Source organism: Opisthocomus hoazin, chromosome 6 (genome assembly GCF_030867145.1).
Source record: "Opisthocomus hoazin isolate bOpiHoa1 chromosome 6, bOpiHoa1.hap1, whole genome shotgun sequence".
NCBI classification, from domain to species: domain Eukaryota; kingdom Metazoa; phylum Chordata; class Aves; order Opisthocomiformes; family Opisthocomidae; genus Opisthocomus; species Opisthocomus hoazin.
Genome location: NC_134419.1, coordinates 28,225,496 through 28,297,584, shown reverse-complemented (window position 1 = coordinate 28,297,584; position 72,089 = coordinate 28,225,496). Strand labels below are relative to the sequence as shown.

The following is a 72,089-nucleotide window of genomic DNA, read 5'->3' as shown; positions in this document are numbered from 1 at the left end:
GGGTTGCAGGAGCAAGCTGTCGCTTGACCCATCTCCAGCAGCACAGGCCTTGCCTCACAAGGCAGCTGGATTTTCAGGACTCCGGGAAGGGACCTTCCTTACCCACTACAACCACCAAGATAAGGGTTGCCCCTGCAAAATAGGCAACCTAACCACAGTGTTGTACTTCATGTAATCTGTCAGTTACAGGAGTCCATTAGGTGCTATTACCGTGCTGTTAATGGTAATTGTTAAGAGTTCAAAGGGATAGGGTTAAAAATTAAGAGACAATATGAATAAAATTCAGCTATTTATTAAGATAAATTATTCTAAAATTTCAAACTAAAACCAGAATATCGACATTACCACACCAAACAATCTTAAATTACTTCTTCTATTTCAGTAAGAGTGCATAATTCTGTATTTTTATATTAGAAATTTTTTTTTAATAAGTACATTTTAAAAATCCACAAAACAATCTTAATCACTTAGGTATACAGAGGCATTTAGAAAAGCCAGCTGCACCTGTCAAATATCTAAACATAAATCAGAAAATTAAAGTTTCCAACAGACTTTTCCTGTTCCATTTTGATGTTTTTTTTATTTTAAACCACTGTTAACATATGACCAACAGGCTTCAGAAGGCAGAATGTTTTCATTAGCACACCGCTCCTGTGAGACCAGAAATAACAAGAGCTAAGAAAGAAGAGAAATAAAACTATTAAAAGACTCTGTCTTCACAATTAATCTAACACAAAACTTTCTAAAACTCTCACAAACAATTTAAAGTCTACCACATGTGGAGGAGATCAGAAGCTTTCTTCTCCCTCCCAACTTGTGCACGGTCCATTCGTGCAAATGTACCAGCATACATTGGAACAGCAAGACCTAAGACTGATCATATTTAGCCCAGATGTGTAATAATATTACTGAAGCAATGAAAAAAGTGTTTACGACTACTGTTGTAAAGGGGACAATTTGGATCCCATGGGAAATACCAGTATAGAAACTCAACATTCCTTTGGTTCTCAATGAATCAAAACGGCTTTTCGTCAGTTTTCCACTGTCACTATTTTTCCTTTGTTTGGGGCTCCACTAGTCTTTTTTTTTCTTGGCCAAACAGCTTTGTTGACAGACGTATGAAGCAGACATGCCTGGACAGGCACAGCAGAGTCTTGTCTTACCTGATAAAGAAAACAGGGTCCTCAAACACATTCAGAAAATGAAAACTGCTACAGCTTCTTGTCTACAGAGCTATATCATGCAACAATTGCAACATTAGGTTTGTCATTTAAATTCAGCTGCTCTCCATTAACCTTCTTTTTAATGTGAAATGAAAGATTTGAAAAGAATTTCCATTGACACATGACTCAAGTCTGTGACAACTGATGAGTGATAAAGCTCACTGAAGCTACAAGCACAAAGTGTACTCTGCTTTACTGCAGCATGACAAATGAAATGGCAGATGCGACCACACTGTCCAATGTAGAATTAATCCCAGTACAGAATCTCAGATAAGTGAAGAAACAAGAAGCACAGTGTCACAAGAGGATATGTGCCTATACCTACAACATCAGTCAAAAAATAACAAGAGAAATAAACACAAAACAGTGCTTCAAAAGCAAAGGCACGAGGTGAACCACTTTCATATAGAGTAATTTAAAGTACATTGTACTTTATTCCTGTATCAGTCCTGCACTGGTCCTGACCCATACCGATCAGGAAAGGGGATGAATGACAAGTTGCACCTGGACTTGCACAGGGACAGCAAAAGAAGAAATCCTCTGTGGTCCAGAAGTGAAATTTCAAGAGGTAGCTTAACAAATAGAACAGTATTTAGGGAAAAGACCAGGAAACCTGCAAGTTACACCCCTTTACACATCTCCTTTCTAGCCTTTCCAAAGCCGCAGTGATTTAAACATGCAAAAAGACCAGTTACATCACTCCATCACTTTTAATAATAAAGGTCAGCTGGAACTATCCCTTCCAGTTAGCTTTGCTGTTCAGCCAGAACAGCCCAGAGAGAAGGGAAAGGCAGCAACTGGATACTGCCCATGCTTTCTGTCATGTAACCATAGGTCTTCTGCTTCCCTCCATTTCTAGTTCATGCTTTTAGAAGTAACGCTACTGTCAAGCATCAGTTTAAAAGCCCCCAAAGGCATCTGAAAGGCCTCATCAGCTCCCAGCAAGAAAGTAATCTTCCAACACTGCTTAAAGCAGTACTGCACTAGTGACATAGTGCCAACAGTTTCCAGGGAACATGTGGCAAACCTCACACACAAAAAACACAGCTAGACTACAAGAATGAGTAAGCTTGCCAACAACATTAACAAAAATCCTAGCCTTTTTGGTGTATAAAAATCTGTAGTTAGCTTAGATGAACAGTTATTTGTTTCTTGAACTGTCATTTGTTTCTGTACTTGTTTGTACTGAATTTTCTTGTTCCCCTCATTCTTTGTTAAAGGTCACATTTAAAAATATGACATCCTTGTTTAATTAGAACTCCCTAATTTAGTTCTTAGATATGTAACCAGCATCTTCCATGGGAGAAGTTTTACTTCTAGTATAATGGTATCTTTACAACCTTACCACATCTGCACAACCTTTTTTCCTGTTCAATGCAGATTATGTTAACCTGCTAGTAATATAACATAACAAAGTAACAAAACAATTCTATCTAATGACAGGTGATGCCAAAGCACTCCTAGAACTGCAGATGACAGCATCCAGAATAGGCATGTATAATAACTACCGTCTGTGGAGAGGAAAAGAAAACAACAAACCAAAAACTCAACCAGCATACACTTCCTTTACCTTTCATGTTCTTACTGCATCAGCTTCTCCCCCTACTCCAGTACATTCTTGAGGACCCAGGGGAAGGTTTCTGTTTTCTGTTTAGGGCTTTCCTCCTCCCCACCGTTAGAAACATCTGGCTTCATAAAAAGTCCTGAATAGTCCAGTTAATTCAAGTACACTTTGTATATCAGTTAGTTGCTGTGCATGCCCCTCATTTCTCAAGAAGACTAGTCACACTTCTTGCATTAATTTTCTTATTTTTCCCCCGAGAGGCAAATGTGTTATCAAATTTTGAGACACCACTTATTCCTGCCATGCAGTTTTGAAGAATAATCAGTTTATTTACTATTACAAGTATGTAGCACATAAGAAGTCCTCAACATGCAAAAACGGTGCTACTTCTGATTAGATAATAAAGTATTAACTGTCAGTCTTCAAAGAGTTAATAAGAGCTGTTAGGCATTGTTAGAAAGACTGATTTATAATATGCCCAATATCTATACATATATATAATAGAGTGACAACAAATATTTACATTAAGCAAGAGAAGCATGGGGAATTATCTACCTTTTGTTACAGTTACATCATATTCTACCCCGTGTAAAACTGTCAAATTTTGAAGGTGAAGGAAATCAGTATACAGCTGAGCTTACAGTAAGAGACAAGGCAGACTTCTTCTATGAGCCTCTAGCAGAAGTTGGTCTAATTTGGCACTCTTGCTTCTCACCCTTCTCGTGTAAAGACAGTATAACCCCTACCCAGCCTTTCCTAACCCTTCTGAGAAATAAATCCAAAAAGCAGAGTTGAAATTCTGATACTAGTGCGTCCTAGTTTTGGTTAAAATGGAACTGATTCTCTTTTAGTGAGACTTCCTTACAGCTAGTTCTTCTAAGTAACTGCATTTTTCTGAAGCTGGCTCCACATTTTACAGACAATATCTGCTCCAAAGCTGGTAACACACCTAATGTTTATAGTTATACTGAGCTAACGGTAGGAACGGAATGCAGAAAAAGGCCCCTGTTTATAATTATTACTATAGCAGTCAAGGTCACCAATGATCTCTTCGGTCCCGCAAGTGAGGAAAGGGTTGCACTTGCAGGGAGGGGTGGACAGGACAGGTGACCAATGAGGTATTCCATGCCATGCACGTCATAACTCTGTTTAAAGCTGGGGAATCACGAGGGTTTCACTTCTCTTCATCCATGGCCAGCTTCTCAAGAGAACCCTGCTCATTATCCTGCCTGCCGTCCTGATCCAGATTCCAATCCGTGCATTCCTGAGTCCCGTTCCTGCCTACTGCCAAGGCCATTCTGGGACTGCCTGGTGCTGCCTGGCAACTGCTGGTGGGACACCATCACCCAGTACCCAACTCTGGGAAACTCAGTGTTATTTCTCTTATTATTAATATGATTAGTATTATTAGTGTTATGAGTAAAACTTTTCCTCCTTTTCCCTTCCTCTGGTGGGAGGGTGGGGGTTAACAGAGAGTGTCTGCCACTCAGTTTATTGCCACCCTGCTTTAGACAGTACATAGAGAGACAAGCACCCCGTCTTTGCTGATGGTTTGTGCACCCACATACTCTGCTATTCCACCAGCTGCTGGGCTCAGGAGCTCATCATTCCAGCAACAGTTGGAATTTGAAATGATCCAACAGGTCCACTCCTGGGAGGACCGAGCCCTCATGCAGAACAGCAACAAGGAGCTGCTGTTACTCACCTTAGCCTGTATATAAGAAAATGAAAATCTGTTTCTACGTGGAACATCGTTATCTCAGCAGAGGATAGAAAATCTGAGGCAGAGACTTTAAACATTATAGGTGTATTTGATGTTTCTGCTTTTAACTGAGTTGTCAGGATTGTGCAGGGCTCAGTTAATGAATCAAGACAAAAAGAGTTTGGCAATATTCTGTAAATAATCATCTAAGTCTAATTCTTCAGCTTTCCTATCTTCCATTCATAGACTCATATTAAAAGACCTAAAATTTGTTAAACCTCAACAACTTCCTTATGGGAATTCTTTCCCATTACTGATAAAGGACCCCTAAAAATTACTTAAAAGCTGCATTTTTACCTCATTCCAAATTAGACTGGAAGACTGCCAAAAGCTACCCTTTTCCTTGGTCTTGTCGCAGTTTAGTCCATGTAAAGCAGTTTGAGCAACCTGTTTACAGTGAAATTCATATTTACCTCCACTTTGCAAAGATTGCAGTTAGTTTGTTTAACAGGAAGGTGACATAGCTAATGGCCGATGTTACTGAAACTGTAATGGGTACGTGCACATTGCAGAACACACAGCAGCCAAACAAGCAGCTCGTGTTCTAGCACATTAATAAATATTCGTCAAGAAGCATCACCTGTGTTGCCTTTTATTGATTCTTTAAAAAGCTGCTCCTATCAGACATGCAGCTGAATTCTGCCTTCCTGCTACTGTAAACAATGCAGCTCTGTATAAGGTTTCCTCATAGACTTCCAAATTCTGGAAGCTTGCCAACTAGTACTAATTAATTTGAGTAATGAGATGTAAGTGTAAGTGAAGGGGGAAAAACCTTTTTAAGTTCAAACATGAACTAAAATAAGCTAAATCAGAGTCTGAGTAGCCTTGTGTCTAAATAGCATACTGATGGAATTTTACACAAACCGGAATTCAAAAGGCATGCAAATTAGCCTTCAAATTTTACTATTGGCTAATTATAGGACAGCATACTGAAACTCAGCAACTTTTACAAGTTTGTATATTGTTTAAAATTCCTATACAAGCACATGATGCCTATGTATTTTGGAATACTGACTACTCACCGTGCCCTTAATTCAATATCAATAGATATTAGAGCTTTATGATTTGCTGCCTTGACGAGACAGAGTGAAGGTCCAGTTCTATGGACCACAGAGCCAGCAGATCTCTACACTTACAGCTTAGGTTCAGTAGGAAACTAGCAAATTTAAAAACAGAAGTAAAATCCAGTCAATTACCCATCAAAAGGTCACTTCTCTGGTTAGAGGATACAACACATTCAACAGTACACAGCCTCCTTAGCATTACCAAAGCATACTCTAAAAGGACAGATACAACTCTGAGGCTTGGTGAGGAGTCAGGAAGCACACTTCTCTACTGACAGCAGTCTTAGAGGGATTTTCAGAAGTCATTCGTTCCTTTCCAAAGGTTACATGTTTTCTCTAAAGCACACATATTTAGAACTAGCCAATAGCAAAACAATACCTTCCACCACCACAATTTTCTGGTTATGATTTAGAGAGGCATTTAAACATCTCATTAAATGGTACATAAAACACAGGGTTTTGTTATGGCAACAGCTGTTGCCACCAAACCATTCTCAGCCGAGAAAGTCACACTCCATAACTTTTTGCATGATCAATTGCTCTCATGTTGTTGAAACGAAGCAGGGACAGAATACAAAACTAGCCAATATCAGCTTGTAAAATTAAAAGCACTCATTATGAATCTCTCCACCCATTGCTGGGATTTGTGTCAGTGAATATGGACTACTTTTTAATGTTAAAATGTATAGTTTCTCTTCTAAGGTACTATGCATCCACAATCATGTAAGTCTCATCTTCCGTTTCTGTCACCCTCGCCTCTATCTGTGTGCACAAGCACTGCAGTTTTAGGGGAAGACGACTGAACTTTGCTGCACTGTCAAAGCTCCCTGTCCTCATGGAGGTGTTTGAGGAGAGCAATGTTTCCACATCGAGCTGTCCAGGAATGCTTGACAGCATAATCTAGTATCACAGGTTTGGGAGATGACACATTTGACCAAAAATTTACCAGGAACAAAAAGCAGCAATAGTGCACTGCCTCTGGTGTCAACTGGACGAAGTTCTAATGAGTAAGAGGAATAGATCTGCTGAGTAAGAATATGTTAGTGTCAATTTGTAACTTCTCAGAATAAACTGTTTTTATATGGTGTTCCAGGAATATTACCAAATAACTTCAGTGTATCGGGTGACTCAGTGTGCTGATGACATGAAATATGTTAAAAGAAAGAAAAAAAACCTAAAACAAAACAAGAAAGCCAGAGAGTTCCATGTGCTAATGCTGCTGGAAAACTCAGCCACCTGATACTTGGCAAATTAACAAAGCACTAAGTGATAATATATCCCCACAATAAATTAAATTGCACAGTGCTGACTCAGCAGTCTAAGAAAAATGTGACTGACTGCTACAAGGCATATGTTTCAGTTAATTTGTTACAATGCTCTAGCTTCAAAGCTATATGGTCTATCAGGAAATGATCCAAGACCGGCACCTAGCCTGACACTGATCCAACAGTATTAGCAACAGGCAAATAAGCTAGCATTTACAAAGCAGAGTTCATCTGTAGGTCTCCAAAACCAGCTTTTTCAAAATCCTATACACACATTGCTCAGGACACTGGCAGTGGCTGAGGCTCTTACTGTGCTTAATTTTAGCTGTCCGATTTCCAGTGCTTGCCCACAGGCTGATGGAAACATCAAGCTTACTGGCAGAGGTGAGCTCTGCAATCACGATGTCAGCATCAAAGATTTCTCCTGTGGAGCACAAACTCTCCAGGTGATCTCACAAGGTGCAATTACAAACAGCCAAAAAGTTTCACTGAGAAAGTGTTAGTGAAGACTTAACCTGTGTTAACTGAGACCGAGTGCAGGCTACGAATGACATCCATTAGCTTTGGGTGTCCATTGGTGTTTTCAGGATCCATACCTGATACCACATCAGATAACTAGCTACCAGCCCTTGCTGTGTCTCATTCAAAGACAGAAGTAGATGTCATAAATCCCTACAAATAGACAGCTTTGGCTTATGCCACAGTGAGTTTCCACATCCTGCCAAAACCTGGTTGAAATGACGATCTGATCAGCACCCTCAGCTGCTGTACAGAAGAAAATGCTCCTGTTAAATTTGGTTGCACAAAGTTGAGCAGAAGAGAATTACCTAGTCAGCCACAGCCAGCCAGCAGTCTGCTGCTTCAGACAGACCTCTGAAAACAAATGGCAGACATTGGGTTTCCAAGCCAGGTCTCCCATACCCGACCTGAGTGTCCAGGCAATATGTTTTAAAGGCATTTTTCTCTCAACTTTGGAAAATAATTTCACCACAGAGCTGAAATATCTTTGTTGGCAGCAACTTAGACACCATTGACTTATCAAAACCGAAAATACTAGTGGAATTATTTTCTTCTTCCATAGAAAGCTACCGACATGTTCTAATAAGGAGAAAACAATAAAAAAAGTGCTTGCAGCCAAGGCAACTAAAGTGTTCAGCGGAGAAAAACCTTTCATTTCTGAAAAGAATGCAAGTATGCAACTAAGACATCCATAGGTATTTTGCCTTTAGTCTGTGTATATGCTTATGCAAGAGAACTGGAATAAGACAGGCAGCCAAACTTACTATGCTTGTTTTTATAAGCTTATTAGCAGGGTCAGAGACCAAGAAGACAAGGAAAGACAAGAAAGCTGAAGTTCATCAGCTACGTCTCTAACTGTCACATATCTCCAAGTGATATTTGCTGTAAGTAAAATGTTCCATTACTAATCACAGAACCACAGAATGTTCGGGGTTGGAAGGGACCTCTGTGGGTCATCTACTTCAACCCCCCTGCCAAAGCAGGGTCACCTACAGCAGGCTGCACAGGACCTTGTCCAGGTGGATCTTGAATGTCTCCAAACAAGGAGACTCCACAACCTCCCTGGGCAGCCTGTTCCAGTGCTTATCACATGGATCTGCTGAACAGCTGTGTGTTAAGCTTCAACTCCCTCATGTCATTAAGTTTTCCATGAAAATAAAGAAAAACTGATGCCGTAAGTGAGAAAAAAAAGCACCTTTACTACATAGATTTATCATGCTTATTTAGAAAGTGATCCAACAGCACAGATAAGATTAGAGGTGTAACTGAAAAAACCCATCCTTGTACCTAAGTGCACAAGTTTAAAGAAACAGACAGGCATGCTGTAGTACAAGACTCCTCTGCCAGATGCTTGGATGAGATGTAAAAGTTGCCCTAGTTATTTCCTCATCATTCACAGCACAGCAGTGTGCTGTGCTTTCTCTTCCATCAGACATTGACCAAAACCCTACTCAAAAGCAACTGATGGCAGTGAATTTACATCAAAAACAAACTTAGCATTTCCATGTAATGCTACAAGGACTACAGTACTTGGAACAGAAAACCCATCAACAGAAGTGAAATGGGCAACGTGTACTTGCCACTATAATTGGAATCAGAGAGATTAAAATGACTACCTACTGTGCAAACAAAGGATCAAAGCAAACAGTATTGCTTCTGGTACCCAGGAGCTAGAGGTGATTACTGTTCTTTTTTTCTTTTTGTTTGTTTAAATTAAATGTTGTGTTTAGTCATTCTTCCATCTTTCAGTAGAACCATGAATGTCCCCAGTCAATGAGGCATACTTCCTCCTGGTATACTTGGAAAGGGCACAAAACATTTAGAGAGCTACCTCCATCCCAAACATTTATTCAGTGGTGTCTTCAGAATACCATCCATGCAATCTCTTGGGTTTTCTGTTGGTCTTTTTTTTTTTTTTGCCTCCCCTGAAGCCTGGGCTACAGGAGAAAGAGGCACTTGCTACCTGGTGAGATATGAAAGCCTTGCTCAAACAGACATAACCTTTTACCAAGGAACCAGAAGGTGACAGCAGGCAAACAAAAGGTGAGCTTCTGCAATAAAATGTAAAGCAATACATGAGTAACTGTGTAGAACTTTTACACCCCACCCTCCACCAACATTACTACTTCAAGAAAAACCCTGCTGTGGAAACTTTTGTTGACTTCCCCCAGTGCAACAGGCCCCACCAGCACAGCTGCCTCCACTCAGCTGCTGGGCAGCTAAAAGCCACCCTGCCAACAGACAGCACCTTCCCCTGCCTAGGAGTACCCTCAGGAGGAGTAAGTGGTGGGGTATGGTGACCAGTATGCCCAAGCTACAACATGCATCCTATGAGCACCCCAAACTCATAGGAAAACTAAAGTAAGGCAAGGGGTATTTTTGGATCAATTTGTCCTTGGTTACATTTTAAACTGAATGGTTTCCTTCTAGCTTCTGGAAAGAAAGTCTGAAAAAAAATATTTTCTATGATATTTTAGAGAAGGAAGATTTGTTGGAAAAAAGTGAACAATCCCATCTCTCAAAGAGAGAGAAATTCAGAAAGACATTGTTTAGAGACGGACAGGTTTTAGCCACCTTGACCCAGGGAATGGTACTAATGGTCACTAGTGACCTAAATCCTTCTGGAGTCCTCTAGATTAAGTATATTTTGTTTTTATGTTGTAAACAAAGAAACTAAATGCAATTGATGAGACAATCTTTGCACAAATTCACACATACAAGACACTATGACCTAACATAACATTAAAGCCAGCAGTTAGCTTCACATTCTCCTCGTCCTGATCAGCAAAGCTGTACTGACTTCAGACCACAGAGATCTGGCTAGATTTAGAACACACAAAAAACCCCCACACCACACAGACAAACACATAACTTTCTGCACTTTACCAATGTAGCTTTTCTGTCTTTCTATGACAGAAGTACAAAATATTTTAGAACAGACTGTTCAAATGTGCTTGCAGATTTATAACTGGAACATTAATTCTGTGGCACTTACTTTTTTGCCCTATTTTTCTTTTCAGATACTATCTCCTGTGACGTAGTAGCAATATATCAAGAACTATAAGTATGCAACCTTAACGAATAAAGCAAGTGCCAAATTACTTCAAGGAAGATTAGCAAGAAGGGGTAATTCATTAAGCCTGGGTAGGTTTGTGTGACATAAAATTAATACATGGCATTCTTTCATATACATTTGCAATATCACAAACTTTTATTCTACTCCCACTTTCCACAGCTGTTTTCAAGAGAACATTTCAGATGGAAGTAAGAAAGTGTGCTCCGACATCCATTTTCTTCAAGAAGAAACATATAGCGACAATCTCAGCACTTTCTCTGGTAATTTCTCATTACTAAAACTCCTCATACTTCTAAATGTTCTATCCCAATGACTCTTTTTTAACCCTTTAATTTGTAAAAGAATTTTTCAACTCCTTCACAGCCTAATTTTACGCAAGAAAATTTGCTCTCTTTTTCTCCTCTCTCCCTCCTTATGGCTACAAAATGCAAACATTAAACAAGAAGGAGGAAAGACAAAAAACTCTACTGGTTTGTAAAGAACATATATCAGTTGTACAAATTTGCAGGTAGTGCAATTTTCAAATCCACATGACTTATTTCAGTGGAAAGACCAACTTACTTGTTACGATGCCCAAATTTGAAGATAATCAAGTCCAAAAGGCAGAGCTGCAAATATAAGGAACATGTATATTAATGGCATTCTTCAAAGGCAGATGCTTGCACAGCCATATTATGCAAAGTAGTTGCTGAAATAACAGATCACACAACAAAATAACATTCTCATTTCCTTTTGGTGCATTTAATGTTGTCAGTAGCAAAACCATCCCTAATTCATTCTAAAACATGTGTTGTATTTTACGTGTTGGGTATCGCTTCATATAGACTATGATGTGATAAAAACACTACAGCTCTTAAACAAGACACTTTCAGGCTCTGCACTGGATTTCAAAAGCAAATTAAATGAAAAAAGTGAAGCACCAACATTCTGCCTGTTTTTTTTACTATTCTCTTACAGAATCACTGACCTGTCTGAGTAGCTAGCTGCAGTGACATCAGGTATTTTACAGACAATCAGCCAGTGCAGCTCCCTAAGTGCCAAAGAGCAAAGGAAAAGCTTACTGGAGCTACAGTAGCAGGTCTGAGCTCAGATCTAGTAGCACTGCTCTCTGCTGAAAGGCCCTGAGTGTAGGGCACACAGATAGTAGAAGGCAACAAGTGTACAACATAACTAAAATCTCTTTCCCCAGAAAAAGCACAAAGATGAGTTTAAAACAGAGAAGAAGAACAGAAGAATACGTACACATGTTCCTGTGTAGTGCTGGGAAATAGTGCTAGTCAGACTCTAAGTGTCAGCTACACAAGCCCTGCTGAGCTTACTAGCTTTGATAAGCTACTGAGCAGTAAGTACATCCTGTCCTCCTGGTAGTAGTTCAAATCTATACCCCTGCTCCCCAAGCTTATTTTTCAGCAGTTATGGGAAGTATTACAATCAAATCCTTACCAAAAGGCAATAGAAAATACAAAAAGGAAACAGACTTGATAAGAGACGCAATGTCTTTCTCATAGTCTGGCCAGACATTCCTTAGCCTTGTACTGAACCTACACATCATCCTTCAAGTACTCTGCAAGCAAAGTCAAGCTTGACTGGCTCATTACCAAACCAGACACAAGCTCTTGCCCATGCTACAAGACACTCACAAATCATACAGCAAAAACCCTGAAAAAAGACTCCTTGGCCTTGCAGGCAGGTCTAGCACACCACCGAGCTCAAGGCGGTTACAGTAACGTCCCTTCCCAACAGCTTGGCATATAGGCAGACCAAAGCGATTTCTGCCTGCAAACAACAGCAGAAACTTGTGAGAAACACTGCTTCGGGGCACAACATTACCTAGAACATCATCACAGTGCTCATTCAGACTTTGCTGTTCTGAACCACGTCACTTTAATGGGCTGAAGGGAGTTCCCAATCTTTGTTTTAAAATACAGCTACTGTCAGTGGTAAGGGAGGTGACATTTACCCAGAATGCAGGAAACCCAGGTTGTGGTCTTTCCTCTCCCTGAAGGGGTTAAAGCCCACATTGTAGAGAACTTCTGATAAAATATGAATGATTATTCAATTGATTAAACAGATTTACTTAAAAATACGGTGCTAGAATCCCACTGAACTCACCTGCAGGTTGTATATCCTTCTTCTCCTTCTTTGTTGAGGAACTTTTTAACCTCAGCCACTCAGACGATTTGGTGCAAGCATCCTGTTAGTGAATTAGAAGGGTAATTCGGAATAGCTTTAATTTCTCAAATCACTCAGTTATTTTACATAAGTACCTTAAACAAAATAAACTCACCACATCAAAATTTACAAAACATCTCCATTCCTTCCTTCTTTCTCAAATATATGCCCACCATTCATCCAAAGCCTCCTGAAACTTTAACATCTCTATATAATAGCAGTTAGTTGGTCAATTAGCAGTTACCACACCACTTGTTTACCATTTAGCACAACCCCAAACCAACAGCGATTCAAGATTACAATCAGCAGCAGCTGCTACATGAGCTGTTAAACCCTATCTACAGCGGGGCAGGAACTGCTACTTGTCCAAGTTATGCTACCCTTACTCAAATTACCTATATGGCTAATTTTAGATGTGAATATCTCCCTCCAAAAGTAGGGCATAATTTTCCTGGTACTTCTTCTCTATGGTGTTCGCTAAAATATCATTTTGTCTACTTAAACCAGTGTTAAACCTGAATTTGCAAAACCCCTTAACATAACACCACAATTAGAGAACTAGAGAAACCTGAAAGAGCCATTCCATTAAGCATCATTAACAAAGAGAGACTTTCTGCTTGCAGTCTTTATCCCCATGAGAACAGTTGTCTGCTATTCTTTTTAAGCAACCGAGCAGTTGTCATCTCTAGATCACTATTGCACGGATTTGTAATCACTATCAGCAAAAGCAGAAAAGCATGACAGTCTGCCAATGAACTCAGCACAAATTTCCAGTAAAGAAGAACCAGTGGAGAGCCCAGGCCAAATGCCTTCTGAGTTCAGAGAAAATACAAAGGGGGAGATTAAAATGCGACGATCTGAGCCTGTCCTTGTTTTCTTAATAGATGCATCACAGGACAGCTATCGCGGTTACTCTCTGGAGTCAAGTAGCAATGGCTTATACGCTGTGCTTCAGGAAATCTGTGACAAACTTCTCCAAAAACCAGGTGCCAAAAGTTAGATTCTGGTCTGTGTTTATGCACATAGTTGTATCACCTGCATTTGATTAGCTCCCATGAACTTCGGTTTAGAATCCTGAATCACAACTGCACAAGGTTTTAATTAGATATTCGGTCACTCTGCCCTTTCTTAAATTCTAGCCATTTATTTGCATGCTTACACACAAAGCTGGAAGCTTAGGTCTGGGAGGTAAAGCGAAAACCATAAACCTCTCCAAGCTAGTAACAGAGAACAAACCTCACAAGGCAGCATAACCAATCATTTCACCAGGAGAAGCCCATTCCTGAAAGACTGGAGTTCAGCAGTTAACTAACCTTCGAGCACAATGCCATGTTAGTACTGACTGGTAATGAAGTGATTTTTAAGAGCTACTGTGATATTCTCATTAAACGCAACTGCTACAATATGTCTCACCGAAGAGTAGTATAGTTGTATCCAAAAGTGATGTATTAACTTACAGTGACAGCGGCACACCCTCATTATCAGTTTAAGAAAGGGGATGGAACAAAAAGCACATCTGATGCCTATGCAAGTATTTTTTTTTCCAAATAGTTTTAGTCCTTAAACTAAATTCTGGCATCAGGCTAGGAAACAGTCTGAACTTACAACAGAACATGAGATAAGACCATTTTTCATAAATGTTCAGTACATCCAGTTGGTACCGCAACTTTTTCAGATTTATTGCAGTTTCAGCTCAGCTCCACGTATTGTACGCAGAGGAACTGTCTCACACACCGTCCATGTGAGTTGTCCAAGCCATACAAGACAGGCAAGCAGAATTTTGTATACCTTTTCCTGCTTATCTTTTACATAAGTCGATATTAGTCCAGTCTTTGGCAGTATTTGGTGCAATTCACAAATAGTGCACCTATTCCTTAAGCTCTCTTTTCTCTACCAAAAAGGAAGGAAAAAAGTTCCTGTCAAGAGAAAAAAGGAATTGCTTTGCAAGAGCACATTAATCCTACAGCCCTCCTTTTACAATGTACATTTCAGTCCTATCTAGCAAATCCTAGCTGTAAGCATAGGCATTATAAAACTAACCAGTTCATCCTCAGAGGAGCTGCTTGCCACATTTAACAGCTCAGAACTTGCCTCCCGTTTCCTATTCCCCTCCTAAACACACACATAATTGAAAACAAGAAGTCATGGGACCCTGCAAGCCATGTGATGCCCAGTATCTTTCCTGACCTTCTCAATGTCTCTTTTCCTTTTTCTCCCTGCCGCATTTCTCTTTACCTCGCTTGTGTTTTGCAGTTATATTCTCAAATTGAATTATCTCCAATTTTCATCTTTCCTCTATTAAAGGAAGGGACAGTTTGTATCTAGCTATCTACTCTACTCTTTGAGATTTCCTTTCGTATTGCAGGAATGATTCACCTCATAATGAAAAAACTGCTGAGACTCCACAGTATAAAACCACAATTTTAATTTATCTTGATATCCAGTGTTGCAAATCTTGATAGGAGCTCAGGTGCCGACAGCTGAGCTCTCCCACCTGCAACAGGCAGATGGCTGAAGGCAGGAGCCGCTGCAGCCACCCAGAGAATGAAGTCCCTGTTCTTCAGCCAGATTTTGTGGACTTTTTTTCATGGACTTTTATGGTTCCAGTAGTTCCATGGTTTTGCCATGAGTTTGCTAGTAAAGCTAGTCATAAGTTAACACTCACACTGGAGGAAGTCACTCGAACCCGGACTGTGCCTTTCTATGGCAGACTTTCAGCCTCACTCCTATGAACTGAGGAGTAAATAAATACTTTGGTCAATAATGTAAAATACTGTTTTATGCAATGTAAGACTTATCAGATAAGTTTACCTGGAAATATGTCAAATGTTTATGCTGTGATTAGTAAGGTAAAGCCAGGAAACCACAAATGAAAAAAAAAATGTTATATTCTTTGGGTTAAACAAGTCCTTTGACTCATTCACTGAAAGGTAAGAGTAAGCACATTTCTTCTCCAGCTACACGAATACTATAACTGCAACTAGACAACAAGTAGTGGGTTGTCATTAAGATGGTTTCTCCAGAATAAGTTCATTACAGTCACCTAAAAAATCTGTGAACAGGTTGTGTTCAGTGACTCACTACCTCCATGGCAATGATCACTCGTCAGGGCTCTATGTTCAATCCACAAACTTTAAGGTAATGTTAATGTGTGTCAGCAAGTAAGAGAAACCTCCCTGAAGACCCTCCACGGGGACCCTCACCGCTGCAGTGCCGGCCTGGCACCCCTCTGCTGGCACGGGAGCCCCTGCCCCCGGGCAGGCCTGGCCACGGGGCCTGTACCTGTGCCCGACACCGGGTGCTCCGGTTCTGACTGCTCACGCAGGAATAAATTGCACTTCTTCCCACCCAAAACACCGACACTTGTCCTTCCCTCTGTTGTTTGTCTGTAGAAGTTTTTAAGTGGCTAAAGTTGGAATGTTTATAGCACACAAATTTCCCCTTCTCTGGTGACCTTCCCTGGGCATAGGCTGTGCCCCACTGGCCCCGCTGAAGGAGTCATGGGGGCAGTGGGGCCGGTGGCCTGCACGGGGGATGAGTGGGGACGATGGCAGGGGTCTGCCCTCTCCAGCCGTCCCTGTCCCATGAGGGAGGGGAGCCAGGATGACCAGGAGGGCCACAAGGTTGGCAACGTTGAGGAGCTTGGTCCAGGGGGCCAACATCCATGGCCTCAGATGTGAGAGGAACATGGGCAGCCACGTCTGCACCCAGCTGGACAGAGCCCAGCCAGCCCTGCCCAGCATGGCAGGGATGTGCCCAGCAGGTTGTTCTCCCAGAAATGGCAAAGCCCATTTAGTTCCTCGATATGTTTTTATTTGTCATTAGGCATACAAGCAATTCTCACCCTAGACAATGCTAAACTGTGAATATTTACTCATTAAGTCAGAAGAAGAATTTCCACCACGTCCACCTTTCCTAGCCTCATGTGGTACAGAAGAGCACCTCCTGCCTGCAAAACACCATGTCCTTTTCTTCTTTGGTTTTGTTTTTAATCCATTTCCTTGGTGGCCAATTCCTTAAATCTGGCTTATTGCTATGTTTTTGAAAGCAACCCAAGAATGTCTCCTCCTTCCCTTGCCTGCCTGATGCTTCCAAATTTCTGAGCTCGCACACCAAAATCAAGGAATTTTTTTTCTCTTGAAACAGCCACCATCATGCACTTCATGTCCAAGAAGCCTTTCCTCTCTGACACTGAGCCTACTGTTGCGTGAACAAAACAAGCCAATGCCTCCTAAGAATTCTTCATTTGCTTCCCCTGTTTACAGATAAACTCTACAGTTGTTAAGTGGGAACATCTAACTGTTCTGGTGAACATGATGATTTTGCACAAAAGTAGATTAACTTATCATCTTAAATAACTATCCAAAAAGTAAACTAAGCTAAACACTGTGTTTAGTCTTCAGAATTGTTCCAGTATTAGAGAGCTGTTGTTCAAAAAATATCCCACTGAAAGGGACTTTTATAAAAGTCTCTCTTTTATAAAGAGACTTTTATAAAGTCTCTTCCATCTAGTTATGAGAAGATAAGAGATTCAGGACACAGAATGTCTCCTAAAAGTACTAGGCAATTAAGAGGGAAATGGAAGACAAGCATTTTGGAGACAAGACAATGGATATCCTTTCTTGAGAATGGGAAGCCCAGTTGTCAAGACTGACTCCTGTTAGGAGAAGGTCCTGCTAGACTCCTTAAGCAACTTTAGCGCTAATATGTAATAAATCTAAGCAGCAAAGCTATGCAGTAAAATAGGTTTTGTTGTTGCCTGTCCTACACAATGAGAAGAAAACAACATGACAGAAATAACGCATTTTTGAATTTCATCATCCCGGTGGCATCTATTGACAGTAAACTAACAAAAACTCCGATGTTCATACTGCCAAAGCCAAGCCAAAATATATAGCAGTAGAAACCAAATTATATAGCACTGTTTACTTCTCATAGACACTGAAAACTTTCCTTGTGGGAATATCTGCAAATAGTTGTTGAGATTATTTACCTTCTGAGGCACCTCTTTCCTTTTAAAAATTTGCAGGCAAAAATCCTAGAGGATTGAGCATATTCTTATGACTTTCACACACACACAACCCACCCAGCTAGCCTTTCTACAAAATATTTGGGAGCAAATCTGGTCTCAAATTCTTCTTTCAACAATCTGTTTCTAGTAAAAAAAAAAAAAAAAAATCCAGCTAAGGAGTTGATCTTCTTCCTGGTGCAGCAATTCTGTTATTGCTGGAGAGGGCCTGGAGAGGCAAGAACACATCCATTGCAAGGTTACAGACTGAATATTTTTCAGGTCATTCTTAGAATATATTTGGAGAAAAGGAAGGTATATCAACACCCCTGTTACTGTTTCTTGCTGCTTTCCCAGCAAACTTGCAAGAACTTATGCTGGAAAAGGAGCTCTGGCAGCCATCCTTTGTCTGCTTTTTGAAATCTACCTCTGGTCCTGGGGTGGTTGATTCTTTTGATTTTGCACCGCAAGAAACAGAATCATTTAGTACAAGCAAGCCTTTAAATACCACACTGAGAAGTTCATTTTCCGCCTTTCCAAGATGAGACTGGACTATTTTAACATCTTCCTGTAGTGAAATTGCTTTTAATTTTGGAATGCATGTAACCAAAATAATGCGAATGTGTTCTCCAAAGTCCCTTCTAAAAATGTAGGATGTGCTTGCCTCTTAGAGCTTGTGCCTCTCCTGTCCCTTCCCAGAGATTAAAGGAATGTGAGAACTTCAGAACTGGAATCTTCACTGCAGAAGTGGATTGCTGATATTTTTAACAAACAAGCCCAAAACAAACTTGCTGTACCTTGCATATAATAATGCATACCAGTACTAAAACTAAGCCACTGTCACCGAAGCTTACCACCACATGCCTCATTGCAACCACAAGCACTGTGCCATTGACAAGATGTTATGTTAAAGCACCTGTTTTTTTTAAACCTATTCACAGTCTTGCCTGTAGTATTCAGCCCATTGAGACATCCCATATAGTACGTACACAAAAACATTCATATCTTATTGGACCCTGTTATCGAAGCTTTTGGGCCATGTAAAGTCCAGCAATAACATTTACAGATCCTAGCACTACCTCCAAGTCTATCCATCAACTAAAATGCAGCCTAAGCCACCACCAACACCTGCCGCTATTACAGCTTTTCTGGCCAGCGGTGATCCTTTTAAAAGTACTGTGAACCTTCGTTTATGGAGCCCTCTCCTTAACTCTAGCTTCAGGCTGACAGCCTTTCTCTGAACATCCGTATAGGCTGCACTGCACTGGGATTCCTGCCCCACGATTTCTTACGTGCTGCGTTATTCCTGAGAGGTAGTTTGTTATCTTCAAGAAAGGTCAATAAGTAGAACAAATAAATTGGAAAGCACAGGCATATTTTTATCTGAAGGTTAAAACCTGGCCATCTCATAAGTACTCTGAACTGTGCCACGTATATTTTGCTAGTGTATATAATGTAACAAAAAACAATAACTATTTTATGTCCTGTGTATCCTTGGTGATATCTGCTGATCAGAAATAAGGAAAGACTGGTGTGTTCTCCTTGTAAAGGAAAGGAATAATAACTTGCTTCTCAAATGCCCATCAGTTCAGGGGTAAAAGGAAATGTTTCACAGGGGGAAAAAAAAGAGTTTTCTTAAATGTCTTGCTTCATCTGTACCAGCTGTACTGGGTGTGGGGTTTTTTTTAAATAATTACAGATTCCCAAGGAAAACAAAGAGAAAAGGCACAATTCCAGAAGCTGATTAAACATTGTGCTGTGGGACAATCTCCAATCTTTCAACCCAACCCTGTTTTTCTCACTGTTACAACACGCTCTACTGAAACCTGGCTTCATTCTTATTTCACCAACTATCACTCAAAAGGAGAAGTCATACCTATTTTTCCTCCAAAAATTCTGTCCCTCAGAGAATCCCCTTGTAGGTGTCCCTAACTCCAGGCATGGGATTCACCCCAGAACAAAGGAGTAATCTACACGTTCCTCAGGGTATCACGCCACGCAGCCGAGCCAGCGTAACACGCAGAGAAGCACTGACAGGAGCTTTACCCTGCACCCTCTTCCCTTTATTTCTCTCATGTCAGGTATAGTGACTGGCCAAGTGAAAAACGCACTAGTTCTGCACTGGAATAGCCAGCTGAATTGCACCTAGAGGTCATATGAGTGCTAGACCCAGCACACGGAGAAACAGCAAGACCACTCCCTGCAGAAGCAAACCACCACTTCATCTGTTTAGCTGTGAGGTGAAACCCCATCACTCCGTATCCCTTTTAAGGATGCACAAGTGGTAGGGCTGAGGGACAGCTGGCGTCTGCCAGCAGGAACATCTGGGAGTTATAGAGACTGAAACGGCTCATGTTTAAAGTCACTAATGGTTGTTCCATCCCATAACATAAACATTGTTCTGTAAACATATTTTTTCTCTTTTACAAGAACTAATTGTCTAGCTGTTGCCCCATTTTTCTTCTTCCTTCCTTCCTTATTAGTACAGTAGTTTTTGTATAGAAAAGACAAAGATGAACACAAACTTCCCACCACCAGAGTACGTTAGTCCTTATGCTGTGATAAACAAATATAAGTGACTTCTCTATTTCTCCTTGAGGTAATATTTTGTTTCAGCCTCCAGGAAGGACAAGTTCATGGCTGAGATTTCTTCCTGGAATATGATGTGCTGAGCTCAGCAATTTAATTGCAAAGTCTTGACCTTCGTGACACAAAGCTATACATTACCAAGCACAAAATAAATCTCTCTGATGGAGAACCTGTACACCTCAGAGCCAAAACAAGATACAACTTTCTATCCAACCTGTGAAATATTTCAAACATATGGAAAAATAGCATCTGGAATAGTGGACTTGGACAGCCAATGTAGTCAGCTGTCAGGGTTGTCAGAACAGCTATGGTCACTGGCTGCACGCCCCCAGGGCGGGGGAGCTCAGCGAGCCTGGTGCTCAGACCAGCCCAGAGGCACTGCACATCCAGTCAAAGGGAGAGGGAAAGAGCTCACCTCCCGACTGTCAGCCCGACAGACTGCTGAAGAGCCTGGCAAAGTGGGACAGCAGCCTGGAAGGAGCACAAATGACAGTCTCACCGAACTACATATTCCAGCAAAATGTTTTCATTTGGAAGAATCCGCATTTTCTACCAGAAAACCAGTCAGCTGGAACAGCTCCAAATAGCTCCAGTACTCGGTTTAGTCATTCATGTTTTTCTACCCCTCTTCCAGCTAATTAGCTACAGCTAAGACAACTCATGGAGATTTGCTACCTCTGCACGTAGCATCTCTTTGTGAAGGAGGCACAAACCGCCCAAGCCAGGATGTCTGTCAACAGCCGGTGCAGACTGTTTGTAATCATCTCGTGTCACTTATTAAACACAGGCTCCTAATCCAGCCATTAGATATGGGTTTGTTTCTTATAAAAGATTAACTTATTTTTCTCACCTCTTTTCTTTTTAGCTGATAAACATTTTACAAGTGACAGAATACAAAATAATTTTGCTTATCTGATTTTATCTATACCTCATCTTCTAAACATACTTTGAGCCAGTGCAAAATTAGAAAGAGATGTTCTATGTCCTTGGCACTTAAAATCTCTAATTTGGCTCAGCTGACAGCACTAACTGGATGTGATTATTTATATAGCTGTGTAAATGTTCATGATACTATTTAACCAAATAAAGTATAGGGCCCGAGTCTAGCAAAATCTTGTGCACGTACAAGGTCCTTACTTGTAGGCTTTTCAGGGGTAAATGCTTTAAACCCTAACTGTGTGGTGGTCTGAGCAATAAATAAAACTTCCAAAGACGTACCAAACACCACAGTGGGTCAGAGCAATGCCTCGTCTAGCCCAGTAGTCTGTCTCCAGTGGCGGCAGAAGTAGCTAAGCAGGGAAAGCACATGGAACCAACTGCTTTCTTGCTCTGTTCCCCTCACAGTTGCTCAGCATTCACAACTGTTACATCAGGGATGTTAGAGGATCCTCATCCTCTTCAGCATCTATTTGCAGATCTGAAATGTGTTCAACGCCTTTTTGAACCCGATGACTGTCCCCTCTCCACAGCCTCCTGTGGAAGCAAGTTCCAGATATTCACTACCTGCTGGATGAAGACATACTTGCTTCTAATCTAACTGGTCTCCTACTGCTTTTATCAAGTGAGCCCCTACTTCTAGTTTCATCCCTTTCATTATTGTAATGTCCCTCCTTTGCACTATCTCCTTACTCCTGCTAGACAAGCCCAAAACAACTGTCCTTTAGTATCCATTTACAGACCTATTGCCCATGAACATCCCAGCCTGCTCCCAGCAAGAGCTAACACCATGTGCCATAAGGCTCCATGCATCAAGAAACAAATTAACATGGAAGGCTTACCTTCGTCACGTTTTTCAAATGGTTCTGAACATGATATTCCAAAAAGGCCAACAATTAAACATCAAACAGTAATTGCTTAGTAATGTTTTTGTCTTACATCTTGAGTACTTGCAACATTTCTTGAGAGGATCCACATTTAACTACTGACTAAAATCTGGTTAGAAAAAATGGTTAAAGAAAACAGGAACAAAAGTAATGTTTTGCTATTTCACAAAATGTATGCCTAGAAAACGGAGGATGTCTTGTGCGGCCGTGAAGATGGTGCTATAGTAACTAGGGAACAAGCAGAAAAAAAGCTCTGTTTATCCAGGAGCTGATGAAAAACCAACCTGGTAATGACTGAGCAAAGGGTGACTGTGGCAAAATAAACACCACAAATGGATGTCTCTATCTAGAGAGGGTCTCACCTCAAAATGGTTTCAGAAAAAGAATCATTGGAGCTCTCAATCTGTCTCTCTAAAATTATCTTAAATTCCAAAGAGCACAAAATGCTATTATCACACTCTGAGAGCATTCCAGTCCAAATTGAACTTGGCTGTAGATGAGGATAATTTCACGTGCATTTGCGTCTGCTTCGGGAAAAGTTTGTTTAAAAAATGTATCTATTTAAAACCAGCAACTGGATCAAGCAGGAAGCTCAACGTATTACGTCAATGGCTGAAAATATTCAAAGGTTACATGTACCTTAAGGAAGAGAAGTCCCTGAACATGTAAACTCTTGCTACTTAATGACAAAGACATGAGACAAAACACAGAGAGTAACCCCTCCTGCTCCAAAGGACGATAGCTTATTCATGCAGAAGACAATGCAGCTGTATGATTGAGGACCCAGATGCCTATGCTTTAAAAATCTTGTGGTACCAGCTAAACTGATCTAAAAATCTCACCGCATTCTCTTCACAGTAAGTGTAGTCTTCCATACAGATTTTCTTCTGCAATGTCCTGACTGGTTTTAAAATTTCATCACATTTCTCAGAGGTGACAGAGAATGATTCTTGCTCTTAAGTCAAAGTTAATCACCATCCCCTGATGGCAGTGACTGACAGCAGGGCAAAATAAAGGCTGGTATAGAAACTTCAGAGGCTGCAAAATCTGAAATTTCTCTGTTACTGTAAAAATAAGAGGATGCTTGCCAAGTAACAATTTCTTCTAGATTTTTGAGAAGAGATAAGCAGAAATCTGACTAAACCCTCCTCTAGATCCTCCAGGAAAGGCTAGATTCCAGATAGAGATATTTTACCTCAGAGTCTGCAAACAAAACACTTGTATTTTTAATTTTGTTACAAAAAAAGTATCTGCTGGCACTAACATTATCTACTTTTTATACTCTTTCTAAGTAGCATATAATTTGTTAATGTAATTCAGACTCCATCACTAACTAATCTTACTGACCCAGTCCTTAGACCAGGCTTTCAGCTACACACAGCTTGTGCAGAGCAAAGGCGGTGACAATACGTGTCAGCTATGGTGCAACTCGGAGCAACCAATACAGACACCCAGAAATTTTCAGGATGCTTCATACTTTCCCTTTTTCCCCAGTGTATTTGCTGGCACAAAGGAAAACTAGGAGCTGCTCATTGGCAGCTTCTTTACCTAGGAGAACCCACAGAGCTGGAAAATTGCTGTAAATCTACTACATAGCACCACCTGATCAGGTCAGTACAGCAGATTGGGGAAAACATTCCCCGTTTCTTTTTTTATTTATCCTTTGAGTAAATATTTATAAATAAATATACTCTCAGACTTAAGCAGCTGTAAATGGTAATGACCTGATGCTTTTAAAAGCTTAAAGCATTGGACCAGTATTGCTATTTCACTGGGAATTTGAAAAACAGAAAAAAGAATTACAATCACAGCAGCACTGAATACACAGCTCTCAGAGTAGAAAGAAAACGGTAAAAGTAAAATCATAAAAATAAAAATATACAGAAGAGGAAACTTTCAGCCTCTTTATTCAGAGGGTTACTTCCCAAATGCCAGTATCACACTAAAGGGCTTGCTGAGCCTGAGGTTTTGATATGGAGGATGAAGGAAGCCACAGCCAGATTTTTCTATAGAAGAAAAGCAGTGAGTGTGTGGCCCCAGCGCACACCTGTCTGGAAAGCAGGCGGGGTCCAAAGCGAGTTCCCAGCCTCGCAGGGCCGGGGCTGCCCAGCTCTCCCCTCGGATGCCTCAGCCAGATGCAACCAGGGAGAGACTTGCAGTGAGTACCCTTGTGGGCCAAGTCACCTCCTGGTGTAAATCAGCATAGCTACGTGGGAGACAGGCACTGTGCAGATGCACACAAAATGTGATCTCGTGTTGAATGTTGCTGTGGGAGCAGATAAATAGTGAACACCACAGACGCAGAATGGCAAGTGCTGGTTTCTCACCCCTTGATAAAATCTCTCCCCTTTCTGGGCATAAATGTGTTTAAATACGCATTCGCAATAAGTGAATACGTAGATTTTCGATCACGCCAGGGAAAACGGAGGCTAATGGAGAACAAGGAACAACCTGTCCACTTCTAAAGGCTGCTTTACTCTGAGGGGCTCCAGCCAGACTTACGGTCGCCTTGCCCATGCGGCCGGCTGGGGGGGATGTCAGCCAGACCTAGCAGGAAAGCCACGCTGCCATGTTTGCGTGAGGCTGTGCTCAGGCTCAGAAATGCTGTTTTTCAGTACTACAAGCATAACGGAAATGCAGCTTCATCCCCAAGACAGCCAGCCCAAACTACAGGCACACCCAGTGTGGGTCTGACTGCACCTAGTCACACAGACTTTCCCTATCTAGTTTCTCCAGTTCAGAAAGGACTCACTGTAATCACATCAGATGTATGTTCATTCCTCAGATAGAAACTTAGAAAGCAAGCAGACAGACAAGCAAAAAGAAGTCTTGCTAGATTCCCCTCCCTCCTTCTGCCACAGTGTTCTGGCAGGAAACCACCTTCTTGATCTAGTGTCATCTCAGCGGTGTTTGTGGACCATTTGGTCTCATCTGAGCTCACTCCAAAGCACTTAACAGCCAGCAAGACATGCAATGCTAAGTCACATATCCTGCAAGAGATATTATGTGTAAAGAAATAGAAGCAAAAAAGAAAGAAAAGCAGGACAAGAACCACAATATTTGCAAACAACTTAACTGCTTGCAGTCTGTTAACAGACTGGATTGTTACAGTTCTGCCACTTAAACATGATAAAATATCTTTCCACAAATGAATAAAAACATCTCCCAACAACAGCAATTATACTGACTACAGAATGAGAGAACTGATGATTAAAACCTGGGTAGTTAAAAATAAATAAAAGAGAGAGAGAGAGAGGTTAAAGCCAGGAGCAATGGCAGAACTTGAGCAAACTGCAACAAATTTTGCTAGTGATGGGCCATAGATCATTACTTGGAGGTTCAACAGATGAGAGTTGATACCCGCCCTTCTGAGCCTGTCATCAGCTTCTGCAAAGTGCTGTGGGATATAACAAATGTAAGTGCAATATATGCCTGACTCCAGACTTCTAGATTCCTCCCCCCCCCCCCCAAAATTGTACTGTGTCTATGATGGAGAAAAAAACCCTGGTGATGTAGTTAAATTAAAAGTTGTTGATTTCTCAACTATAATTATAAGTGAAAATAAAATCCATCAGAAGAGAAAATGAACTGGCTAGTAATGCCATTATAAATGTAAATGCAAACTGGCAAAGAAAACAAAAGTATCTCAGTTTTTTCGGGTTGTAACAAAATAACCTTTTGTTTCAATTCCCCTTTGTTAGCTTTAATAAATGAAAGTTAAATAATATGGGGCAGACAGAAGATTTAGTAAAACATATTCAGAGTAGTAGGCCTGCACAATGCATACAGAGCAGTTGTGGAATAACCCCCCAGAAGCAGAAGCTGTAGCAGAGGAAAGCACCACATCCTTCTTCACTCTCCACTTGCAAACTAGCCGTGTAGAAACTGCCAATGCATAATTATCATCTGTGTCATGAGGCTTTTCATGTGTTGATTCTGCACCCTGGTCCAAATGCCCATCCCTTCTCTATTAAATATGTAAGGAAAATACAATTAAGATGCACTCTGTATATAAAGGGAAGTCAAGAAAAACAGATATAATGAACATCTTTTTTAACATTTCAAGGCTTTACGTTGTAGGCTGTTAATACAGTCAGCTAGGCAAAGTCATAGCAGTGAGTGAAACCATGTTCTTACCACTCACCAGCAACAACAGAACTATGGTGCTAAGAAATTGGTGCCAAATGCTACATCAACATCAATTGTTAATGACACTAACATAAAAAAGCACTTATTGAACACAATAATAATAAAGTTAATATTCAATTTACACAGTATTTTCTGCACACCTATACTCATTTTCTTCCATATTTTGAAACACACATTTAAAAACAGTCAAGGGGTTATAGCTCTGATTATAAATACGTCTTAATTCACCCCCAAGAGCTGGCACTTAAAAATGCAGCAGATTACAGACCAGGGAGATGAAGCATGCTCATCTTTCTTCCACTTGCTATTTTCCCCATGCAACAATCACTGAATTTCTCAGTAAACGTACATCATTTTCCCTACATGGATCAAGACACCACCCCCATACACACTGTGCATGTTCCCCCCTCAGCTGAAGCTACTAGTAAGGCGCATGAACCCCCTAACCATGTGGCTGATTTGTCAATGGGCAGCAGAAGAGGATCAGACATACCCTCAGAAAGAAATTCCTTTAACAACACACACATTTTGGCATTGGCAGGAGCTCCTACTATCAGAACGGCTTCCGCAAACCCTCGGAATGAGCCAGCACCAGCAGCGCCAGGGGTCCTCTTTGCTGTTGAGTCCCATCATTGCCCCAGACTTGGAGTAGTTACAGAAGTTTGGGCATTTCAAACTCAAGCATCTTGTGTGATTTTTTTCATTGCCTACTGATCTTCTTTCCCATCAGAGTAAACACAGTGCCTTGAATAAACTTGGGGCTACTTCTGAATAATTTATGGAAAGAACGAGAAAATAATGTGAATCTAATCTGAGCATCTTCGAATGGACCCTTGATTGAACAACGCTGGAAATTCCACCTCAGTCCAACTTAGACACTCAGGTCCTCGGAGATCTTCGCGGCTATTCTTTCCCTCATAACTTCATGTGCTTGTACAATTGTTCTAATTTGGGTTTTAGGCATACAGGATATTTTTAAATGAAACCTCTTTTAGGACTAACAGCTCCTGTTACTCGTACGGGGCACTGTATTCCTCAGAGGCTTGTCCACAAAGGTGAAATAAATCTCTCTTAACTGCTTACTGTACGTGGATTAGAGTACTGAAAATGCACTACGCAAAGGAGGAATAATTCCATAATACATGGAAGAAATTGTCCTCCCTTCTGTAGCCGAAGCAAGCAGAAGACGGTCAATATAGTGGGCATTAGTTATTCAGTGGATATTGGTATAGGACATGGCAGGGAGTCATTTCCTCAAGATTTTGTTCTTCTTTCTATTCCTCCTTGTAAATTACCTATGCCTCCTAGGGTTCCTGATACGTTCAAGTATATCCCAGAGAGCTGATCTAAGCCATCTTGTCCCTTGATTTCTTTCTAAGTTCCAGACTTGCCAGGAATGTTTTCTTAGTCTTCAAATAACAGTTTTTGTTGGAAAGCTACCAAAAAACCAAACTTAGTTAAAACAAAGAATTCAAGTAAACAATTTGATTTTAAAAAAAAAAACAAAAACAAAACCAAAACCACTGTTAGGTTAGCTGTAAAATAAGTTCACCATTTCAGAACATGAACTGCAACTCAAATGTCGCACCTCAGAGCAACACATATGTCCTGGGTTTGGCCAGGACAGGGTTAATTTTCACCGGACTCCAGGAAGGGGCACAGCCGGGGGGTGGGGGCTGACCCCACCTGGCCAAACGGAGCCCGGTATTCCATACCATGTGACGTCACGCTGGGTTCCGGTGGGGGGGGCGGGGCGGCGGGAACGCTCTCGCGGTTTGGGCGGGCGCAGCGCCGGTCCGGTTTCGGGAGAGCGGCTGTGTACGGTTCGTGGTTGTGTTTTCTCCTTATCTGTATCGTTGTTGTTCCTGTTTTCCCTCTGTTTGCTGTTCTGTTAAACTGCCCTTATCCCGACCCACCAGTTTCTGCCTCTTTCTTTCCATTCTCCTCCGCACGCCGGCGGGGGGAGGGGCGGCCGCGTGGCGCTTTTGTTGCCGGCGGCAGCCGAAACCAAAACATTTTAATTGGCGCCCAACGTGGGGCGGGGATAACGGCAGGGCTGAGCAGCGGGTGTTAAAACTGCTTTCATAGATTTTGTTAAAATTTATCATACGCATTTACTGTGTTAGTTAAAGTCGCCGGTAAAAATGTTTCTGTCTTTCATCAGATGGTTGTGGTTTTTGAATCCGTACTTGCTGTACTTGTTCCCTGTGGTGCTATTCATCGTCACGGGGAAAAAGATCAGGATGATAATTTTGCTCTACCTTACGATATCGACTTATGATGTGATAACATCACTGTGCATGAAATTAGTCTTGTATTTGCATGCGGCACTGCGGTCATTTCCGTACCTCGGATCCTATGTCTTAGAATTTGTGAATAATCAAACCCAGTCTGTGGGGAAAACCGAAGGGGATACCTCCCCCCACTCTTTCGCCCCCCCTCTCTCCCTCAGGCTGGTCCTAACTGCTTTTGAGAATTTCGAGTACCCGTGGGATGCTCAGGGCAGCACTCTCCTTTTGTTATGCCTCCTGAATGGGTTGCAGGTTTTGTTTAGGGTTAAGCAAGTCGTTAAGAACATCGTGCAGAGACCTGCCCCGGGGCCGGATAGCTGTGAGTGGCTGGGTGTGTGGGACAGCATGGGCAGGTGTCTAGAGCAGTGGGCACCACCGGTGTGTTTTAAACTCACCCCTGAACAAATACAGAAACCGGACAAACTAGTAAAATATCTGAAAAAAGTGTGCTGCCACCCTGGGAACTCCAGAGAGACACAGATCACCACAATGTGCTGGGGTCTGGCCCACGCCTACCGAGCTGCCCTGTTCAACACTGTTCAGAGCCCTAAAGGGGAAAGGGGGGGGAATGAAGCAGCAGGCACTGCAGCTGGCGCTGCCCCCCCAGCCGGCCCTGCAGCACCTCCAGCCCAGCAGGCAGTCACAGCCCCCCCAGCCAGCACCACCGCTGCCACAGCTGCAGGGTCTGCCTCGGTTTCCCCAGCGGGCACAGCAGCTGCTCCAGCCCCAGCTCCAGCCACAGGCACAGTGACTGAGCCCAATGACCAACCTGTGCAGGTAGCAGTCGCCCCCGTAAAACTAAAGAAAGACGCAAAGAGAGCAGATCGCTCTGGGAGGGATGATGATGAGCCAGGGTCATCACGGGAGATAGAGACAGAGATCATCACCCGGTCCCTGTCCCTGGGCGAGCTGCGAGACATGCGGAAAGACTTCAGCCGCCACCCAGGCGAGCACATTGCCACCTGGCTGCTGCGGTGCTGGGATAATGGGGCCAGCAGCTTGGAATTAGAGGGCAAGGAAGCCAAGCAGCTGGGATCCCTGGCCAGGGATGGGGGCATTGACAAGGCCATTGGGAAAAAGGAACAAGTCCTCAGCCTCTGGAGGAGACTTCTGTCAGGCGTGAGGGAGAGGTACCCCTTCAGTGACGATTTTGTATGCTATCCTGGCAAGTGGACCAATATGGAAAGGGGTATTCAGTACTTGAGGGAATTGGCTGTGCGGGAGCTGGTTTACTGTGACACAGACGATGAGCAGGTACCTACAGACCCAGATGAACTCCAGTGCTCACAATCCATGTGGAGGAAGTTTGTGCGGAGCGCACCCTCCTCATATGCCAACTCACTGGCAGTTGTAAACTGGAAAGGTAAAGACGTACCAACAGTGGACGAGGTGGCTGTCAGACTCCGCCAATATGAGGAAAGTCTCTCTTCCTCCCTTGTCTCAGCCGTGGAGAAACTGGTCAAGCGACTAGACAGGAATATGTCCTACTCCCCACCTGTGCGGGCCCGCATCTCAGCTATTAGGGGCAGGCGTTTCTCTGCTCAGGAGAGGGAATACAGAGGCTATACACCCCGGGGCACCCTGTGGTTTTACCTGCGTGACCACGGAGAGGACATGAGGAAGTGGGATGGAAAACCCACCTCAAGTCTAGAGGCCCGAGTACGTGAGTTGCGAGGTAAAACAATCACAAAAGGGGACTCTGTTAGGAAAAATGCCGCTCCAGTTTCCAAAAGCCAGCTCTCCAGACCAGGTAGACAGTTTGACCTTGATTCCGATCCTCTGGAGGGGACCTCCAAGTCATTTTTACAGCAGGTGAGCAGCAATTTCTCTGACGAGGATTAGAGGGGCCCTGCCTCCAGCCAGGTGGAGGAAAGGGACAACCGTGTCTATTGGACGGTGTGGATTCGGTGGCCTGGCACGTCAGATCCACAAGAGTATAAAGCTCTAGTGGACACTGGTGCACAGTGTACTTTAATGCCATCAGAGTTCAAAGGGTCAGAGCCCATTTGCATTTCCGGAGTGACAGGGGGGTCCCAAGAGCTGAGTCTACTGGAGGCTGAAGTGAGCCTCACTGGGCAGGACTGGCAGAAGCACCCCATTGTAACTGGCCCCGAGGCTCCGTGCATCCTTGGGATAGACTATCTTAGGAGAGGCTATTTCAAGGACCCAAAGGGGTATCGGTGGGCTTTTGGCATAGCTGCTGTGGAGACGGAAGAAATTAAACAGCTGTCCATTTTGCCTGGTCTCTCGGAGGATCCTTCCGTTGTGGGGTTGCTGAGGGTTGAAGAACAACAGGTACCCATCGCGACCACAACGGTGCACCGGCGACAGTATCGTACCAACCGAGACTCCCTTCTCCCCATTCATCAGCTGATCCGCCAGCTGGAGAGTCAAGGAGTGATCAGTAAAACTCGCTCACCCTTTAATAGTCCCATATGGCCAGTGAGAAAATCTACTGGAGAGTGGAGACTGACAATAGACTACCGTGGCCTGAATGAAGTCACACCACCGCTGAGTGCTGCTGTGCCAGACATGCTAGAACTTCAATATCAGCTGGAGTCAAAGGCAGCCAAGTGGTATGCGACAATTGACATCGCTAATGCATTCTTCTCCATCCCTTTGGCAGCAGAGTGCAGGCCACAGTTTGCTTTCACCTGGAGGGGCATCCAGTACACCTGGAATCGACTGCCCCAGGGGTGGAAACACAGTCCCACCATTTGCCATGGACTAATCCAGACTGCACTGGAAAAGGGTGAAGCCCTAGAACATCTGCAGTACATCGATGACATCATTATATGGGGCGACACAGCGGAGGAAGTTTTTGAGAAAGGGGAGAAAATAGTTCAAATCCTTCTGAAAGCCGGTTTCGCCATTAAGCGAAGTAAAGTCAAGGGACCTGCGCAAGAGATCCAGTTTTTGGGAATAAAATGGCAGGATGGGCGCCGTCAAATCCCAATGGATGTCATCAACAAAATAGCAGCTATGTCTCCACCCACCAGCAAAAAGGAAGCACAGGCCTTCCTGGGTGTTGTGGGTTTTTGGAGGATGCACATCCCAAATTACAGCCAAATTGTGAGTCCTCTGTACCACGTGACCTGGAAGAAGAATGATTTTGAATGGGGCCCTGAGCAACGACAGGCATTTGAACAAATTAAACGGGAGATAGTTCATGCCGTAGCCCTTGGTCCAGTCCGGTCAGGGCAAGATGTCAAAAACGTGCTCTACACCGCAGCCGGGGAGAATGGCCCAACCTGGAGTCTCTGGCAGAAAGCACCAGGGGAGACTCGAGGTCGACCCCTGGGGTTCTGGAGCCGGGGATACAAAGGATCTGAGGCCCGCTATACTCCCACTGAAAAAGAGATTCTGGCAGCATATGAAGGCGTTCGAGCTGCTTCAGAAGTGGTCGGCACTGAAGCACAGCTCCTCCTAGCTCCACGATTGCCGGTCCTGGGCTGGATGTTCAAAGAGAGGGTCCCCTCTACGCATCATGCCACCGATGCTACGTGGAGTAAGTGGGTCGCGCTGATCACCCAGCGCGCCCGAATGGGAAACCCCAGTCGCCCAGGAATTCTGGAGGTAATAATGGACTGGCCAGAAGGCAAAGATTTTGGAGCATCGCCAGAGGAGGAGGTGACACGTGCTGAAGAGGCCCCACTGTATAACCAGCTGCCAGAAGATAAGAAACAGTATGCCCTGTTCACGGATGGGTCCTGTCGCATTGTGGGGAAGCAGCGGAGGTGGAAGGCTGCTGTATGGAGCCCTACACGACAAGTCGCGGAAACTGCTGAGGGAGAAGGTGAGTCCAGCCAGTTTGCAGAGGTGAAAGCCATCCAGCTGGCTTTAGACATTGCCAGTCGAGAGAAGTGGCCAGTGCTCTATCTTTACACCGACTCTTGGATGGTGGCCAATGCCTTGTGGGGGTGGCTGCAGCAATGGAAGAAGAACAACTGGCAGCGCAGAGGCAAACCTATCTGGGCTGCCCCGTTGTGGCAAGATATTGCTGCCCGTCTGGAGCAGTTGGCTGTAAAAGTCCGTCACGTGGACGCCCACGTCCCTAAGAGTCGGGCCACTGAAGAACATCAAAACAACCACCAGGTAGATCAGGCTGCTAAGATTGAAGTGGCTCAGGTGGATCTGGACTGGCAACATAAGGGTGAACTCTTTATAGCTCGGTGGGCCCATGACACCTCGGGCCACCAAGGAAGAGACGCGACATACAGATGGGCTCGTGACCGAGGGGTGGACTTGACCATGGACACTATTGCACAGGTTATCCATGAATGTGAGACATGCGCTGCAATCAAGCAAGCCAAGCGGGTAAAGCCTCAGTGGTCTGGAGGACGATGGCTAAAATATAAATATGGGGAGGCTTGGCAGATTGACTATATCACACTGCCACAAACCCGCCAAGGCAAGCGCTATGTACTCACAATGGTGGAGGCCACCACCGGATGGCTGGAAACCTACCCTGTGCCCCATGCCACTGCCCGGAATACCATCCTGGGCCTGGAAAAACAAGTCCTGTGGCGACATGGCACTCCCGAAAGAATTGAGTCCGACAACGGGACTCACTTTCGCAACAGCCTCATAGACACCTGGGCCAAAGAACACGGTATCGAGTGGGTGTATCACATCCCCTACCATGCACCAGCCTCGGGAAAGATCGAACGTTACAATGGGCTGCTAAAAACCACTTTGAGGGCAATGGGGGGTGGGACTTTCAAGAACTGGGATACTCATTTGGCAAAGGCCACCTGGTTGGTTAACACCAGAGGGTCCACCAACCGGGCTGGTCCTGCCCAGTCAAAACCTCAGCGCCCCGTAGAAGGGGATAAAGTCCCTGTAGTGCACATGCGGAACATGTTAGGGAAGACGGTTTGGGTTAGTCCTGCCTCGGGCACAGGCAAGCCCGTCCGCGGGATTGCCTTTGCTCAAGGACCTGGGTGTACCTGGTGGGTAATGCGGAAGGATGGGGAAGTCCGATGTGTACCTCATGGGGATTTAATTTTGGGCGAGAATAGTCCATAAATAAATTGTATAAAGTTAGTTGTTAAATAACCCTGTCACTGTCTGTTATCACTGTTATAAATGTTATATGTTGTACCAGTAGTAGCATAGTAAGAATCGTCCAGATTAAAGGAATGATATCTGGAGACAGGAGAAGTGGTGGTGATCAGCTGGACAATGGGGGACCTGGGCATGACGTAGATGGTATGGAATAAGGGGTGGATAATGTCCTGGGTTTGGCCAGGACAGGGTTAATTTTCACCGGACTCCAGGAAGGGGCACAGCCGGGGGGTGGGGGCTGACCCCACCTGGCCAAACGGAGCCCGGTATTCCATACCATGTGACGTCACGCTGGGTTCCGGTGGGGGGGGCGGGGCGGCGGGAACGCTCTCGCGGTTTGGGCGGGCGCAGCGCCGGTCCGGTTTCGGGAGAGCGGCTGTGTACGGTTCGTGGTTGTGTTTTCTCCTTATCTGTATCGTTGTTGTTCCTGTTTTCCCTCTGTTTGCTGTTCTGTTAAACTGCCCTTATCCCGACCCACCAGTTTCTGCCTCTTTCTTTCCATTCTCCTCCGCACGCCGGCGGGGGGAGGGGCGGCCGCGTGGCGCTTTTGTTGCCGGCGGCAGCCGAAACCAAAACAACATATCAGAAAAAGTACTGAAGGATCCTATCTTGAAGTGCATGTTTAGAACCTGCCACGCAGTCGGTTTCACATTTAAACAAGTTTGCTGTTAGGAAAAGCTTACTGAAAGGATTAGGTGCAATCACAGCTTGTATCACAGAGCATGCACCTCATTTGCAGTGGCTCTTCATCTCTGAAAAGAAGCTGGCAGCCAGGAGAGAAACACTGATCGGCGAGGTGGCACCTGCAGCAAGTGGAGGGAGCATCCACAGCGGGACCCAGGCAATGTTTGGCCACTGATGTGCAACCGGCAGGACACGGCCTGGTTCTGCCTCCCTTTCCCTCTAGATGCATGCTGGAAGGTCACGCTCGTCCCAGGACTTCGCTACTGCCTGTCATCCTAGCTTGGGAATAGTAAAGGTCAGGTTTTATGGTGTCTTCTGAGGTTCCAAACGAGCTGACAGACATCCTTGGGTGGCTCCATAGCTTGCCAACCTTTCTAGACCTCTACCAAACTTGCAGATATGAGTCAGTTCACAGGCATATTTCAGCTTTCCTCTTTGACTCCTCTGATTAATCTATACCATCCTTTAAGAACTGGCAGGATTTCCTTTTTTGATTTTAAATTATCTCTTTGGTACATTTTAGTGTTTATGCTCAGTGAAGAAATTTTAAATTTTTGATGATTCTTCTGTTAATTAAGGTTTCTTGCTCGCATTTCTCAATGATGCTTCAAGAAATCCTTGAGGGGCATCTTCTTGCAACCAGAAAAATACTGACTACAATAACATGGAGGTCTCAGCTCCTAACTGCAGGCTGTGACGCAGTGTGGAACCAACTACCATCTATTTAAAACAGAGCTTGCCAAAACACAGGCAATGAGTTATATGCAGCCTCTTAGACTTCTAAGCACAACCCATGGTAATGTACAGTCCTGCACTGCTATGTCCTGGCACTGTAAACATCCCAGAAAATGTTTCTTTAATGCAAAAATACCTGTCACTGTTGTCTGCCGTGACAGTAACTGCTCTGAGCAAGTCTAACGCTGGAATAACAGCAGAGCATATCTCTACTAATTTCTGTGGAGTTTTACCTGTTTTACACACATTCAAATGCAGGAAGTGACATTATCATTCTATCCACATATTTTAGAAGTTTGGACCGTTATTTTCCACGTGGAATGATTCACCAAAAGTTAGCTATCAGTTGCTTTGCTCTAAAGGCCTGTTTGAATGACAAACTAACAGCTGATGACAAAAATGTTCTAGGGGAGCAATGTACGTGCCTACAGCTAACGCTCTTGGAGGACTGAGACATTATTTTTTTACAACACCTGGCATTAAGGGATAACTAGTCAGTCAAGCTACTTGGCTATGTCTCCCTCCCAGGCTACCTGCGAGACAGTTTGCACCCAGTCCCATCCTGGCTAGGGTCTGAGCTCTTCAGTGTACCCTTTAACCAGCCAGGAGGGAACTTCCACAGTGTGATGAAGCCAGACAAGTATCACCCTGTCCTCCATCTATTTCCCAGCCTTCACTCTGGGAGTAGCCCAGGGTGCCACTGGATAAATGGGGCATTACTGATATTGCACAGGAAACCTTCATTCTGGCCTTTTCTAACTCCAAAGAGCTTAACGCTACAAACTTTGGGATAGTTTTTGTCAATATGACAAGCAGAAAGGGCATAAGGCTGCCCTTACTCAGATGAAATGTCCTCTGACTTTAATAAGTGGATTTGCTCAGCCTGGGCTTTCTCTCCTCTCCATTACCATGCATCCTTTAGTACATCGGAAAGACATTCATTACCTCTCCACTTTTCACAGAAAAGCCTATACTGCAACACTGATGGTGATAAAAAGGAAACACCACCCTAAAATAGTTTTTAAAAAATGAAAAAATTTCCACCGACAAATTTGATATTCTGCTAGTGTTTTTATTTTCTGCTAAGACAGTCTAATTAAACCTCTGCTAGTTCCACCCATCATGGAGGTCAGGCTGTTCCAAGAAATGGTTCTGTTTAAACTTTTCTGCCCATTGTGAAATAGGAAAGACTGACATTGTATTTCCATTTCAAAGGAAATGCTTATTTTAAAAAATATGAACTTATTAGGTGGTGCAAAAATTTTTATACTCCTCCCTAATCTTCAGCTATCTCGCTGTATTCACCTGTAGGAGTTGTAGAAGGGACTGATTTTGTAAGCCACAGAGACTTTCTAGATCAATATCTGACTAACACCTTTTAGGCACTTGCAGAGAGTTTCATTAACATGGATTAAATAGTCATCAAAAGGACTGTGTGTCGACTGTGTCGCATGCAGATAATATGGTAAAGACGGTGCCCGCATCCATATTTAACAAACTTAATTGATTGTTTAATGTCCCCCTGCACACCCGGTTTAACAAATGCAGCCTTCGAGGGGGGGAAACAAAACAGGCTGCAATTTGAACAGGACACGGAGCTGGTGTGCTGCATCACCTAGTTAACCTCAAACAAGATTAATCAGATCTTTTTACCCAAGATGGTGTAACCCAGCTTGCTAAGAATATTTCATTGTTAAAAATACACTGCTTCTTGCTAAGCTGTTTGCTTTCTGTATGGACAAAAGACGTAAGGAATATGAGAATGTCCTGTCCTTTAAAATACAGACTACACTAAGGGGTCTCCTTTCAGCTTGTCTTTGCAGAAGGGATAAAGCAGATCTCACATCAGCAGGACAGGTATCCCAGGGTCCTCAGAGAACTCGCTGTGCCGACTCCTGCCCAGCATTTTTGAGCATCTCCCCTTTAAAAACTAACATTTCCAAATGTCCACAGGTAGAAGTGGAATCACAATCAACGGCTCAATGCCTAAATTCTTCTTTTTACAGTGCCACTGTAACAGAGATGTACGCACTCACGTAACAGCAACAGTGCAAGCAGACACATGGTCCCAGTTTATGCAGTTTTTGATAAATTTCAGCTCTATTTTTAGAATTTTTATAAACTAATGTGGGAGTTTATGTTAAACAAGGTGACTGAGGGCTGAGAATGATGAGTTCTCAGCGACCTCCGTCTAGTTTATACATTACTCAGAGGATTTTTCTGTTAGATGAAACAAGACCCATTTGTAATGAGATATATTTTATCTTCTATTTAAGAAAGACTGAGCATTTAATTGGTCCAGTCTTAGTGTTAATCCACAGTAATGCTAAATTTATATCCAGAAATGGCTTCTTACTCTTTGCATGTTTTCAGCTTTATGACTGGAAAATAGTACTGGGGGGAGCACAGCAGTCAGTCAGGCACAGCCTGCAGGGCTGAAGTCAGGGAATGTGGCAACTTGACCTCAGCAAGCTTCAAGCAACTAAAAAAAACAACCCAAAACCCAGAAAACCAACACCCACACACACTACATGCCATTGAAATGGTGAAAGGGACTCGAAAGGCAGAGTGCAATGAACAGAATTAGAATCAGACTGAGGCTTTGAGTAAACATCTTTGCTTGTACAAAAATATCAGAAAGAGTGGCAGTTATCATATTCACCTAGAAAATAGGGCCCTACCATACATACCATGCATGACAGCACAGTGCAGAAGCACATCGCTTCCACCGGTAGCTGGGCACCTCTGTGCCCTCCTGCACAAACACACATCAGTCCCCTCTGCCTCAGAGGAGACACAGCCTAAAGGGGAGGTAAGAACAGAGGCTCAGGCAACGCTATTATAAGCGGCTCCGAGGCGTTCTTCACTGATCTCCTGTTCCGATGCTTACATGACCCATCTCACAGACACAGCAGCAGGACTGTACAGCTGTAAATTAAAAAAAGAACACTATGAAAATACAGGAAAGTGCACCTCTGTAATTTGCAATACATCTTGCAAAACAAAAAGCTACAGCTCAACATCTTCTTTTGAATGTGATTTTTCTGCTAGTCAAAGACATCAAGGGACATCATAAGGCAGCCCTCAAATAACTCTAATGCATAGTTTGAACTACCACACAAAAGCATATTCTCCCCTGCTGGCTTTATGAAACTCAGCTATAAGGTCTCTGGACCATTTTTCATACATTCTTTCCTACCATCCAAGACTTCTCTATAAAAAACAGAAACAAGGACTGGCATTTCAGAAAACGCAGACACAGATTTAAGTATCACGCAGTGAGAACAACTAGTCACTGGGGACTTGGAAAAGATCAGCACAGCTATTGCAACATATAACGTAAGTGAGATGGAAAAAACCTCATCTTCCATCCTGGATGTTTATTGCATATGTTACAGTCCTCTGTACATCCAGCCATCACTGATGCTCGTAGGAATCATATAAGCAGAAAAAGAACAGAGCATTCTCAAGAAAGCCTCTACAAAAAGAAGCATTATCTCCAGGGTGAGAGCCTGTGTCATTAAATGTCTGACATCAGATTTCATTGCAGGCGATATAGCAAAATTCTCTCTGACTTCAGCAGCAAAGTCTGGGCTATAGGCTCCCCCCCCATCACTTTCCATTGGCCTTGCTCCTTGACAATCAGATTAGTGTTACAAAAATAGACCCAAGCCTTCAGAAGCACGTAAAGCAAAAGATTTGGCTCTATCTATGTCTGTACTTGTCCTCAGCTACCAAGAGCTTCACTGTTTCGACAGAGCAGAGGTCAGCGTACACACAGAGGAGTGCTGAGTGCTGCTCCGAGCGCTGGTTTGAGGCACACGGGCAGGGTCGCACGCCCCACAGCCCCGCTCCCTGGTTTGAGGCACACGAGCAGTGTCACACGCCCCACAGCCCTGCTCCCGGCGAGAGGCATCACAAGATGGAGGCACTGACTTTGCAGCAGCGTTATGCACTGCACTATACTAACAGACCTGAACCTATGCTACAATCGCAATCCAGGGCTTTTCTGGAAAGTGGTAATACCTAATTTCCCTGAATTTTTCAAAATATTTGCAAGACACAGCATAGGACAGGGTTGAGCTGCCAAATCTCACTTTGCCAAGTCAGTGTATGGCACCATTTGGGTGAAACCAGATGCACCTTCAGAACGGCGGGCTAACGAACTGAGCCATTTTGCCACCCTTGCTTGGAAATACTAGAAATTGGTCAAAGTTAATCCTCAGGTTTTGTGTAGCTAAAGCTGCTCAGCCAGCCCAAATGCCCTTGCAGGCAGTGCCCAGTGGCCCCCTCCCAGAAGCATCCCCCCCCATCCCACCGTACAGTGCACCGATGATATTGTTTGAGGTCAGGTGCTTTTTTTTTGTTTTTCAAACACCAATGGAAAATACCTTTTATAATGCAGATGTATAATTGACCTTCTGGCAAAGGTCAGCATTATTGTAGCCAGCAAACACACCACACAGCATGGTGCAGCGAGAAAGTATCTTGTAAAGTTTCTCTTTTACTGAAAAAACAGTGATGTCCAGGCTTTAAAAGTATAATAAAAAAGTAAATTAAAAATATACCTTAATGAAGCCAATAAAATTAATTTTTAATCCAAATAGTTTTTAAACCAAATGTTACAGTAAGTGTGTTTTATAAGGCCCCACAATTCCATATTCAGTTTATTTTATTACCTGGAACACTGTTTATTTTTACCACTACTTAAAGATATTCCAAGTGTTACAACTACCTTCCTTAACTGGCACTTCCATTTTTATGGGTATCTGAAAGAAGCAATTAAAAAGTTTAAAATGAAAAGTAGCAGACAAATACATGATTCATGCTGCAATTTTCCATATGCTGACTACTTCCAACTTTACAACTTGGCAGATGCTGGGAATATCTCAGCTCTAATCTTGCAAGCCTCCTCCAGGACTGTGAAGAAAACGTTTTGTCAGGCTCTGAAGACCAGTAGGATCTCTGGTGTGCTACGGGTACACCTCCAAAATATAAATGCTTAACCAAACCTTACTGCAGCTTACTAGACTTTGAAGTTTTCCAGTTCCCACCGTTCTTGGGCACATTTTCCCCCAGTAAAGGTGAAAGAAACTTGAAACCAGCATCGAAAATGAGGAAATCTCCTACAAGTCAGGTGGAAGGTGGGGATGTACTGTACTTGCGGCACATTTGATCCTTTACAGAGGCTCTGCGCTGGGTAAGGCCCAGGGCTGGGTTTCGATCCGTCCCCCAAGGCAACGCCGCCAGCCCCCCGAGCCCAGAGCTTGCGCACTGCGAGTTCCACACGTGCAGCGAGCGTTCCCGTCCTCGTGGGTGTTACAGCCCGTCCGGCAGCTCCTGCCAAGCTCCTGGCCACATCCCTCACAGCCGCGCAGCTCGGCTGACCCTGGCGCTCAGCGCAGTGACGATGGAAGCCAGTCAGCACAGCCCCATCCATCACCCAGGCGCTACCTGGCCCTGGCTTTGTTCTGCCAAGTTCCCCCCCGGAAAGTTTCTGGAACTGATGCTTTCGCAGCGCTTGGAGCCTTACCTCTGTTGGTGTTTCTACGTTTCCTCCCTCCCACGGTAACACCCTGGTAATAATATCCCTTTAAAAAATGCATGTACTATATGCAAGACTAAGAGCTACCTGTTGCAAAAAAAAAAAAACATTTTAAATGATTTGGTAAAATTTAGAGGATGGAACTTTATTTTCCTATCAGTCCATCAACATAGGGCTTACAACGGGCAGCACTGAAAAGCATCCTTGTTTAAACGCTTCTGCAAATGAAACGGAATTCATTTTCTCCATACGTCTCGTTTAAAGCAAAACGCCTTTGTGCAGCTTTGTGCACATTCGACAAGCAGCGAGGTCGCAGGACTGCGGTGATTACCTCAAGGGATCAGACATTTGATGCTACGTGATTGCGCTGAAGCCGGCCAGCGTTTTGGCGATCAGTCTCTCTGAACACTGCTTTTTATGGCAGAAAAATACATGCTGCCGAGTACCGTGGAAAGGAAGACACATCCAGAGCAAAGCGCAGCAAAGCAGCGTAGGTTCAAGAGAAACTCACATGACTCCTAAGTTTAAATACTTTGGTCACGATACCCTTCAGCTGGGCACTGCTGAGAAGGACCACATGGCCTTTGCAACGAGCCGGAGGCTGCAGGACGTCACGGCAGTTTCAGCTGCACGCACTGGGAGTAATTTACAGAGTTCACTGGTAGGTGGCAACACCAGCCAGAGACACAGCACATCTGCAGGCAGCATATTAACGTGAGAAACAGCGTGGGCTAGCGAAGAGGCGACATCAAAAATATCATATACTCAAATTTCTGGTTACTTCACTTTTTGAAGAAAGGTGGCTAAGCCCTCCTTACCCTTCTCGTGTCCTGGCCAGACTCTAAAGTCTGTATTTCCTTCTAAAACGTTCTGCAGGAAGGCAGGGGACGCCTGGGACCGCCAGCAGAGACAGGGCAGCCACCCCGCCAGCGCCCTGCCCCAGACACCGGCTGCAGGCTAGCCGGGAAGGCGCTCCTAGGGCAAGCGGGAAAAATTAAAAAAGGAAAAAAAGGCAAAAGAACAAAAAAAAAATAAAAACAAAAAATAAAGAAAAAAAGGCGGGGGGGGTGGGAAAGGAGAAATAAAATAACGGGAAGCAGAGAGGCAGCCCTAGCGGCCAGGCAGCGCTTTCCCGTAACGGCTTCCCGGCACAGACCGAGCCCGCAACCCTGCCCGCCCCCCGCCCCTCCCTCCCTGCGGCGGCGGGGCCCGGCCGGGGGGGACGGCCCCTCCGCGCCGGGCTATAAGGGCGGGCGGCGGCGGTGGGGCCGTAGCGCGATGCAGAGCGCGGTGCTCCTGGCGCTGCGGCACGGCCCCGGGCCGATGGAGCGGGGCGGGCGGCGGCGCGGCGAGGCCGAGGAGGCGGAGAAGGGCAGGATGAAGAGGACGATGTGAGCGTCCCGTCCCGTTCCCCCCCCCCCCGGGGCAGAGCCGAGGGCCGAGGTCGGGGGAGCGGGGTGGCTCGCCCCCCTCCGCCGCGGGACCCGGGCTAGCGGGCGAACCGGGGGGTTTCGGGGAGGGGGGAAGAGTCTTCCCGCCCGCAGGCAGCCGCTCTGGGTGCCTCTCCGGGTACAGGACCGGCAGAGGAATGTCGGGGAAGCTTCTGCAGCCTCTGCTGGTACTGGGGTTGGTGTCTAACCCGCGTCTTCCTCTCCATTCTTCCAGCATTAAAGATTGGAAAACCCGGCTGAGCTACTTCCTGCAGAACTCTTCCAGCTCTGCTAAAATGAAACCCAAGACGGTGGGGAAACACCGCACCTACTTCAGGTAAGCGATAAGAGGGAGACTTGGTTGAAATAACTCCAGTGTCTGACAAAAACGATGAAGCCCGAGCAAGGGGGTCTCATGTTCCCTTTCTCTCTGTGCAGACCTTCCCCTGAAGAAGCCCAGCTGTGGTCGGAAGCCTTCGATGAACTTCTGGCGAATAAATGTAAGTTTGTCTTCAAAAAGTAACACTCGAGAGCAAAGGGATGGTGAAGCTTGTAGATCTGTAAGAGACTGCTTCCTTGCATGTCAGCGTTGTACCTTTCTAGTGTAAATGGCTTTGATTCTGGTCTTGAAAGTTAAATGTTTTAAACAAGCCAAAATTCATAGAAGTATTCTTTAAAATAATATTATAAACTAATATTAAAGCATCAAAAATACTTGGTTGTAGCGGAATTTTTTCTGTAACACTTGTAGTTAAAATCATACCTCTCGGCTCAGCCTTGCCAAATGTTTGTTCACTGAGCTGAGTGCGTAAACAAGGCAAACGCGTCCAGATAGCTTGGGAAGGGTTCTGCAACACAGAATTTCAAAGATCTCAGGGTTTTACTGTAGCGCGACAAGGAAAAGCACTCAACAGCAGAGCAAAAGGACTAAGAAATAATATTACGATTTGTTCTTAGAGCTCAAGTCATCCTTTCCATTGCAAAAAATATTCCAGAGGTTTGTAGCACGGTCATAAATATTTATTCCGGTGTAAAGGTTAACACGGGAGATCCCATCTAGAGAAAGGGGTTTTTTAATATACACGCAGGCATCACAAAAGGGAACATACCAACTAAAATGGCTTTCATTTTCTGTGTTTACCTGAAAAATTACTCACTCAAAGTGAAGCCTGCCAAGCTGTTAATTTGTTTACATACATAAACATGGAATTTTTTTTATTGCTATGATATCCCTGCAAGAACCAGACCTACAGCAAAATGGTTTGTCAGAAACAGATGTGCCCAGACTTCAAGTTTCCTGATGTAGTTAATTGACACTATTTTTTTTTTTTTTTTGCTTTCCCTAGATGGTCTTGCTGCTTTCCGAGCTTTTCTGAAGTCCGAGTTCTGTGAAGAGAACATCGAGTTCTGGTTGGCCTGTGAGGACTTCAAGAAAACCAAGTCACCCCAGAAGCTGACATCGAAAGCGAAAAAAATCTACAATGACTTCATTGAAAAGGAGGCTCCCAAAGAGGTAAAGAAAACCTATTTAAACATAACTGCCCTGCTCTGAGTTCTTAAAGCCCTTCTTTATTTCTCTGAACTCACTTTTAAGGTAGATGCCAGAACTGCATCCTACATATCTCACTGTTAATGTCTGTGTCTGAACATAACTCTCCTGAACTGCCTTTTCACCAAGTTGGAAAATGGCACAAGTAGTATTTCACAGTTTCCATCTGTCTGAGTTACTCTGTTTTTTTGTATTAAAGAAGAATTTCCTTCAAGGAAACTTCACTAACTTAACCTGGTAGTAGTAGCGTCTTGTCTTTTTTACCTCTTCAGAAATGTTATGGTGTATTATACTTACTCAAATTCAGTTCTCAGAAGTAAATGTGTTTTTGCTTTTTTGTTTTTTTTTTTTTTTTTTTTGTATTGCAGATAAACATAGACTTCCAAACCAAGAACACAATTGCACAGAATATTCAAGAAGCCACACATACCTGCTTCAGTGCAGCGCAGAAGAGAGTTTACAGCTTAATGGAGAACAACTCATACCCACGGTTTCTGGAATCTGAGTTCTATCAGGAGCTGTGCAAGAAGACTCCCATAACCAGGGCAGCCCAGGGGACATGAGCGATGGAGAACAGCGAGGAGAAGCCTCTCGGCTGGTGAGGAAGCCAGCCCCAGCTCCCGGCAGCATCCTGACCTGGAAGGCTGAGGTACCGAGCGCTCAGTCTGTTTGCTATGGTGCAAGGACAAATACTGACTTTGGAAAGCTGGTGGCGAGGAAGTGCTGCTGTTGGAGGGCATTCAGAGGTGACAGCAGGAGCGTGCCAGCCAGCTGCTAGTGATGTGCCTCCCTGCAAATGCTGTGGTGGGAGGTGACTCCATGACCTAGATCAAACTGCATGGTGTACGAGTCCCTCTGTCACGGCAGAGGTGGCTGTGCAGCAGGTCAAACAGAGCTCCCTGCCTGCGAACAGGAGCTGCTCCATGCAGCTGCGCGGTGCTGGGAACCTGAGTTTAGTTGCGTATTTTTTTTTTTTCTCCTAAACACCAAGCAGTGTTGCTGTCATCAGTCCCTTGGTGTGTTCACACGGGTTCTGTAAACTGCCTCTGGCTGAGGTGTGCTGGGTTTCTGTGTGACTCCTGGCCAGCAGCCGCACTGCGCAGCGAGGCAGGGCTGTAACGCAGCTCCCGGAGGAACAGGTTCTGCAGCTGGAGTGTGCCGGAATGGGTTGTGTTGGCAGGGCTGCACGAGGCCAGACCATGGGCAAAATTTGTCCAAGGTGAACAGGAGCTGTGTAGTATTATATCTATATGCAGATTAAGATTGCGTTGAATGCTGCAATGATGTTGTAGTTCTGTCTTGAGGCAGCTTCAGTGAAGTCTCTTATTGTTTTTAATAAACTGTTTTGATACAAAGCTTGTTTTGTTGCTGAACTTGTTTTTGCACACACAGATATATGCCATCTGGCACTGAACTCCAGAGTATTGGGATTGCATGTCCTGCGTGTGAGCTTAAAATGAGCCCTATTAAAGCAGTTCGTTCTTAATCTATCAGGCAAGTGGCTTGTTTGTTTTTGTTTTTTTAGCAGAATAAAAATCCTCAGAGCTCAAAAACTTAACAGGGGAGACATATTCCATCACATCCTGTCTTAACTATGTCCCCATGAAACCAATCTCTAAGAGTGCAAGGCACATGAATGGCTGCTCAAGGTGACAGATCAGCTAGGAAGCTGCAGCATTGCTGCTGGAAGTCACAGGTTGTTATTCTGAATACAGGCACCCAGAGTACAGCAGTTTAGTGTTGCTTCTGCTCAAGACCTCTGCTTCAAAGAGGGCTTAGGAGGGCTTTAGTATCAGGCTGTAAAACCCGTGCAGAGTCACTAGACGTAATAGCACAATAAAAGCACCTGACTCCCTGCTAGCTGAGTGCTTCTTAGGGGCAAAGTTACTGGTCACCATTATTCCATGTCAATTTTTCTGACAGTATCCAGAACAGTCCCTAACTTGTTCATTTTGTGACTTGTCTGAACTCTAGGTCTGTTTAGGTCCTGGCTCCAGCTGTTTTGACCTCATTTCTCAGGTCACAGCTTTAATAATTTAGCTCACATATGTCCACAGCAATCACTTCTATAATGGTCCACTTCTCCAAGCATCAAGGAAATTGTAACTACATGATTTTCCCCTTCAATTACACATCCAAAGATTGTTCAAAAGCAATCACTTCATGCACGTATATACATACTGCAGGATATATAGCAGTGTTGGAGCAGTCCAGCAATTCTGGGGCTGTGAGAGCTATAGCTCTCATACAGCTGAGCTTGCTGATCAGTTAAGTCTACATAAAACAAGCACAAGAAAAACTCAGCCCAGCAATTTACAGCAACAGAGAAAGTTTTTTTTCTAACCAGGAAAAACAGATTTGGACTGATAATTGCTTTTGTAATTGAACGAAATAATTTGAAGAGCATAAAAATAGCCAGAAAGATACCTATTAATGACTCAGAGCCAAAGCAAGCATAATTCCATGAAGCTTCAGTGAAGCTGCATTAATCTGTGCCAATTTGGGATGTGGTAATTAACCACTGCTGGTGTCTGGTTTCAGGGAAAGAAACATTTCTAGTTTCAGCAGGTGCCAGAACTACTTATAGCAGAGTATGTAGTTCAAAGGGGAAATCAGGTGGGGCTATTAGGCAGGGCATCACTGCCCAAGGGCTGTTCTTGTATATTTTTAAGATATGAATCCTGAACATCAGTCTTTAGGAAGCCTGTGCAGACAGCTCCGTAGCTTCCACAGAGCATGCCACCGGGGCAGCAAACCAACCAAGCTGTGCTGAAACCCTGTCTGAGAGCCCAGGTTTCAGGGCTGAGCTTTGCAGCAAAACACTTTGATGTATCAACAGCAACAAAAAAATTTAAACAAAAAATTTTGTAAAATACAACACATCTGTACAAACAACATTCCTTCCAATTATTACTTCTCCAGTTTTTGATAAGAGCCCGGTTTTCCCAAATCCCAGGGGTAAGCTTCACCAGAAAAAGGGGCACTGCAGGCACATTGGGAGTGCTGCAACCTAAAAGATGGCTATGAACACTACCTGGAGAAATAGAAACCTACCGACAGCTTTCAGAGATGCTGGTTCCGTACTCTGGGTAGCCTTACAGCTCCAGTTAAAACTGGTGCTCTGATATCTATATGCAATGACAGCCAACAACAAACTGCTCTTTCCTCCAGAACCCGGTTGAAGTATTCACACTCCCTCCCGCCCCGGCGGGCTGCACACAGCCAGACTCGCCGCCACGGTGGGGAAAAGACTGGCCTGGGAATGGCAAAAGGTGGGCAGCAGAGCTGGGGTCCCACAGGCCAAGGTGCGGGCACTGCCAAGCAGCTGGGCCAGAGAATGGCCCTGCTTTTAGCTTCCATCAGGTTATAAAACTGCTCCAGCCCATATCCCCATTGACAGCCATCTGAGCAGGAAAATAAGGAGAAGGGTTCCCGGCAGGTAACTACGTTCCAGGAACCCCAGCTGCAAAGGAGCACGGGTCCTGAACAAGTCCCAAAACAAGCTTAGCATTTTTAGAGTAAGGACTTGCTGCAAAAAGCTGAGGACAGTGAGAAGAGGTGGGCAGTGGGTGGGAAGGCAGCCCAGCTCAGCTGGTACAGCGTGGCTGGTCCAGACGATGTCAAAGCTGGTCCATGCACTGCTAACATGACTGATGTTGACATGTAGGGTCTGGGGATCTAGAATTACTGAAAAACAGCAGCAAATCTGTAAAGAAGGCAACTTTTAACTGTCCATGTATCACTATTTTTAAACCGCAATCTCACAAGATTTGATGCTTTTCTTAGCTGCTAGAGGCAAGCGATTCCCCTTCTTTCACATCACAAAAAGTACATTTCTCACCATTAAGATGGAAAATTTGAAATTGCAGCTGAAGTATCTATCCCTACTAATTCCTCAAACCTGAACTTAATGCAAAGACTACACAGTCATTTAAATAATAATTAAAAAAAACCACTATCTGATTTTCAAAGCAAATCTCATAATTTTGGAAAACTACATCAGGAGTTTCAACTGTCTGGATGCAGCAACAGCGAATTTTTTTAAAGTGCTTGTGCTGATGCCGCAGAGTAGGGCAATCTGAACAAGCCCTCCATGCTGTCAAGAAGGCAACATGTAATATAATCTCCTAAAATACAAAACCGAAGCAGCTGACCCTCGGCAAGTGCCCTCTGGCCCAAAGGCTGGAGAGGACCTCTGAGAGCAGGGTGAGTTCAATAGCAATCCTGACTCACCACTCGGGGGGGGGGGGGGGAGGAAGGCAGTGCCGCTCGGTAAACAAATAGCAATGCAGTTCTCTTGCTCCACATATTTACGTATCATGGCTGGAAAATGTACCAGGACTATAAATAAAATCTGCATTTCCACTTGAAATTCCAGATCTCCATTTGAAGAAGGGGACACTAGTGATGGTTTAAAGGGCTTTGTAGGCATGCGTATGTGTGTGGAACGGTTTCTTGGATGAGACGTCGTAACTTTGCAACTTGCATGGAGCAGAAAAGCGACCTTCAGAAATAGTTTTAGGATTTTCATGGATTTTTTTTTTTCTTTTTGGCAAATTTGACTTTCTGTGATTGAAGCAGAAAAAAACGGTCAGAACCTGGGACAACATCCCAAGTTCATCTTCCTTCAGGTGGCAAAGCATTACCAATGGCTACTCCTCATGCCACCAGCACAGCTCTACCTGGTGTCCATACCAGCTCATATGTGCCAAGAACAAACTACCAGACAAGGGTACTACATCAACCCAAGGTCCATCCCAGAGACAGGCCAGAAACAGGGCTGGTGACAGACCTACCTACAATATAGGTCCGTGGTCTATCCAGGAAAACAAGCTAGATATGAGATTGCACCTACAGCACAGCTCAGGAGAAACATAGGGCTCTCAAGGCAGAGCTTAAATGGAGCCCCGGCTGATGGGCAGCAGGTGGGGCTATTCAGGGCCATTAAAGCCATTAGTACCCTCAGGATGCTGACACAAATATGAAGGAGACCTTTTTCTGAGCCATATGGGCCCGTTGGATCGTGACCCCAGAGCAGTGCGAATTTCTGAGAAGGCTCTGCAGTCAGATTTGTGATGAATGCCCTCAGCAATTAGTCTTGGACAGTTTTGTAGGCATGTGGGCTGGCATTATCCTGAGTGCCACAACTGGGAAATGATGGCTGGCCAGCACGGAAACCCAGGGAAAACAGTCCCACTGTAATCCTATGTGGGAGTTTAAAATGTGAGACCTTTGGCAATCTTTCATTAAAATAATAATTTAGATCAAAGTTTCCAACAGCTACAAAGTACTCATGAGCAGCAATTAAATGCTGTTCCATTCAAAATATTAAATATTCCATCCAAGATAATGTAATTGACAGAAATTAGTACTCATGTTCCCCAGCCAGTTTTCCAGTTTGGGATCTGATGGAATAAGCTGTGTTGCTGTGTTACGGATTTAGACCAGAGAGGAGCTCGGCGGCTTCTTGGACGGGAGCCTGACTTTGGGCTTTCAGGAGATGTGGTACTAATATAATATTTATAGGGCTCGGAAAGTCGGCTGTCCGATATGGAAAAGGCATTCAGGACCAGACCAGGCTCTGTATTGAACTGGTGTGTTCCTTCGCCTGTGTGGATGTCCAAGGGAAATCAGAATAACAGGAGCATGGCAAGGCACATGCATTGCAGAGGAGCAGCGAAGAGCTGTGCTAGCACCCTCCTGTTTCAACTATTGCTTTTAAAGACTGGCACAATTAACCCTTTTGTTGCGACCAGCCGGAGCTGATGGGCCTGAGCTCGGGAGGCGAAGGGGCGCGGGGGGGGGGGGGGGGGGGGGGGGTGGAGGGGAAGCCATCCCCGCCGTCCCTGGGCCATCGCCGCTGTGGCATGTGCAGATGTCGGAGGCTTCCCCCGCTCTCAGCATGCTTCGTACTGCATCAGAGAGCTTATCTGTCGTGTGTGGCTGCCCTCCCTGGCGTCTGCCCAGGATGAATACGTCTGTTTGCACAGTTGAGCTGTCTCCTGACTTGGCTGCGGTTGGTTCCTGCTGTTTACTTTCCCTCACACCCACTGAGGGCTGGGCCCAGGCATCTGAGCGAGGGGAGGAAGGACTGCCAGGCAGGCCAGGACTCTTCCAGACACCTTCGGTGCCATCAGCAGACCGAAACCATCAGTCTTTTTGCCCTCATCCTCCCCACAGGCTGCTGTGTTTCGGAACAGGGTCCTTCTGTTTTTGAAAGGAGAGGTCACCTCACTTGGCAGCAGTGCCCCTTCAAGATGAAAATGCCAGATAAATACACAGCATAAACGGGTCAGAGTTGAAAGCTGGGGAAAGGATCAACTGTGACCTTAGGATCAGATGGTCACAGAGCTTTATGGAGGGCAGGGGGGAGTGACGTAGTTACATGATCCCACTTGCTGAGTTACTGTGATGCTGTGGAGATCACACTTGTTTCAATAAGCTAATGCTTGTATGAAGACATAGGTAGCTATTGAAAATGTACATAATTTTACCAATAAAGCCTCTTGGCTTCATCTTTCTAGTGGAAAAAACAAAGTGCTCTACAGAGCTGGCTGTGGGAAGAGGTTGGGTTAGCCTAACACAAAGGGACCAAATTAATTTTCATCTTGCATTCTGACAACTAGGTTGTGTCTCTAGAGACACACTTAAAAATTAGGGCCAAATTTGTCATTCTGAGGAGCTCACTAAGCCAGGAGTCAGCTCAGCATCCATACAGCTCTTTCCATAAGTCAGCAAGGAAGGAACAGTGGACATGTCTTTTACTAGCCCTAAAGCAACGATATACTACGTCACCCTCTCGATTTACCTACAACTAACACTTGCTAACTGTGCATTGGGCCCGGACTCCCAGTCCTGACCGAAGCTATCACACCTGCGGGGTACTGCAGAAATGCTTTGGTTACCCCCAGGACTCACCACTATATGTATGCTTTATTAATGCCACGAAGTTCAAACCCTTGGCAGTTGTTTGCCATAGTCTGGGAAATGAAATGCTCCAACCCCTGGAAGAGTCCATGTGGCAGAGTGTTTTTTCAGAGCTGTTTCCCAAAGGTTCGGAGGCCTCTGCGGGTCTCTTGATCGGTTCAGTGTGCTCTGTGCCTCGGAGCTGCCTGGGGGGCTGTGGGTGCTGTAAAGCAACACCATGGACTGTGAAAGTTAATCTCTGGAGCAGCACAGTCTGACAGCAGGCAGATTTGGAAAGAGGTGGATACAAGTGTGAGAACAGTACGTGGCATCTAGCCTTCATATTTCCTTAGAAAATTGGATCCTAGGACAGTTCCCAGCTAAACTGAGCTTCACTCAGCCACAGAGACCCTCCTGACACTGGCAGTGGTCACTGAGCACAGGCCTTCGCACTGTGCCTAAGAAAGCCCATGCTCAGAATGAGCAGAGGAATTTGGACATTGAACACCTAGGAGACAAAGAGATCATCTTCCTGGAGATCAACATAGAAACTGAGTGTTTAGATACCAAATCTGATAAGGCTTGCAGAGCACCAGCCCTCCCTTCTAGCCAATCTCCCTTCTCCTTTTCACTCCCCCCAGCCAAGTATTGCTTCCCCACAGTCTAAAATATCACACTTGCATAATAATATCTTGGAGCTGTTTGTTTGGCTCTGAGGAAATACGAGAGTATGCAGTTTTTATGAAGTGTGGTGTTCTGAAATACATACACACTTGTAAACCATTTCTCCTTGTGTATGCTTCCTTACAAAACCAAAAAATTACAATGGCATAAACCTGCTGTCCTCTGGAACAAGCAGCCTTTGCGCATTGAAAGATCACTTACCTCTTGGTGGGCTCATGCACTATAACTTCTGGAGAAGGTACCTGCACCACACACACAAGAACTTTAGCAAACCTCTTTGTATTTTTTTCTCAAAGCTGCTGATTATGGGGGAACCTCCTGAAAGTGGCTCCTAACAGCCTTACCAGCTCTGCTGGCCACCATAAAACAGTTAGTTATTCTCTTTCAGTGATTTCACTCCTATGAGAAAACCAAACATTTATCAGGGCAACAAACTAATGATAATGTCTAGTACCAAAAGGAGCACCAAGCAGCAACTACACAGACTGTACCCTGCATCCCAGCTAATAGACTTGCCTTGCAACGTTCCTGTCATATTTAACCCAGAGTAATTATTACGTAAAGCCTTGTTGAGCAAAGTCTGTTCTTTTACAGTGTCCATCAAGGGTTTGAGCAAGGTGTTGGATCTAGTGTCAAATAATCTCAGTACACCACTGAACTTGTGCCCTCTGCAGTGCTGAAAGTTGACAAAGAGATAATCAGCCAAGTGAAAAGTCAGTATTGCACAGCTAGCCACCAGCATTGCAGCCAGGGATACCAGGAGGCCTTCTCTAGCGTCTTCTGAGCAAGGAGCTTTACATCCATCAGCAGGTTAATCACCACTGCCTCACTCTGAGATAGAGAGGGGGAAACCAAATCACGGATTAGTTAAGTGACATATATATATACGAGGCAGAATCACAGAATCACAGAATGGTAGGGGTTGGAAGGGACCTCTGTGGGTCATCCAGTCCAATCCTCCTGCCGAAGCAGGGTCACCCAGAGCAGGCTGCACAGGACCTGGTCCAGGCGGGTCTTGAATATCTTCAGAGAAGGAGACACCACCACCTCCCTGGGCAGCCTGTTCCAGTGCTCCGTCACCTTCAGAGGGAAGAAGTTCTTCCTCATGTTCAGATGGAACTTCCTCTGCTTCAGTTTCTGCCCGTTGCCCCTTGTCCTGTCGCTGGGCACCACTGAAAAGAGTCTGGCCCCATCCTCTTGACACCCACCGTTAAGATATTTATAAGCATTTATAAGGTCCCCTCTCATCCTTCTCTTCTTCAGGCTGAACAAGCCCAGCTCACTCAGCCTTTCCTAGCAGGAGAGATGCTCCAGTCCCCTCATCATCCTCGTAGCCCTCCTCTGGGCTTTCTCCAGGAGTTCCTTGTCTTTCTTGAACTGGGGAGCCCAGAAATGGACACAGTACTCCAGATGGGGCCTCACCAGGGCAGTGTAGAGGGGAAGGAGAAGCTCGCTCAACCTACTGGCCACACTCCTCTTAATACACCCCAGGAGACCATTGGCCTTCTTGGCAACCAGGGCACGCTGCTGGCTCATGGTCAGCCTGTCGTCCACCAGGACACCCAGCTCCCTCTCCACAGAGCTGCTCTCCATCAGGTCTGCCCCAAGCCTGTACTGGTGCATGGGGTTGTTCCTCCCCAAGCACAGGACCCTGCACTTGCCCTTGTTGAACCTCATCAGGTTCCTCTCTGCCCAACTCTCCAGCCTGTCCAGGTCTCACTGAATGGCAGCACAGCCTGCTAGCGTATCCACCACTCCTCCCAGTTTTGTGTCATCAGCAAACTTGCTGAAGGTACATTCTAACTCTTCATCCAGGTCATTGATGAAGAAGTTGAACAAGACTGGGCCAAGTACTGACCCCTGGGGGACACCACTAGTTACAGGCCTCCAACTACACTCTACACCGCTGATGACAACCCTCTGAGTTCTGCCATTCAGCCAGTTCTCAATCCACCTCACCGACCACTCATCCAGCCCACACTTCCTGAGCTTCCCTAGGAGGATGTTATGGGAGACAGTGTCGAAAGCCTTGCTGAAGTCGAGGTAGACAACATCCACTGCTCTCCCCTCATCTACCCAGCCGGTCAGGCCATCATAGAAAGCTATCAGATTGGTCAAGCATGATTTCCCCTTGGTGAATCCGTGGTGACTACACCTGATAACCTTCTTTTCCTTCACTTGCTTAGAGATGACATCCAGAATGAGCTGCTCCATCACCTTTCCAGGGACGGAGGTGAAGCTGACTGGCCTGTAGTTCCCTGGGTTCTCCTGCTTGCCCTTTTTGAAGACTGGAGTGACATTGGCTTTCCTTCAGTCCTCGGGCACCTCTCCTGTACTCCAGGACCTTTCAAAGATGATGGAGAGTGGCTCAGCAATGGCATCTGCCAGCTCTCTCAGCACTGCTGGGTGCTGGAATGATATATTAGGAAATATTAAATAGAGATCCTCAGCTTTGTGCAGAGCATTATACCAACCTAAAGCATCCAGAAAACCTCAGCTAATGTGGTGTAACTGAAACAGCAAAGCAGGGAGGATGCCTGTAATCGGGTTGTAATAGCCAGCTCCCAAAACTAGCACCTAGAAACCTCAGAGTAAGGTGAGTCTCTCTGAAACACCACTTCACCAGTCGCCAGTATGCTTTCAGAACAAAAGCATGACTCCAGCCCAGCATTCTAGCGTAATTACAGGAGTACTGGGATTGGAAAGACAAAAGACATGTGCCTTTGGCACGGAAAGTGGCTTCCCTAGAGAAGACGGAGCATTTCCGTCAGGGCAGACGTGTGGCAGGCAGCATGGTCAAAGCAGGACGTTGTAGAGGGACTGGCTGGCCACCAGAACAAACCTGCCAAGGGTTTGCTTCAGCCACATGAATCACCCCTGAGTGAAGGTTTCAGTGGGACGGGAGAGTCATCCGCTGTTCGCACATGAGAAGGTAGAATCAGCACGGACTTGGAGGGGAGTCCCTGTGGAACATATTTTCCACTAGGAATTAGTAAGTGACTAACGATGATGGCAGTCGTTAGCAAGGCAGCAAGTTAGGAAATAACATCCAAAGAGAGGAGCAGCTCCTCTGAGTAAGCGCAGGCTGGTGGAGCATTGGCCTGCAGCTGCCCTGGGTGGAAGGCTGGGCTCGGGCAGGTGCTGCTGGTGACGATGGGAGGACTGGGAACCGATGCCACCAGAAACAAACACACATGAGGGGAACAAAGCACTATTTACAAGCAAAGAACACGTCAGCTGCAGGGTGCAGGGTTTGCATGAGGTATTAATGCCACGAACAGCAGAGGAGCGTGGCTGACGCGTCGCTAAGGAAGCGTGGGTGTAGCTGATAGCAGATTGCCAGCAGATAGGAAATATCCCCCCCCTCAGATAAAGAGGAGCTGGCAGAAGCATCACTGCTTGCGCTCCCCAAGGACAGAAATAATGCAGCTGCTTTGCTGCTTTACTGACAACAGAGTGTAGCTTGTGCCTGTGGGAGGGAATACAGCCCAAATTAGTTTTTCCTGGAACAAGCTTCTTGTCGAACAGATATAACCACAAATGGATACACAGGGTGGTTTTAATAGCAGTTTACCAAAACTAGGCACATTTGGGAAGCTTTTTTTAAATCTCAACATGCTGCTAACATGCAGATTGAAGGGCCCTGAGCAACATCGCCGACTGGTCATATCCTCCCCAGTCCCTGCCACACCAGGTGACTGACAGGGCACGGGATGGGCCTTTGCTGGGACAGCAGCAGCACTCCTCAGTGAGCTTTCCATCAGCTGTTGCTAGCAGCGCGGATTCAGGGAGTGGTGCTCAGACAAACACAGGATATGGTTTTCACGTTACGCTTCGGTATGATGTACTAGTGGCAGCTGCTTTCCCGGGAACCAGGACAGCCACTCTCCCCCGCTCCCTCCCCTTCCCCGGTCCCTGCACGTCCCTCGCTGCCCTTGCATCTGATTTAGCAGCTGTGCAGCTGCTGCGGAGCTGGATGAGCAAGCTGGTTGGGTAGGAAATTTATCTTTTTTTTGATAGATATTTTTTCCATGGGATCAGATCGCTGATCTAACTTACCCTGCAGCCACCCAGAGGTTAGATGAGGGTGATGCAGGAGAGAGGAACACGCTGCTGGGGGCCCATGGCCTGAGATACAGGAAGGTGGGGCTGACCAGCCTTGAGGTTCAAGACCCTCGTCACTGTTTTGTCATACATTCCCCTTTGCAGTCCTCCTCCACCTTCCTCTGGCGCATCACCAGCCTCTTCGCAAGGAATGCCACTCGTCTGGAAATGACACTGCTGATTTTCTGCCCATCCTGCCTTGATGACCCAGACAGACCGGTCGCATAGCAGCACATCAGGAGACATTCACAGACTGTGGGAGCAACATTCAAATGGTAGATATCACCAGCAAAGCTGTGAACGTGGTGATGCCCAAACAGGGAAGGGGCAACTTGAATCGGTTATTAGGGAAGAGGAGGGCTCCTTGGCTGCTTTAATATCCAATAAATGGTTTCACGTTTCAGATCACCTGAATACCTACTGACACTGATCAGCCTTGTTGGGATGTCCAAGGTTCAGTTATGGCCTGACAATAATTCTAGTACATTGGCAACGTGACCTGAGCTGAGTCACTGGCATAGTGCAAATGGGCAAAAGTGTAAATGGACAAAGTTGCTCAGCATGACATTTTCCCAGAAAGCCTCAGCACCATGGTTTTCCAAAAGCAGCCTACCTGATTTCCAAACAGAGCTAGAAAAGCAGTGATGCAAATTCACATCTTCCAGCAGTACATCTTCATGTATTTAGTGATGAGTGACATTTCCAGTGACGAGTGCAGTTTCCAGAATAAGTAAAACCCACGCTGTTATGGAACAGGGAACACTGTCTACAGTGTATTGATTTTCATAAGGCAAATGGCAGGCTGAATAACTCTTTACTAGAAATCCACTGCCAGGAGCCAGTTTTACCAGTAATTAATGTAGCCAGCTGAATTTGCTGCTTTCTACAGTGTTTCAATACCATCAAGCAGTGAGACCTCCACAAACTAGTTAGGATCATACTGACTTAATCAAGAATCCAGTATCTTTGAGATGAGGGTTAGTTTTAACTTAGTTTGTTGCTGCATCTTTCTTACTGTGTTGTTTATAAATATTCTCCCCCTCTCATGCACTACCTGTAACAGAGAGAATGATTTACTGGAAACAGGCACAACCCAGCAGCAGCTGAAGCTGGTGTTAATATTGACTGCGTGGTCTCTTCTGCAGTTACTAAACTTACACATTGACTAAGGCCAAACAAACTAATTCCGATCAAAGCAAGGACGTTAACGGTTCTAGCTTGAACAGCCTCAACTTTCACCTAATATTTGCTAAAGTTTCTTTGAAAATTTATTTAGAATACATATACAGTTTCTAAATAACCCATACCTCTTAGTTTAATCTCTCCCAAAGAGGCAGGGGACACATTGCTCACCAACAGGGATCAAGCGAGGAAGCGCTGTGATTGAGCCCTGCTGCAGTTCCGGTACTGCCCAAAGTCTTGGACGAGTTGACGTAGCAGGTTATTTCCCTTTCCCAGACCCTGATGTCTAATGATAATTGTTTCTATTCTTGCAGTCTTCTCTGATTCCCCAAATACTCTTTCTATTTACTGCCATAGCTGCAGCATTGCAAAACTCAGGGAATTCTTTTCACCCATGTTTCCTCCTTAGCAGGAGCAAATGAAGCCAGTGATGTCAGATGTCTTTTTTTCTCCATCATCTTTTTACAAAGAATCAAACCTGTCCTTGGTCACTAAAAGCTGGATCCAAGGCACAGAAATTAACTGCGAGATGACCTTGGAGCCAGGTTTCTGGTATGAAATGCCTTTGAAATGTAGCTTTTCCATGTCACCGAACAATTGCCGGTTACTGATGGGCATATCTTGAGCTGCACACCACCGGCACAACTTTCCTTCCACTAACCTCCACAGCAGCCGCTCTCCTCCCTGGGGGAGCATCATCTGGTGTGTGTTTTCCAAAAACATTCCTCACACAGTCAGCATTTACGTTTCCGATTAACCTTTCACAAGAAGCTGGGTTTGTCTGAAACCAAGTTGGTGTTGGAAGCTTGGCCAACATCAATTCAGTCAAGTCACGCCTGCAGTACGCCGTCTCGCTTGCTTTCAGGGTGAGGATCAGGCCCTCCAGGACCGACAGCTCTGCTAGAAAGTCTCAGCTTCAAAAACTGTCCTCGTTTCTGCTGATGCAAAAGGCTGACTTGTACAACTCTTGATTTAGACCCAGAATAAAGCACAATGAGGTACCTGAGTTCTCTGTAGGTAGTCTAAAGCATTTTCCTTTCTGACCGGTGTAAGATAATACATCCAAATTATTGATTAATAGCTAGATCCAGTGCAAAGAGAAATCATCGCATTTACTCCAAGGACTGATCATACATTTCTACCTATCAGTGCTTAGATAAGACTTACCATCTTTAAAGACTGTGTTTAAAATATGAATACTAGCCAATATTAAAAGAAAGCATATATGAAAGAGTAACTTGTTTGAAAAAATAGATATTCCCCTCAAGTTCAGCCTTTCAGAAAAGCCTGAAATTGAAACCAAGTAATCAGCCACAGAAGCATTAACTTCATCCTTTCTCGTTGCTCCAAGTCTTCGTACGTAGATTTTGTAAGATTGCAGCAAAATAAAACAAGAAGGGGTTTTATTTATGTATTTCTCAAACTAAAACTGTGAAGACATGAAAATCAAAGAGATACAGTACTGGATGTTAGGAAACCCACAACAAAGGGCACAAGAAACAAAAGCAAAAGAAATATATACATTAAACTCATTTGCAATTCTTTGATCTTCAGGACTAACCAACACTGTTTTAGGAACAACGTATTAACCTGAACATGAAAGGGAGGGTTTTTCTGTATCATTGAGCATAACTGTTGTACTAGGTTCTGGGCCATTAATTTTGAGTTAATTAGGCATATGTGCAAACTGCAGCCAAAGCTGTGACTTTAAACTAACTCCTGTAGAAGATCCTGCCACATTTTTGTAGCTGGCCTGGTGCGGCAAAGGGTGATGGGGCAGCCCCGGGACCAGACGCAGCCTCCTGCTTCACACCTTTCCCTCTGCCCCTGGAGCAGCCCCACGTTTTTCAAAACCTTTTCTCTCTGATCTACCCACTGTTAGCAGCCACCATCAGCTTTCCAGCTCTGCAGCCTTCTGGTTTTGCTTCCTGAAAGATATCTGCTGAGAAGTGCTGCCTGGAAAATGGTCACCGTGTTCAGTAATCACAGTTTTGGGAGTAGGCGAGTGACGAGAAGATCTTCCAGCTGCCCTGATGCCCGTTCCCCTGCCCGGGTGTGCTGGGAACTAGAGACAAGAAACCTCACTTTATGAAATAGCCTAGATTTTGGGGACATATTTAAAGAAATGAGGAAATGCTCCCTGGCTTAGGCTTGGCTTTGTCACAGGGCAAGGCTGGTACACTTTTGTTACGGAAAGGGAAGTTATTACTATGGCTTTCTTGCTTCCCAAACTAAAATGAGGCCCGTCTCTCCAAAGACGATGCTGATCTAAACAGAGCACAAGATTTTGCGAAAAAGAGATGGTTGGTATAAGGACTGGCATTTATAAATGTCAGCATAACAGAAATTTTGACTTTTCTGTCGAAAATATCCTTCTTGGTTCTTTAGTCTGGGAAAATATGAAGCAATTCGATGAGGTTACAGTGATGCTTTGGTTTACTGGAAAAAAAAGAAAAGGGTTTCAATTCTTTCCACAGTTCCATTAAACATTTTCTTCACAGGAGAATTTGCTGGAATAGTTAATGTGGAATAAAATATTCTGCAGTACCCAGTCCAGGTTAGAAATATTCAGATGCTGATACCCAGATGTATTTTCCTTACTTAGTTTAGCCCATTCAGTGAATTGCATTAAGCTAAAAGGGACTTTCATTTGGAGCAAGGTTCCAGGAACAGAGACGTTCAGGAATCGCTTTAAATTTTAAACAAACCTGAGCTAACTCCAGAGCAATTTCCTGACACTGGGTCTTATTTTATTGCCATATATTACTGGGAGGAGATGGAAAACAGAGAAATCCCCGGGCAACTTCAGAACAGCCTTCAAAAGCAGTTTTGTCTCCCTGGACTCCCGCTGCCTTCAGTAGCAAGTGCTTAAGAAAAATCCCATTAGTGCATTGGACAACTTTCCCTTTCAGAGGTTTGCTTCCCTCAGAAAAGCCCATGGGAGCAAGACGACAAGCAGAAATACCCGGATTGCGAAATCAGATCCACACTCATCTCGCCTGTGGGCTGAGAGCTGGTGGAGGGTCCGTCCTTGGGAAGGACTTTGCACCTTGTTCCCTGACAGCCAGTTTTAAGTGAGTTTAATACTTTAAGCTTAGAAAAAATGTGGCGGGGGTTGCTGTTTAAGAGTTTTGAAAACAGTGCAGAGAAGGTCAAAAAACCCAGAACAAACCCTCCTTGCTTCACGCAATGTAGGAAGCGTCTGGCACCCAACCGCATCTGCGAGGAGGCAGATCTAAAGCAAACAGGCAGGAGCACATCCTCGCACACGCTGTAATTATGCTCTGGATCATCCAGAGGCCGAAAGCATCAGCAGCTTTGATATACGATTAGCTAGACTGAAAAAAAAACAAAACTGGTCTGAGTGATTATTAGAGCTGATGGTCCACTTGCAGGAGAAATCCAAGCAGTGGTTTGCAGCCAGGGTGTGGAAGGAGAGGGATCATCTTGTATTTGTCCCCTTTGACATGCTGAGTAGGGCAACGAGCAGTGATTCGTGCCTTTGTGCAGAGCACACTTAAAAGTGAGGGGCTTCAGCTGATGTGCAGACCTAGGAATAGGTCAAAGCAAAGCTGAAAAGTTCCTCAAGGCCTTTGATGATGTTGTAATGGGGACTTAGAAGCTGCATATTTGATCTGTCCCTTCTCTACACTACCAGTGGTGCCAGTTGCTGAATTGTGTGGTAAAGGAAGGGGCAAAAATATAGCCATTCACAAATGGTAAAAATCCGTGTGTTTAAAAGTTCTCTTTCTGCACGCTCACTGCAAGAGCCCAGGATAAACTTATTTAACATCACAGACAAGCACATACATACACTCCAACATGAAAGGGCTTGCCTAGCTTTATGTTAGGGATGTGTTTCTGTATTATGCCAAAGCTGTTTGCACATGGGGCTTGAATAGCATAATGCAAGGCACCTGAGAAAGAGGTAAAACCATCATTATGCTCGAAAATATGGTCTGAAAATCATGTGCTATTGTCAGAGTCTGGAATGTAGTCCCACAGCAGGGTAGCTGGGGACTTCCCATCTATATTTAGGGTGTTGCAATCCTACCCTCTCACCCACACATTCTCACCCCCAGCGGGGTGCCAGCTCTGGCATTTCTGGAGGAGAAAGCAAACCAGCTCCCTGCATTCCCCTTCCACGTCTGTGTCGCAAGCATCAGCCCTCGGGTTGGGGTGAGAGCATGTGGCGAGGCAGGGTTTGGTGGCAAGACTGTTCATAACTTCCAACTCTGTAGGTGATTGAGAGAAAGGTTAAGAAGTGACTCACAGCTCTGAAACACTTGATAGCGCAGGGCGTTAAACCTCTATGCACCCTTCTCTTCGGAGCTGTTTGCCCAGCACCCGAGCCTGACCCGCAGAGTGGGCTTGGATAACCTCCCGCGCCGCGAGCCACGACAGGGTTATCAACGACCCCGCAGCCGATGACGCTTCACGTGCACGCCCCGGCGAGCACGAAGGTGGTGTTTACCCCGCAGCATCTGTGCGCATTCCCACGCTTCCAGCCAGCGGGAGTGGGGACTTGCGTTGCTCCCCATGACCCCAGCTGTACTACACAAAAGCGCACCCTTCCCTGCTCGCACATCATTCTGCACGAAACCGAAAGAAATGTCTGGTTTAAGAATAACAACCCGATGCTCTCTGTTTGTTTGATTTGCTGTTCAGATAAGCCAGCCCAGAAAGCTCAGGTGCAGTCCTTTTTTTGTCTCACTCTGTCGATTTAAGGCTTATTCAAACAATTGTCAGACAGCGTGAGACTTTTTTTTGCGAAGCCCCACGTACACCCAGCACTCCCACATACACTACTCATTATGTTGCTTATTAATGTTTTCCATATCAGTCACTGCAGCACACCAGGATATACATATTGAAATTTGCCCTTCCCTCTTGATTCATCCGGAGATGTCGCTGTGCACAGCTACGGATGTCAGCGCGGTGGCACCTACGTGTCCTTGTGACACAGCTTCCTGAGCGGAGCAGCACAAGTGAGGAAATCACCCCTCGCTGCGACCAGGGCAGCGGCAGCAAACGTCACGCCACGTTCATTAAGTGGGTATGTAGTATTACACTGTAGCAGGATTATTTGACAAGGTTTGAGCAAGGAAAACTGGAAAGTGAAAATTTAAGACTTAGAACCAGATGTAGATCAAAAGCGTGTTGTGCTCAGGCAGCATTTCTAACTTCTGGAATCATTTTTGCTTTTATGAGAGCCCTTAGTCCTTGGAGTTGTGGTTTAACATGACAAATTCAATTTTCTTTTTAAAACACGTTTATAGCATTTGTGGTTGCAGAGCAAAGGCTGAAATATAACTTCCAAAAGCACAGAAGACTACAAGGCTAATAAACACCCCCATCCCCCCCCAACCCAAATCCTCTTTTTCTTAGTATTTAAAAAGTCTTTACTTTTTAATTCTTATTATTTTGAGTGCTTAGGACTAGCATAAAATGGTGCGATGTCATTGCCTTTGCTTGGAGCCCCTCTGCTGCAGCGCAGGGGTCTGCTGGAAGGTGACAGATTATCAACACTGTGGAACACTTAAAAGTGATTATTTAGACCTCCTTGCCGAGGGTCAGAGCCAGACTTCCAGCAGCAGCTTCTTAAAATAGCAACTGTTTTACTCGGTTTATAAATCTAAATGCCATTTATGGACACAACCCCACAGACGGGGGTGGGATCCCCTTTTGATGTATGAACCTTGCGTTTCAGACTGAGGGAACCGAATGAAACTGCCAAAATAAAGGCACATCATGGAAAAACCTGCCGACAGGCAGTGGGGGTGATGTATGAGCACGGAGCTGCGTGCAAACCCAGAAGCTGGCACCGCGCCGTTGTTCATTTAACATCTACCAGTGTGTGAGCACCAGGGGTGAAACAGTCCCTGGTCTCTGCTTTTGCCCCTGGGTGACAGCCGCGTCCCAGCCCCTGACATTGGGGACAGCAGGTCCCACGGCAGCCTGCGCTTACAGCAAACTCACGCACCAAGTCCAGGAGGACCAGCACAGACTACTGTGAGAGTAGGTAAGAGTTGTCACAATGAGGACAGAAGAAGAGATTTCACGAGTGCAGAAACGAAGCAGGCTGCTACGTTCGTCACGTCTCCAGTGAGCGTGGCAACGCCTGCGCCTCTCTCGCTGGGCACCAGCATCTCTCGCTTCTCGGTGCGACACCTTGTACCTGATGCGGTGCCGCTAGCGTGAGGTCTCACGAATGAGGGCTTTTTTTCTGTAATCCTAAAAGTAATTAGTGGTGATATGAAAGGGCCTGAAGATTTTCAGGGGTTTGGGGGTTTGTTTTTTTCCCCCGAAATGTAATGTCCAGACCTCACACCTGCATCTACATGGATTTAGGATCTGAGCACATGGATGCAACAGGCCTAAATATGTCGGGTTTACATCACTTTTTAATCACACAATAGCTCTCCTCCATGTGGGTGACACTGAGAAGAAAAATTTAGAGAAAGAAAAAAATAAAGTGCAAGAACTCAAACACTTTATGCAACAATCCCTGAAACTGCACATTTTTAACCAAGGGCTGTAGTTTAGCTCTAAACTTTGTTGCATCTTTGTAAACACAAGAGGCAGAAAATAAGTAAGCATAATAAGATGTGTTTGAATTTTTTATCTAAACATTTCAAGGGTCATAAAGAGAATGGTGTAGGACTGGGTGCGTAAGAAGTTAATGTAAGACAAAGTTATTTATAAATAAATTCTCTGGGGAATGATACAAACAACTTTTCTAATACAAGACTCAAATTCTTGCCATATTTTCCTTGAACACTTTGAGGACTTTTGACTATTCTTTCAGAGAAACTGTTAGCGCCATGTAGAGATCTCTGCCATAGTTTAGCAACATGCTGTGAAGTGGAGGTCTCCAACACCAGTTTGCTCTCTGCCGCTGTTGGTGGGCTCCACAGAGGCACTGGGTGGGCTCCGCAGAGCAACCAGCTCACGGAGAAGTTTCAAAGTTTGGTGGCACCTGAAGTTTGGAAGAGTTTGGTGGCAGCTGAAAGATCTCGTGCCTGTGAGCCACGCAGGCAGAGAGCAGTGCTGCAAGGCACTGTGTGGGAAGGTAGGAAGATATTTCCATTACTGGCCATCCCCCACTGTAGGGAAACCCGGGTTTTGTTTCAGGTACCCTGGCTCTGACACCACCCTGTAGCCACAGCACGTTTCTGCATGTGTTGAGTGAATAACCGAGTCCCTTTGGTCTGTGCAGAGTTTTGTGCTTTTGCCTTCAGACATAAGGCAGAGCCCCACACGTCTGCCTACCAGCAAGCCAGATCGCTGACAGCGGTTGCGACTCCTTTCCTGCATTACTGGAGATAGATCGCTTGTACATCAGAGATTACTGCAAAGTCCAGACCAGACCATTCTTGTCTGGGGAGAAAACGAGAAAGTACAAAAGGTGACTGCGGGTTATGTTTATAGACGTACTGTGCAATGGCAAAGCAGCACAGAAACTAGAGAATGCAGCAGGGCACCAAAAAATACCAGTTCCGTGCAGATTTTGTATGTCACCTACCTGTGAATGATCTGCACAGAGATGGGGGTACGAGCTGGCCGCAGTCATGTCCAGACGAGGACAACAGTATGCACTGAAAGTGTCTTTGGAAATCAGAGCAGTACTTGAATTCTAGGTTTAAAGACCATGTCTTGACGCATATACTCAGGGAAGACTAAGCTAAATTTTAAAGGCAACCATAATTCAAGAATTTCTTTTGCATGCCCGATTTTGCACCCATGATTATTTTTTTGACACAGATGTAGGTGTGTAATTTATGCACTGATGCAATATCTATTTGTGTAACACACAATGTTCTGTGACATTCCGCTGAAATTCTCGGGGAGGAAATCCTGACTGCTTAGTGCTGCCTTCGTCCAATCTTCCCTGCCTTCCTCCTCTCCGTACAATGCAGAAAGTACAGGGAAAGCCCTCTGCCATCAGCTGTACATCTAACAGCTCAGGTCCCTGCTTATTTACTTCCCCATATGGTTCAGGTTCATTTGTGCTGTTCACAAATAGATACACTGTGTTGTCAGATGCAATTTCACGGCATAAAATAGAAGTTACCTCTCTCTCTCCCCCCCCTCCATTGCTCTCTCCTGGTGCGCTGTATGCCCTTCTTTTTCTGCTTGGTAAACAAACAGTAATATGTGTGTTTAATGTGGTATTTTTTCTCTGGTTTTGAGGCAGCCTGCTACCTCTAGCTAAGTGGCTCTGAATGTTTGTGCTGGCTCTCTTGGAATAATTCTCAGATTCTAACTACTGACTTCAAAATAGTTCAACCCTAGCCAATAATTTTGAACCAAATACTTCTTGTTTTTCTGATAGAAACAGTAAATCTTTATATTTTTGCTAATGCTTTATCTACCCGTTGTGACTCTTGATACAGTCTGTAACTGGGATTACAAAGGTTTGGAAAATGTAAGGGAGGGAATGGAAAAACCCTAGAACTCCTGGTTTGGGCTCTGTCTGAAAGGCATCGATGGATGCTGATAGCGTGCAGGAACTCAGTTAGAACACAACACCCACTGCCACTGAGATGTCTATAAACAAAAGAATACTGAACTTTGCTCTTCCACATCCACCTCATTTCAAAGGGGGCAAACTATAGTCTCATATATTATGCTGGGGTTTCTGTACTAAGTGCTATTCTCAAATAGTTTTTAAGATGAAAAGACAATTTTTTCTGTAGATGGAAATGCCAGTAACTTTGAAAGCAGGTTTCATTATCTACCTATACTCAGTTTTTCAAGTATTACACTTGTTTGTATGGAGAGGTTTACCTTTGCCAACAGAAGCTAGCAGTGAGCCATTTGCAATCGACGTCCAATTCGGAGCTATAACCCATATGCCACCGAGCATCTGCTGTCTGCCCACTTCTGCTGTGTTTTGTAAACACTTACTGGCCTCTGCAGCTGAGCTGGTAGCTGGAAGATAACTTCATCAATACATATTCTGTATAAATTTACACCTTCTCACTTCTCTGCTCGTTTTCCTGATCTGTGCTGCACATCTCCCAAGTACTGGTGCAACTTGCTTCTTACCAAATGCAAGGATCTCTGACCAAACATAACGTCTCTTCCTGACTGGAGGTCACATTGTTGTACAGCGAGAGCCTTGCTAACGCCAGGGGTGATTTATTATTGGCTAGAGGTTTTGATCTGATAACGTTATTTGTGTTGGTAGATTGCTCACGTGTCAGGATTAGTGCAAGACACCGAACAAGGAACACAGTGTTCTGATCCTATTTATGTTTCTTGCTATAGTTCCCTCAAAGTCTAACGTTATTATCTTCTCCTGTCAGACAAATGACACTCATTTTCAGGTCATTTGTACCTGCCTCTTAGACCTCAGGAGTTCTTAGATGACCTTAAAAGCTGATGAAAAACTGAAGTGTAAACGTAGCAATGTGCAATATGCATATTTATGTCAAAATAGACGTATGTGAATGGTCCCTGTCACAATTTAGGACCTCAAGCCATCAGCAAAACACTAGGAGAAGCTATATCGCCTTTAGTGGCGTTACTCATGTGCTTTGCCAGATGAGAGGTCTCAGTGCTTCCTTTCTGGAAGTTCTGGAGTGACACTCATGAAAGACAGACCTGATCCTCGCCCATCAGACTCTCCGGCAAAGGGACGCCCACATTTCGCAGGGCAGGGTGGCCTCTAGCATGCTCGGCAGCTCTGCGCTGCAGAGCCCCAGCTTTCTGCAGCTGCCCCAACAGGGACTTTGCTGGGGCCAGTGGCAGTGCAAGCAGCTGGAAGGATGAAGCAAGAAGAAATCTGCAGAGCAGTCTGCAAAGCAAAGGCCACTCTGTGCTGAAATTTTGGGGTTGTGTACACTCTATCTGTCTAGGTTTCCTTCTGCAAATTAAGGAGCAGCAGCCTCCCCCTCTTCACAGAGCAATTCCACTTCTGGCCAGGGCTGGGACAGCATCTGCTTCATTCACAAGCTGGCCACGAGGCACTAAGCGACCAAAACACAAACACCTGTGTATTAACGGCAGCAATCGTAACAACCCGCGGGCAGGACGTGAAACAGGGAGTATGCGGAGGCTGATCATACACGTAGAAAACAGGCCTGTTTAGTCAGAGGCTGATGGTTTGACGTAGCTGCTTTCCAGCGCCCAAGCGCGCTCCAAGCACAGAATAGTTTCCACTGCTTCCCTTCTCGCTCACGCTCAGCTTTCCAAACCATTCACCTCTGGCAAAAAGTTTCATGCCTGGCCCCTGCTAGAAGGTCAGCTTGTTTTGAAAAGTGAACAAAACTCTTTCAGTTGCTAAAGATGTGGGGCAGCAGATTGATTCACTTTTAGATCTGAGGGGTTTTTTTTACTTCATCATTGTCACAGAATTTGTGCAGCCACTTCCTTAAAATTTACAGTTCATTTGTTGAATGGGACTTTTGCAAGCTGGTAAACAGAATTATCCCCTAATGATTTAAATAGGTAACAGGCAAATTAGGTCTCCCATTGCTACATAGAATGATCATCTTTTCTTTTCAGCAAAACCTATTTTAGTCCTGTACTTTCTGTGCCATTGTCAGATTTTTTTTTTTACATGCGGACACTGACATTTGCATAATTTCCATGAGAGAGACTGAAACGTTTCAGGGAAACACAATACAGAGTCCAGGAAGAGAAAACCTCATATGGGAAGAAAGGAAACAACAGTGCCAAGGTTAGCTAGGGAAGCATTTTCCGCTGTGCCGTGTGGGCCTTACTCCCCAGTTCTGGCTACATTCATTCTGACACGTACTCTCTAAACCATACATTTTCACCAAATTGGTGTGCTTTGGCCAAGCGTTGCTGTACAGACCTACAGTTCTTCCATAGTCGGTCAGCAGAACAAGTACAAACAGACGTGATGCCACTCGGGCTGGACTCTCACAACATTCCTGAAAAATCCCTCTGCACAGAGCATTATTTTCCAGCCATCCCCCTCCCCCAGCCGGCTTGCCCAGCATCTGCTCTGGCACTCGGCAGGCCCTTCCATTTTAACTCACTGAAACGGCAGAAAATGATCCAGAAAAAAGTTGAATGTGTTATATGCTATGTTAGAAAGATAAATTTGCTCAGTTATGGTTCAGAACCGGTTCAAGGATGGGGCAGGACTGCATAGCCAAGAGCGAGCAGAGGAGAGAAGAGGTAGGGTAGCGAAGAAGAAAAAGCAGTAAAACAAGCTGTTGCGTTGGCTAGACTGCCATGGCAAACAACGCTGAATGCCTAAAAAATTTAATCCTGGCCATCAAGATATACCTTGTCTGGAACACAAAGAATAACAAGGGAATATAACAAGTAGTGAGACTCAGTGGAGTAACAACAGTAATCTTAAAACCCTGCAAATGTCTAATGATATGATACATATCATAAGTTAGCACATTAACAAATAGAAAAAAAGATCTTTTGAGAGACAGTATCAGTTTTAAACCACATTGGAGCTATCTTCTACTTCCAGCTTTCTTCTGTTTCTGTGATTATGCTTTGGCAACTCTGATAATTTATTGCACAGCTTCTACAAATGTTATGTACGGTAGATCATTTTGTCATTCAGCTTCCATTTCCCACAGAGACCTCATTTGCTATTTCTTATTAAATCTCCTTTTCCAGGAGAAGGCCATTTGAATAATGACTGCAATGGCAATGACATTTCATTGCGAGGCACCACCACAGTCCACACCATTACGGTGTTTCCAGTTGTCCCAGTTACACATGAATTCAAGGGCAGGAGAGATGAAAATAGGAAGGCTGGATATTTAAATACAGTATCTTCACAGAAGCAACCCGCACCTCAGATAGCCTCCTCTCATCGAAAGACCAGCTTTCTTTACTCACGTTATCAAGTTACCCACCATATCCAATAGCTCAGAAATCTAGAGTTGAAGAAAGATCAGAAGGAGTGAGGCTGCCAGGAAAGATGTTTAGGATGACGCTTTCTCTTGTACTACCAGCACAGATGATGAATTGCAGTTTGTCTTACAGTTGTCTTACAGTTAAAAGTCACAGGGAAATGTAGTACACAACAGAAAATGTTCATGTCAGGACCGAAAAAAAGCATTCATGGAAATAAAAGAAAGAATTATATTCATAACACACTGGGGAAAAATTACTAGGTAAATATGTGCTGATGACACAAGAAGACAAGGTCAGAGTTTAGAGTTGATTTAACACGCAGTGCTTACCTGGTTATTGCCTGCTGTCCTTTCTCCACACTTCTGGTATAGAACACCAGAATTATTCAATGTTACTGTTTTTACCACTCCTTCCCTGCAGTTATTCACCACAACACAAGTGAAAAAGGTGACCAAGGACTCAAGTACTCGAATTCTGTTCCCTAAGAAACCTCAGGATTTTGGACATCTTGGTGTTTCTATACCTTTTGTTTCCTCACTAGAGAATAATTCGGGGTTTTTTTACCTTTCTGTCCTGTTTTCTTGATTTCTGTTATAACCTCTGTAAGGTATGTTAGAGCCCAAATGAATCTCAGATGCAACAAAACATTCAATCTCACTGCATTACAGTAGAAAAATATCATAGAATCATAGAATGGTTTGGGTTGGAAAGGACCTTAAAGATCATCCAGTTGCAACCGCCCTGCCATGGGCAGGGACACCTTTCACCAGACCAGGTTGCTCAAAGCCCCGTGCAACCTGGCCTTCTCCCTCTGACAGGTCCCTGTGCTGGCGTGAGGTGCAAGAATCAGATCTTCCCTTGAAGTGCAAGGAGAGGGTCCACCCTGGCTCAGGGAGAGCAGGACTGGCCCTTCCGTTGTCCCTGTTGGTCCCAGCAATAGGGTCTGCTCAGCCCAGCTTCACACCCAGCCCGTGCCACGGAACCACTGGAGCAGCAGACCCACTGTGCGGGGCCGGGAGGGCAGACTGGCTTGTACCAAGTTGCTTTGATTTAAGTGGTGGGAGTCTCTGGGACCCTCGTTGTCACCAGAACCTCCTGTGTCTACCTTGGCACCTGCCTGCCTGTGCTTCGTTGCAATGTATTGGTCAAAATCTCCAGCAGATCCCACAACTACAGAGAAGTTCTGCGCCTTCCATGGGGCCTGGCCAGGCTGGGGGCTCCCCTAGGATGATAACCCAATGCTCACCATCCATCTAGCCCTTATGATCTTCACAGAGACAGAGTCATTCACATTTATTACACCACTGTACAGTCTTCATTTGTTTTTCATAGTTATTTGAGCTTTCTTGCACATCTTGTAGATGCAAACCTCATTTATTTCATGATTTAGAATGAATGATGCTTTTTTCACTATCACATTTGAAAAGAATTCACCATATGTAACTCCATATTTTGGTACAGGCCAAGGACTTTTAAAATCTTCTCAGGAATCTGGATTTATGAAAAATAAAGAGCAATAGTGAAAAAAGAGACAGAGAACAAAAACTATAGAAAACCACAGCTGGTCTAAAACTTTCATACTCACAGGAGAATACCGACTGCACTTGCACCACCAACTCAAATTAATGGGTATTGCACATTTCAGCCTTTAGAAGAAGACAGTTTTACTTCTCCACAAAATCTAACCCTAAGCAAAATGCTGAAATATTTGTCTTCTTGCCTACAATGGCGTTATTTCTTTTTAAAAAAACATCCCTGGCCCTATGAACAAGGAACTCTAGCATTTATAATAATATAATTTAAATAGAACATGAATAGTTTAAAATTGGGTTAAAAAAGTCTGACTGGTAGCGTGTAGTGGAAGATGGAAAATAGCGCAGTCAACAGAGAAACATTATACTTCACAAGGGAAATGTTCTCATCTATTCTTAACTCACTTTTATCAATAATCCCCATAGCTGGCTTCTGGCCATCCCAGATGAATAATTTAGAGCCAGGAGAAAAAGCAATTTGGACAGACATTATCCACATCTGTAATTCATCTGCCTTGCTATATTAAGTCATTCACCTGTTAAAAACTAATTTACTAGTCTATAGATGAATATGCTTAAAGGTTACACAGCTAAAAAAAGCACTGCATCCAGGATTTTCTATACTGTGAAATACATAAATTATCCTCATCAGTATGCTGCTATAAAAAGGCATTGGCTTGTATTTCTAGAAGCAGACATTTCAAAGTTCAGTCAGAGGTTACATTTTGCAAAACCAGCTTAAATAGCTTTGCAGCATATATCAAGGTGTGCATTTGGTTTTTAAAGATACTTATTATTGCCATTAGTCAGCCAAAAAGCTATCAATCAGGCTCACCATATGTGAATAGTAGCACATACCTAAAACATACAAAATTATGAAGTTTTTCTTTTTTTTTCCTCCCCCCCTAAAATTCTTTTTTTTTTTTTTGTAAATGCTCTACGGCTGGTCTAACTTAATCCTGCACATATTCTTTCTGCAAAGCCACTTCCCAGACATGCTGCTCCTTCCTCAAGAAGGGCAACCAGGCAGCTGCAGCTCCTCCCTCCCTCCCATCGCCTTGGCCCCCCAGCTGGCACCAGCACCCGTGCTCCCCGTTACCCCGTGCTCCCGGCCGGGCTCCTGACCGCCCGCAACAGCCTGGAGCCATTGCGGTGATCAGCCAGCATCCATCCCCCTCTGAGTTTCCACTCCTAAGCTCTCTGGGGTTAGAGGGAATGTGGCTTTATTCCATCCCAAGTATCACGAACAGAAGGGTTTGCAGAGCTGCACAGATGCATTGCAGCCTCTGTGCTGCTGTTGCTAAAGCCCTGGTAGGGCCTAATAGAATATTTATTGCTTGTCATTATACAGAAGATGGAAAAAAAGCTCTTTGACTCTTGGGAGCCTGAGATGACTTTCAATGGCCTGAAAGAGACAAACAAAGTTTTCCATCTCTAATTTGGGTCTGGAAATCACCGAGATGTAGCGTTAACTCGACAGCTAATGTCTCCAGTGGCCAGGACATTGCCCTTTGGTGCCACTCAACAAGGCCTTACTAGAAGTGAGTGGTCATCTACGCACAGGCACTGTCTTGCAGTTTCCTTCTGCTAATGAAAATGCAGCAGAAAAGCCAACGTGGCAGAATGCCAGTGACATTAGATGGAAAACGTGCAGCTAGTAAGATTTTGTCCATAAAAGAAGTTATCCCAGGGTCAAAACAACAATGGAAAATTATAGTTCTAGTGTCAGTAGTATGCCAAGTATTGTCAGAAACAGAGAGGGTTTCTGCTCCAACCAAGCAGATGGAAATTCTTCTATTTCATTGAGATAAAGCAGGACTCCCACCCGGGAGCTGACTGCACAGCTACATCCCTCTGCCTGAGCCGAGCCTTTCAACCACCCCCCATGCAAAGCAGCTTTCAGGAAGAAGGTCTGATGATACTGCAGCTATTTTTACTATTGCTCCCTATTTCTCTTGTCCAGAGATGCAAACCCAAGGACGAATCGTTCCGTGAAAAAACAAGAGTCTGCCTTTGATAAACAGGATGATGGGTTTGCTTTGGAGTCACACTCACACCTGTTCCCTTGATGGCTGCGTAAATGTGCCCACCCCCTGCAGATCCTTTTACATACTGTACACATAACGCATCTTCTTATTGCTATATTCATGGCTGGGCTTCAGCGGGAGCAGCTGGCGCATCACTCCAAGTGCTGATGCTGTCGGCAGGGTACATTAACCACTCGTTATCTTGTTCACGGTGCTGTGGCAGAAAAGCGCAAAGACAAATACATGAATCTGTTCGCAAACATTGCCATGAAATACACAA

General features: G+C 44.6%; 1 protein-coding gene across 1 annotated transcript; it reads left to right on the top strand.

The window, feature by feature from the left end:
• The first annotated feature begins 41,795 nt into the window (after window positions 1–41,795).
• Window positions 41,796–45,005, top strand: RGS2 (regulator of G protein signaling 2). The gene is made up of 5 exons (XM_075422352.1): window positions 41,796–41,927; window positions 42,202–42,303; window positions 42,405–42,466; window positions 43,313–43,479; window positions 43,884–45,005. Exons 1-5 carry the CDS (start codon window positions 41,815–41,817, stop codon window positions 44,076–44,078), a joined length of 639 nt encoding a protein of 212 aa, XP_075278467.1. The 5' UTR covers window positions 41,796–41,814; the 3' UTR covers window positions 44,079–45,005.
• Window positions 45,006–72,089: the final 27,084 nt, after the last annotated feature.

Bases quoted from the DNA above. Each gene is read 5' to 3' on its own strand.
- RGS2 (XM_075422352.1), top strand. From the start codon at position 41,815: ATGCAGAGCGCGGTGCTCCTGGCGCTGCGGCACGGCCCCGGGCCGATG. The intron at 41,928-42,201 runs GTGAGCGTCCCG...CCATTCTTCCAG, and splicing joins GGCAGGATGAAGAGGACGAT to CATTAAAGATTGGAAAACCC. The intron at 42,304-42,404 runs GTAAGCGATAAG...CTCTCTGTGCAG, and splicing joins AAACACCGCACCTACTTCAG to ACCTTCCCCTGAAGAAGCCC.